The sequence below is a fragment of the Ranitomeya imitator genome, chromosome 7 (assembly GCF_032444005.1).
Source record: "Ranitomeya imitator isolate aRanImi1 chromosome 7, aRanImi1.pri, whole genome shotgun sequence".
Lineage (NCBI taxonomy): Eukaryota > Metazoa > Chordata > Amphibia > Anura > Dendrobatidae > Ranitomeya > Ranitomeya imitator.
The window spans coordinates 201,890,201-201,951,148 of NC_091288.1; the positions used below are offsets into that span (position 1 = coordinate 201,890,201).

Genomic DNA, 60,948 nt, shown 5'->3' on the forward strand with positions numbered 1-60,948 from the left:
TAGTAATGCAAAATCACATGACTGGGCCTTTAATTGTAAAGTACAAATTATTAGGGTTTTTTTTGCTTCTTTTTCATTGTTTGTCTTAATGTGAAAACTGTACTGGCAGCAAAAGGGTTAAAAAACCAGTGTAACAGAAAAATGATCCCTACTACATTGCCCTCTATAGTGCCAGAGGCATTTACTCTCTTACAACCAGGACTTACTTCTTAGGCGTTAGGGCAGTGAACCCATTAAATGCTGCAGGTCAGTTACTGAGTAGCTGTATGATGGCTCCTGGGTCCCAGTAGGGCACTGTATGAAATACCAGGTCGGATCCACTGCCAATTACAGCACAAAGCCATTTTTGGCAGTGAAATCTGATTAAGAAAAGTCCCTTCAACATCCACACCAGTAGCAATATGCATCGTGCATCCCCCCATAAAGTGGTTTTGACGTCCTGCAGCAGTGACAGGGGAGTCTAGCGAAGATAATCGCTGTTTTTCGGCAAGGAACATTCCATGTTATCCAAATCAATTTTCTTTATGACCCCAGTGGCCCATTCTGGTGGGCGCTCCTGCCGGCCCCAACAACGTCCCCGCCTGCCATTTGCGTTTCTTTTATCGTGTGCTCCAGCCAGTCTCTTCCATGCTGTTCGGAGGGATCAGTGTCCCCATTGCAGTTTGGGCTACACAGCGAGAAGGATTTCACAAGCCTTTAATGCCACTGGCCGGTCACAGTCACACAGACAAGTCAATAAGGCCGGAAAAAGCCCGACTCTTTCACATGTAACCAGAGCGTCGGAGATGGAACCTGAGCTTCTGCTAGATGGCAGCCCTATAGTGTAAGGGCACGTTAGGGACGGCCCCATCTCCAATATTTGTGACATATACACATATAGGAATCCTTAGCCAAACAGTAAACACCTTTACCAAAGTCACGGTTTGTTTAGAAGTCCGACAGCCGAGCAGGTGCGTTTGGAGGTCTGGCAGCAGGGCAGCGCATTTCGAGATCCAACAGCTGTGGAGGTGCGTTTCAAGATCCGACAGCCAACGAAGAGTATTTCGATGTCCGACAGCCGGGTAGATGTGCTTCGAGGTCCAGCAGCCGCGGCGGAGTGATTCGAGGTCCTGTCACGTAGATATATATCCAGTTAGTGCAGTGTACGGGGGAACACAGGTGTTGGTTCTGCCCCGTATATATATATTTACAGTGTATACATTGTTTGCGGTGTATAGGGAACACAGCGCTACCGGGGCCTGGGGTGAAGGTGCCGCATCTTTGGATACTCTGATGAGAGATCAGCTGGAACACGGAAAATAAGAAGTTAAATGGAGGAGACACGTCTGTGTACCTGATGTACGTAGATGTCTCTCCTCCATTTAACGTCCTATTTTCAAGGCTGAGCTTTCCCAAGGCTGCCCGCTCATTGTCTTATCACATGATCCTTTGGGGGATTTGAGTTTCCCGCTCATAATCTCTGGAGGATTATTACCGGTCACTGCCGATAGCGGAGATCACAATCCGGTCACACCCGGAACAGCGCGGAGTCCTGTCCTCCAGAGCCGCCGCACACGGGATCGTCCTCCGAGAGAAGGCGCCGTCACTGATGTGGAGGAGAATCACCCGCCCGGTCCCCTTACTGCGGGACCTGCTAACTACATGTAGACCTCAGCGCGGAGTATCAGACACTGAGGAGGGGACATTTCCTGCGAGCTTGGCAGACGACACTCCCACCTGAGGGGTCTGAGACTTCATGTGGGATTGACCCATTCATCTCCTATTATTCTGTGGATATGTGCACCAACAATGGCGGCAATGGTGTATGTACCATCAGCCTCATGTGAGGACCCCGAGATAGGCGGCGCCGGCTCTTGTGGTGACGGTGTGGGTGGCTCTTAGAAGAGCCTTTGGTTTTGTAGAGATTGGCGGCAGCGCTCACTTGCTCTTGCTCGCCTTGCTGCTCTCGGTCTTCTTGGGCAGCAGCACGGCCTGGATGTTGGGCAGGACGCCCCCCTGGGCAATGGTCACACCACCCAGCAGCCTGTTCAGCTCCTCGTCATTGCGCACCGCCAGCTGCAGGTGACGGGGGATGATGCGGGTCTTCTTGTTGTCCCGGGCAGCATTGCCGGCCAATTCCAGGATCTCAGCGGTCAGATACTCCAGCACAGCGGCCAGATAGACCGGAGCGCCGGCGCCGACTCTCTCAGCGTAGTTGCCCTTGCGGAGAAGCCTGTGCACACGGCCGACTGGGAACTGCAGTCCTGCCCGGGATGAGCGGGTCTTGGCCTTAGCTCGGACCTTTCCTCCTTGTTTGCCGCGTCCAGACATGATAGCGATAACGTCAGATAACAACTAAAGACAGAAAATCGTGTGGAGAAGAGACTGTGCTGTGTGGCCTTATATAGTCTGCTGCTCCGCCCTCCTCTCCTGTCATTGGATGACTCTGAAGCTGGCCAATGGGGAAGAGTCTTGAGGAACCGCCAATGAGCTGCCGAGGGCGGAGCTTATTATTGCTCCTTGCTCAAATTAGTTTCTCACCCAATAGAAAACGTTCGCTTTGGACCGAATAGATAAGGGGTGAAAACAGATATTTGTCTTGGAGCAGAAGGAAGTGCAGAAATATTCTGTTGATTTGTAGTTTGCACTTGTTGAATTTGTGTCTACTATCAGCCATAAATTGCACTGACAGTCTGGTGGGTGAGGGGTTAATCCCTGTCAGTGCTTCTCCTCCGCTCCATCTGCACAGGAGGCGGCTCCTCACTCACCCGCTTATTACCCTGTGCAGATTCCCTGTGGTGTCCGCGCTGATCCTATCACAGCCTGACTGAGACAAGTCTCCTATGTTCTGCCCGGAGCCTGATGTGACGCTGCCGGGTCCCGGGTGGGGGAAGTCGCCGCTTCTGTATTGTATGATACAATATTGTTCTGCTCCAGGAAGACATCCAGGCCTCTCTTGAACCCCTCGACTGAGTTCGCCATCACCACCTCCTCAGGCAAGCAATTCCAGATTCTCACCGCCCTAACAGTAAAGAATCCTCTTCTATGTTGGTGGAAAAACCTTCTCTCCTCCAGACGCAAAGAATGCCCCCTTGTGCCCGTGGCCTTGGTATAAACCTTGGTATAAACAGATCCTCAGCGAGATATTTCTATTGTCCCCTTATATACTTATACATGGTTATTAGATCGCCCCTCAGTCGTCTTTTTCTAGACTAAATAATCCTAATTTCGCTAATCTATCTGGGTATTGTAGTTCTCAATAGAATTGTAGTTCTCAATACCCAGATAGTGGTAATGTTCTGAGCAGGGACACTCCGCAATCTTCTACACATGATCGTACATTTCCCATCACAGAGGGATCTGCTGGGAAGGGCAGAATTGGTCTTCCCTGAAATGTCTCTTGTAGGATACGTCCCTGACCAGTATATCGTCTGCACAGTACTGATTGTGACGGGAAAGGGACGATCTGATCGTCTCCAGGTCAGGCACACGGGCACATCACAGCATGTGGAGAACACGAATCAGTCTCTATATCTATGAGTGGAAACAGGAGCGAATACTGCACCGCTAACCTGGAAATCTGCAGACTCCTGTGTGGGATGTAAGAGAGCAATGATCGCTCAACACAAGCAGATTTCCCGATATCGGTCCTGGGAGCACGTGTCATATGAAGACAAAGGACGGAAAAAAGCGGGAACTTTAAACTTTTTACCATTGGAAACATTAGCTCCTCCCTCTGCTGATTGGCTGAACACAGGACGGTTAGGGGGGTTTGAATTTCCCGCCGCTTCTAAATGTAATGACGTCATTTACACTGTAAAAAGAATTCAATTAGGCTCTAGATCAACTCCACCGACCACCACAAATGGCTCCTGTTAACGGAGAAAGGAGAGTAATGAACGAGACCCCAGAATGCCGAGATCTGTGCAGCAAGGGGTTAAATAAGTCCCTGAATACACATCAACTCACTGAGCAATGCCCAGATTATTCCTGAGGTTTTCTCACCATCTCCCTCGTCATCAGACGCAGAGCCCCGGGCGGTGCGAGCAGACACCTCGGGGAGACGGGAGAGGACACCGGAGCAGTGTGGGTGGCTCTTATAGTGAGGGTGTAGGTGGCTCTTATAGGGAGGGTGTGGGTGGCTCTTAGAAGAGCCTTTGGGGTGAGGAGCGGAGCACGGAGCCGATCACTTGGCGCTGGTGTACTTGGTGACGGCCTTGGTGCCCTCGGACACGGCGTGCTTGGCCAGCTCTCCGGGCAGCAGCAGGCGCACGGCGGTCTGGATCTCCCGGGAGGTGATGGTGGAGCGCTTGTTGTAGTGAGCCAGGCGGGAGGCTTCCCCTGCGATGCGCTCGAAGATGTCGTTGACGAAGGAGTTCATGATGCCCATGGCCTTGGAGGAGATGCCGGTGTCGGGGTGGACCTGCTTCAGCACCTTGTACACGTAGATGGCGTAGCTCTCCTTCCTGCTCTTCCTCCGCTTCTTGCCGTCCTTCTTCTGAGTCTTGGTCACGGCTTTCTTGGAGCCCTTCTTGGGCGCAGGCGCAGACTTGGCAGGTTCAGGCATGATAACACCGGTCTCAGCACAAGTGAGCAGAATAATGATCCTGCTCCTCCAAGAGCGGAGGAATTTATAGCCCGGCCATGCAGATGAGCGCTGCTGTCAGACCGCCGTGCTATTGGGTGATGATTGAAGTCATGTGACCAACGGGAACGTCAGACGCTCCGCCCACTGCAGCTGATTGGTGGTTCTCCAACTGATATTTCGCTTTTCAGCACCCTCCATATAGCGCTGTAAAACACGTATAATGCTGAATACATCTAAATAGTGCTGTGAAGCGCCATATACCGCAGTGCACCCTCATATAGTGCTCTATGTGTTAATGTAGCTCTGTTTACCCTTCATGTGCTGCAGTATACTCCAATATAGTGCTGCTATTCATCTGTATAGTGCAGAGTGCCCCCATATACTGCAACTTACTGACAAATGACTGTGCCACTTCCAGAGCTCGGCCGTCATGGCCCTGCAGGAGGCCAGCGAGGCTTATCTGCTGGGGAGTCTGGGGATGTACTAGATTTTCTCGGCACCACCATCCGCATGTGGGGTGCTGCTGTAATCCCGTTCATTATCCTCATTTTTCCTCTGCACATTCCCACATCCAGCCAAGTGATCGCGGGGTCCAGTATACTCATCAGCATTGCCAATACTTCGATATGTAGCAAAGAAGGAGTGGTGTAAAAATTTGGGGGGCATTTTGAGGGCAACCCAAACGTTGTGCCCCACCAAAAAATGTCCCGGTTGACCCAAAACATTCTGAAAAAAATTACCACACACTCTTATAGTGTTCCTCTACACACCCTGAGAATTTGTGGTCGACAGACCCAAACCGGGCTTAGCAGTGACCTTGCGCACCACAGACTTCAATGGGCAGGGTCACTTTGGGGAGTCTCTGCTCAGCCCAGTTTGTGGCTATCATCAACCCCAAATGTTCAGGGTGTGTAGCTCTAGTGGACCAGTGCTGTAAAAATTTAGGGGGCATTTTGAGATGACCCAAAACATATGCCCCTCCCCACCCCCAAACTTCTGAACAAATTACCCGACACTCTTGAATTGTTCCTCTACACACCCTGAACATTTGGGGTCGATGGGCACAAACTAGGCTGAGCAGTGACCCTGCGCGCGATAGACTTCCATGGGCAGGGCAGCTTTGGGGGGTAACTGCTCAGCACAGATTGGGGCTATCGACTTCAAATTTTCATAGTGTGTAGAGGAATAATTCATGAGTGTGGGCTATTTTTTTTCTGAATACCTTGCTCTATATACTGTACACACTGCTCTAGATATTGTACACTGCTCTATATACTGTACACACTGCTCTATATATTGTATACTGCTCTATATACTGTACACTGATTTACATACTGTACCCTCTCCTGTATATACTGTACACACTGCTACTGTACACTCTGGTCTATATACTGTGTACTCTGCTGTATATACTGTACACACTGCTCTATATACTGTACGCTCTGGTCTATAATACTGTACACTGCTGTATATACTGTTCACACTGCTCTATATACTGTACACTGCTCTAAATACTGTACACACTGCTCTATATACTGTATATACTGTATATATACTGTATATATTGCTGTATATATACTGTATATATACTGTATATATTGCTGTATATACTGTACAATCTGTTGCACAGTCTGTATACACTGCTGTATATACTGCATACTCTGCTCTATATACTGTACACACGGCACTATGCTATACACTGCTCTATATACTGTACACTCTGGTCTATAAACTGGACACTGCTGTATATACTGTACTCTGCTTTATATACTGTACACACTGTTGTATATACTGTAGACTCTCCTCTATTATCTGTGACACTTATTACACTGCTGATCTGGGCTGTGCAGATGTGATGTTGTGCACTATATATACTATATACAGCTGTGTTCTCTGTGTAGACGCTGGATTTTGTGTCTCCGCTTTTCTCCCAATATTCCCCTTTTGCACAACAGTGGGGGTCACATACATGCATGAATATTTCCGTTTTCTCCCGAGATGTTCATGTGTTTGGTTGGGGAGTCGCGCTGTGCAGCTGTCGCCTCATCAGAGCTCTTCCCTCCATTACAGGCCGCAGCGGTCACAGCTTCACACTGGGTAAGACACGATATCAGGCAGGTGATTGCAATCAGCCCCCGATATGGATCATCTACTGATGTGGAACACGTGTCCCCCCAATACTCTGCACATACGGGGTAGAGTGATATCACAGGTCAGGGAGGTGGCAGTCAGCGGAGGCCGTCGCCTGTGTTACCCTTCTGGGTTCTCAGCAGCTCCAGCTGGTCCCCACATCGTACAATCAGCTTCCTGTGCGATAGACACTGGAGTAAAGATCCCTGTGATGGTGACAAGAGCCGGGAATAGGAGGAACGAGCTCCCGCAGCAGATTTATCTACCCGGACACACAGTGATGTGCAGATCGGGAGGACGGCGGCGATAATCTCCGCAATTTCTAGGCGTTTCCACTAGTGACGGCTACAAACGGTCGGTGGAGATGATGGAGAAGGAGAAGCGACGGAGGAATCGCGCTCTGCTGTCCGGTGTTAGCCGGTAAAGGGTTTTTATCCCGGGCAGGGAAGCACAAGGGGAGAGCGGAGCTTCACTACCTGCCAGCCCTTATGCCGAAGTGATCAGATTCTATTCTGTGTAATCCGCTCATGTAACCAATATTGGCGGAGGCTGCGGGGAGTTATAGATTTCATGTCTTATAAAAGCAGCTCAGCGGGTTATCGATTGTGCAGAGGTGTCAGTATGTGCATGTATATATGTGTATGTACATACCCCATACACCCTTGTATCATTTACCAAATAGTACCGTAACAATGAACAGCATCAGCGGTTCCAGCTCCATAATGCAAACAGGGGGCAGCACAATAAGATGGGGGCAAACACCAGTATATGTCAGGACTCGGGAGACTTAATGTTAGTCAGATAGGAGCTCTGCACTTCCGCAGCCATTTAATCTCATTCAATGAGCCACCACCTCCTCCCCGCAGAGCTGTATGATCAGTGCCACCACCTTCTCCCAACAGAGCTGTATGATCAGTGCCACCACCTCCTCCTCGCAGAGCTGTATGATCAGTGCCACCACCTCCTCCCCGCAGAGCTGTATGATCAGAGCAACCACCTTCTCCCCACAGAGCTGTATGATCAGTGCCATCACCCACTCCCCGCAGAGCTGTATGATCAGTGCCACCACCTCCTCGCAGAGCTGTATGATCAGTGCCACCACCTCCTCCCCACGGAACTGTATGATCAGTGCCACCGCCTCCTCCCCGCAGAGCTGTATGATCAGTGCCACCACCTCCTCCTCGCAGAGCTGTATGATCAGTGCCACCACCTCCTCCCCGCAGAGCTGTATGATCAGAGCAACCACCTTCTCCCCACAGAGCTGTATGATCAGTGCCATCACCCACTCCCCGCAGAGCTGTATGATCAGTGCCACCACCTCCTCGCAGAGCTGTATGATCAGTGCCACCACCTCCTCCCCACGGAACTGTATGATCAGTGCCACCGCCTCCTCCCCGCAGAGCTGTATGATCAGTGCCACCACCTCCTCCTCCCTGCAGAGCTGTATGATCAGTGCCACCACCTCCTCCTCCCTGCAGAGCTGTATGATCAGTGCCACCACCTCCTCCTCCCCGCAGAGCTGTATGATCAGTGCCACTACCTCCTCCCCGCAGAGCTGTATGATCAGAGCAACCACTTCCTCCCCAGCAGAGCTATATGATCAGTGCCACCACCTTCTCCCCACAGAGCTGTATGATCAGTGCCACCACCTTCTCCCCTTCATTGTCTGTTCTAGTTATATGGAGATAATGGTCCTTGTATGCAATGTCCAGTAATGATTCCCGAGAGCAGCAGACGCTCCCTGAGGACCCATCTATGCCCAGCAGAGGACACTCATAGCCAGAGACCGGTACCGGGAGTTCCCTCTCCTCACGCTGCAGAACAGCAGAGCGGGCTGGGGACTAGTGACCGGTGTCACCCGCACTCAGAGCAGCCTGCAGCTGAAGGAGGAATCCCCCCTAACAAGGAATGTGCCAGTGACACCCTGACAGCGGAGAAAGGACAGGCAGAACACGCAGCAGCCGGGACTCTCCTCGCTGCGAGCTCCGGTACACAGAGGGGGGCAGGAAGTTCCGGGCTCAGGAGACGGGGACATCACCTGCCATGGGGTGTAAGGGGATGATCTGTAGCGCTGCATCTAATTATTGGGGGAAGCTCATTATCACTTACCAGACGCATTCAGGTGACATTAATGAGCCGCAGGCAGCGAGGCCGCCGAGTACTGTCCTCAATGGGGAGCAGCATTATAACAATGAGAATAACTTGCCCCCACTGTGATTTTCTTGTTATACGAATTGACGGTTTACTTTATTTTAATAACACTTGTATTGCAAATGACAGAGATCATAAAACTTAGATATAACCTGTTTCTTCATATGAAGATTTACATTCACAGAACATTTATTATCTTCCCGTAGAAGATAATGACAACAGCTTAGATGGATAAAACCATAAGCAATGGAGAAAGAACACAGAGAAAGAATTCCAAAACCTGTCATTCCTCAGTTGCTGGAGCTGTAGAATGATGGGCTGCACAGATTTTAGAGGATCATCTCTTCATTGTAATAGCTGAATCATTGGAATAGTGATATCCAGCAGGAGACATATGTCAGGACTAATAGTAACAATGCAACAATGAGGCAGACTGAGGTGTGCACTGACTTGCAGAGAAGCAGCAGTAGTCTGAAGAAGCTGACAATTAAGAACAGCTGTGTACAACCATCTCCTATCTGTAAGCCGCTAGGAAATTAATTGTTAAACACTTATCTGCTTTTGGAGGCAAAAAAAGACGCTAAATGCTCCTGAGTAACCTCATATCTTGTATTTTACTAACATGTTTTTCTTTTCCCTTATTTAGGCTATTCAATTTTAGTTACCATATTACATTTCTCCTGTAACTCTGACCTGCTTGGACTGTTGTCTTTTCCTACACTTTTATCATATTTGATCCTTTTTCTTACCCTATTAAAATTTATATTTACCGTCCCTCTTTTATTTATGTCTGATATAAAACTGTTTGTGTGTATTGATTATACTTTAAAAAACAAAAAAAACTACAAATCGCTCTGAGTTCAGTGGCTTTTTATTCCAGCTCTTGCTCCATGGATCGTCCGATACTTTGTGGTCTCGTATTAATTGAAGTTTATGATTCTCACTTTGTTTCTCCAAAGAAAACATTTATTTATTAAATGACTCCACGGTGATTTGGAAGGTGATTACAGGAGATTGCTGTTGGTGGACTTTATATCACATCACAAGAAGCTGCGGAAACTACAACAAGCGGGAAATTCAAAATTCCTACCCGCCCTGTGTGCAGCCAATCTGCAGAGGAAGGGGAGGGGCTAACGTTAACCGTTTAGGAACGTGGAGTTCCCGCTGAGTGGCTGATGAATTTTCCGTTTTTTGTCTTTCTGTAGTTTCAGGACGATCAGATGTCCGAAAAGTGTTTGTGTGGAGCGATCAATGGTCACTTGTGTCCCATACAGGAGTTTATATATTTCCAGGATCAAGGGAGAAGTATCCGCTTTCTATAATAGAAGGTGCAGAACTTTGCGACTATAGTGACTCCATCAGACCAGCAATATTCAGTGCAGGGAATATACAGAAACGAGGTCATGCAGATTAGAAACAATCTTAAAATTGGGGTGGGGAGTCTAAAATGCTGATTAATGTTATCTAGGGAAACCTACTATAGAACTGTAAACTCCTGCAGTGAGAAGAATAACAGGAAATATCGCAGAGTAGATGGGCGCCCTGTATGGTCACATATGAGCATTCTTGCCGCATCCAGTCCCATCACACATCAATATCTTTGCGGATTATTCTAGTATTGGTCCTGATCAGGGCGCACAGGGAAGGGGGGATGAGATTATTACATTTCCGCATATATGTATTTACTCCCCCACACACTGCAGACTGAGCCGCGAGTGACCCAGAGACCAGATGTTACCGAGCACAAGTGATCCCTCCGGGCATAATTATATGTGAGGAATGAGCTCGTCTTGAGGGAGGATTTGGTGGCTCTGAAAAGAGCCTTTGTGTTGTGGTCGGTGCCGGGGCAGATCTAAGCTCTCTCCCCACGGATCCGGCGGGCTTGGGAAAACCAGGTTTGTCTTTCTAGGTCAAAATATTGGAAAAGACTCTGGTCCCAGATCACACACTGCGGGCACATCCCAGAATCTGGATAATGCGGCTTCATTCCTTCGACCGGGAACCCACAGCATTAGTGGCTCAGTAAAGGTTCTAAACGATATATTAACTTTAAAACCACCAGGAACAAGAGCGCAGGAATAGGAAGGTGCAGCCTCTCACTGAGATGTGGGTGGCTCTGAAAAGAGCCTTTGGGTTGTGAGGACAGAAGAGAACACAATTAACCTCCGAAGCCGTAGAGAGTGCGGCCCTGGCGCTTGAGCGCGTACACCACGTCCATGGCGGTGACGGTCTTCCTCTTGGCGTGCTCGGTGTAGGTGACGGCGTCACGGATCACGTTCTCCAGGAAGACTTTCAGGACACCGCGAGTCTCCTCATAGATGAGGCCAGAGATGCGCTTGACGCCTCCTCTGCGAGCTAGACGGCGGATGGCAGGCTTGGTGATGCCCTGGATGTTATCACGGAGCACCTTCCTGTGCCGCTTGGCGCCGCCCTTCCCGAGACCTTTTCCTCCTTTGCCGCGACCAGACATCTTCCACGTAGTCAGCCAAACACGATGACTGATCAGCGCAGAGTCCTTCCTTTATATAGAGAGTGAGCGGACCGGAGCGAGAACTGTACAGATGACGCGTTTCCGGGGCGAGATTTCTGGTACTGAATTTGCAGTTAGCCCCTCCCTTTAGTCTCTGATTGGTTGAGCACAGAACAGTTGCTAATTTTGAATTTCCCGCTTATTGTGCTCTTATTTCCCCGCTTCTCTATTCTTCTCATCTCGGCGCCGCTGCTAGATCTGTTGGTTATTTCGATTTTTTTTCATTGTTATTTATGTTGCTAGTTTCCAGCTTCTGCCAAATGTTAGCTAGTAGAATAAAAAATATATTCTAGGGACAATAATCTACAGAAAACTCGTGATCCCCGGCAGTCACTCATCATTACACGTGGTGCCGGACTGGCGGCCATTACCGGTCCCTCAGAGCAGGGAGCTGCATGTAACCAGTCACCCTGCGGCTCCAGCCCTGGAGAAGATGGGAAAAGTCAAATATACGAGAATTGCTTAACGACCCACCCACCACAAATGCGACCATCGCAGCACACGGGGGAGGGATCTGCTCAGACCAGTGTCAGGCAGAATAGATCACATAAAGGCGTCATCACCGATCTGAGGGACAAATGAGGTTATTAACAGAAACTAAGCGCAGAGATCTCCGATCCGAACAAAAGAGAACAACCTAAAGCCGCAAGACTGAGGAGGCGGCACTAGGACCCAGCGCGTGAGACAGCAGATTGTGATCGGTTATGATCCTCAGGAGCGCGAGCAGCAAATGAGCGGGAATTTCAAATCCACCAGCGGATCGGTAAATGACCACAAAACATCAGCATAAAGAACCGTTCTCAGGAACCGACCAATCACCGATTACTTTTACTCCATTAACTCAATAGTGACCGCGTTCCTGCAGATCCACCCCATTTACGTCTGCACTGTATAGGAACCGCACATCCACCACCGCAAACCCGGTTGTGCACTGTACACACTTTACGCGGTCCTTATAACACGTCGGTTTTGTTATAGATGTCGGACACTTTTGGACTGGGCGAGAATAGAGAATGTGCAGAGCGATAACCAATATCGCTGATCACCTGCAATATCGGAAGCAGCAGCCTCCGTCCATTTAACTGATCGACCGTGCCTGCGCTTCGTACACTGAGAATACGCGCAGAAAAGGGACTGCTCAGGAATCGGCTCATTTGGGAGAGACTTTGGTGGCTCTGAAAAGAGCCTTTGTGTTGTGGTCGCAGCCGGGGCAGATCTAAGCTCTCTCCCCACGGATCCGGCGGGCCAGCTGGATGTCTTTGGGCATGATGGTGACCCTCTTGGCGTGGATGGCGCACAGGTTGGTGTCCTCGAACAACCCCACCAGATAAGCCTCGCTGGCCTCCTGCAGGGCCATGACGGCCGAACTCTGGAAACGCAGATCGGTCTTGAAGTCCTGGGCGATCTCCCTCACCAGGCGCTGGAAGGGAAGCTTACGGATCAGCAGCTCGGTGGATTTCTGATAGCGGCGGATCTCACGGAGAGCGACTGTTCCCGGCCGGTAACGATGCGGCTTCTTCACTCCACCAGTGGCGGGAGCACTCTTCCTGGCGGCCTTTGTGGCCAGCTGCTTGCGGGGAGCTTTCCCTCCGGTGGATTTACGAGCGGTCTGCTTTGTTCTTGCCATGGCTCCGTATAGACGTGTCGGGCACAGATGTGATAAGAGGAGCGGCGGGAGCAGGGTATTTATGCTCCGGGGCGCGTCCTCATTGGTTTCTGGGAAACACGCCCCCTGCGCTCCACTGGCTCTTTCATGAAATAAAGTGGCCAATAAGGGTTGATTTGTTTGACCAGTCATTGTTATTATTCCCGCCCACTAATCCCGCCCCTGAAGTCCCCGCCTCTTCCGTGATGCGTCTGTCCTCAGATCACTCATTTGCCGCTTGCTGGAGCAGCTGATGTATTTGCGTTCAAATGTCCCCGTGTATAGCGCTGTACAGTGCAGCTCCCGCAATATCGACAGATCACACAAACCCCCCATCCTGAGACTGCGCCCAGCATCAGTTATATTACAAACATTAGAAGTCCGAGAACTAATCATACAGCTCTGCGGGGAGGAGGCGGTGGCACTGATCATACAGCTCTGTGGGGAGGAGGTGGTGGCTCTGATCATACAGCTCTGTGGGGAGAAGGTGGTTGCTCTGATCATACAGCTCTGCGGGGAGGAGGTAGTGGCACTGATAATACAGCTCTGCGGGGAGGAGGTAGTGGCACTGATCATACAGCTCTGTGGGGAGAAGGTGGTTGCTCTGATCATACAGCTCTGCGAGGAGGAGGTGATGGCACTGATCATACAGCTCTGCGGGGAGGAGGTGGTGGCACTGATCATACAGCTCTGCGGGGAGGAGGTGGTGGCTCTGATCATACAGCTCTGTGGGGAGAGGTGGTGGCACTGATCATACAGCTCTGCTGGGGAGGAGGTGGTTGCTCTGATCATACAGCTCTGCGGGGAGGAGGTAGTGGCACTGATCATACAGCTCTGCGGGGAGGAGGTAGTGGCTCTGATCATACAGCTCTGCGGGGAGAATGTGATGGCTCTGATCATACAGCTCTGCTGGGGAGGAGGTGGTGGCTCTGATCATACAGCTCTGTGGGGAGAAGGTGGTTGCTCTGATCATACAGCTCTGCGGGGAGGAGGTAGTGGCACTGATAATACAGCTCTGCGGGGAGGAGGTAGTGGCACTGATCATACAGCTCTGTGGGGAGAAGGTGGTTGCTCTGATCATACAGCTCTGCGAGGAGGAGGTGATGGCACTGATCATACAGCTCTGCGGGGAGGAGGTGGTGGCACTGATCATACAGCTCTGTGGGGAGAAGGTGGTTGCTCTGATCATACAGCTCTGCGGGGAGGAGGTGGTGGCACTGATCATACAGCTCTGCGAGGAGGAGGTGGTGGCACTGATCATACAGCTCTGCGGGGAGTGGGTGATGGCACTGATCATACAGCTCTGCGGGGAGGAGGTGGTGGCACTGATCATACAGCTCTGCGGGGAGGAGGTGGTGGCACTGATCATACAGCTCTGCGGGGAGGAGGTAGTGGCTCTGATCATACAGCTCTGCGGGGAGAATGTGATGGCTCTGATCATACAGCTCTGCTGGGGAGGAGGTGGTGGCTCTGATCATACAGCTCTGTGGGGAGAAGGTGGTTGCTCTGATCATACAGCTCTGCGGGGAGGAGGTAGTGGCACTGATAATACAGCTCTGCGGGGAGGAGGTAGTGGCACTGATCATACAGCTCTGCGGGGAGGAGGTGGTGGCACTGATCATACAGCTCTGTGGGGAGAAGGTGGTTGCTCTGATCATACAGCTCTGCGGGGAGGAGGTGGTGGCACTGATCATACAGCTCTGCGAGGAGGAGGTGGTGGCACTGATCATACAGCTCTGCGGGGAGTGGGTGATGGCACTGATCATACAGCTCTGCGGGGAGGAGGTGGTGGCACTGATCATACAGCTCTGCGGGGAGGTGGTGGCACTGATCATACAGCCCTGTGGGGAGGAGGTAGTGGCACTGATCATACAGCTCTGCTGGGAGGAGGTGTTGGCACTGATCATACAGCTCTGCGGGGAGGAGGTAGTGGCTCTTATAAGAGCCTTTGTGGTATCAGAACAGGGGCTGCAGCTTATTTCTTAGCCGCGGGCTTCTTGGCTTTCGCAGCCTTCTTAACCGACTCTTGGCGGGTTTGGCCGCCTTCTTAGCCGGACTCTTCGTCACCTTCTTGGGCTTGGGAGCGGCTTTCGGCTTTTTGGGGCTCTTGGCCGCTTTCTTGGCAGCTGCGGGCTTCTTGGCCTTTTTCGGGCTCTTCTTGGCCGCGGTCGGAGCCTTCTTGGGCTTCTTCGGAGATTTGGCGGCTTTCTTGGCAGCAGCGGGTTTCTTAGGTTTGGCCGCAGCTGCTGGCTTCTTCTTGGCCACTTTGTCCTTCGTCTCCTGCTTCTTGTTCAGCTTGAAGGACCCGGAGGCGCCGCTGCCCTTCACCTGGAGGAGGGCGCCCTTGGTGACCAGAGACTTGACGGCCAGCTTCAGGCGGCTGTTGTTCTTCTCTACATCGTATCCTCCGGCAGACAGAGCCTTCTTCAGGGCGGCCAGAGACACCCCGCTGCGCTCCTTGGAGGCGGACACGGCTTTCACGATCAGCTCGGAGACGCTGGGGCCGGAGGGTTTATTGCTCTTCTTGGCAGCAGATTTCTTCGGCTGCTTCTTGGATTTGGCGGCCGGTTCTGCGGGAGGGGGAGCGGCGGCTGGCGCGGTCTCTGCCATCATGTGCTGCGGAAAAACAAAATGAAAATATTTCCTGATAGGAAGGAAAACACTGAGGCCGGAGCTGGAGGCGCCTGTTATATGTACAGGCTTACTGCGCACTGATTGGCTGCTGAGCTGCACCGTTCTGAGCTTCTATTGGCTGACACTGGACATAAACCCCGCCTCCTCCCAGCTGAGTCCGGGTGAAGCACCGCTCTCTCCTTGTGCTTCCCTGCCCGGGATAAAAGCCCTTTACCGGCTAACACCGGACAGCAGAGCGCGCTTCCTCCATCGCCTCTCCTTCTCCAACATCTCCACCGGCCATTTGTAGCCGTCACTAGCAGAGATGCCGGGAAAGAGCGGAGAACAAATCCCGGGATCATCGCCGCCGTCCTCCCGATCTGCACCTCACTGTGTACCGGGGAGATAAATCTGCTGCGGGAGCTCGTTCCTCCTATTCCCGGCTCTTGTCACCATCACAGGGATCTTTACTCCAATGTCTATCGTACAGGGAGCTGATTGTACGATGTGGGGACGAGCTGGAGCTGCTGAGAACCCAGAAGGGTAACACAGGCGACGGCCTCCGCTGACTGCCCCCTCCCTGACCTGTGATATCACTGTACCCCGTATGTGCAGAGGATTGGGGGGACACGTGTTCCACATCAGTAGATGATCCACATCGGTGGCTGAGTGCAATCACCTGCCTGATATCTTGTCTTAGTGGTGGGAAAGAGCTCTGATGAGGCGACAGCTGCACAGTGCGACTCCCCAACCAAACACATGAACATCTCAGGGGAGAAAACTGAAATATTAACGGATGTATATGACCCCCACTATTATGCAAAAGGGGAATATTGGGAGAAGAGCGGAGACACAAAATCCAGCGTCTACACAGAGAACACAGCTGTATATAGTATATATAGTGCACAGCATCACATCTGCACAGCCCAGATCAGCAGTGTAATAAGTGCCACTGATAATAGAGGAGAGGGTACAGTATATACAGCAGAGTGTACAGTATATAGAGCAGAGTACACAGTATATAGAGCAGAGTGTACAGTATATAGACCAGAGTGTACAGTATACAGAGCAGTGTGTGCAGTATATACAGCAGAGTGTACAGTATATAGAGCAGTGTATAGTATATACAGCAGTGTACAGTATATAGAGCAGTGTATAGTATAGTATAGTGCGGTGTGTACAGTATATAGAGCGGTGTGTGCAGTATATACAGCAGAGTACACTGTATGTAGACCAGAGTGTACAGTATATACAGCAGAGTACACAGTATATAGACCAGAGTGTACAGTATACAGAGCAGTGTGTGCAGTATATGCAGCAGAGTACACAGTATATAGAGCAGTGTACAGTATATACAGCAGTGTACAGTATTTACAGCAATGTACAGTAAATAGACCAGAGTGTACAGTATATAGAGCAGTGTACAGTAGTGCGGTGTGTGCAGTATATAGAGCAGAGTATACAGTATATACAGCAGAGTACAGTATATAGAGCAGAGTGCACAGTATAAAGAGCTGTGTGTACAGTATATACAGGAGAGGGTACAGTACATAGAGCAGTGTGTACAGTATATAGAGCACTGTACACAGTATATACAGCAGTGTGTACAGTATGTAGAGGAGAGTGTAGAGTATGTACAGCAGTGTGTACAGTATATAGATCATTGTGTGCATTATATAGAGCAAAGCGTTCAGTATATAGAGCAGTGTGCAGTATAGTGCGGTGTATATAGAGCAGTGTATACAGTATACTATTATTATTTTTTTATATAGCACCATTGATTCCATGGTGCTGTACATGAGCGGTGACCTCCCAAAGTGTAGAGGAACAATTCAAGAGTGTGGGGTACTTATTTCAGAATTCGGGGGGGGGGGGGGGGTTAACGGCCCGGGGGGGGGGCATTTTTTTGAGGGGCATTACTTGTGGGCAAGGTCAATTTGGGGGGTCACAGCTCAACCCGGTTTTGGGCTATCAACCCCAAATTTTCAGGGTGTGTAGAGTACCCCTAGCGAACCAATAGTGTAAAAAATTGAGGGTGGCACTTTGAGGGCACCCCAAAACTAATGCCCCCCCACCCCCAAAAAAAAAAAAAAAAAAAAATGCCCCCCTCCCATTAACCTAAAAATTCTGAAAAAAAAATAGCCCAACTAATGAATTGTTCCTCTACACACTATGAAAATTTGACGTCGATAGCCCCAATCTGGGCTGAGCAGTTACCCCCCAAAGCTGCCCTGCCCATTGAAGCCTATCGCGCGCAGGGTCACTGCCCAGCCTGGTTTGTGCCTACCGACCCCACATTTTCAGGGTGTGTAGAGGAACAATTCAAGAGTGTCGGGTAATTTGTTCAGAAGTTTGGGGGTCGGGAAGGGGGGCATATTTTTGGGGTGATCTCAAAATGCCCCCCACATTTTTGCAGCACTGGTCCACTAGAGCTATGGGTACGCTACACACCCTGAAAATGTGTGGTTGATAGCCACAAACAGGGCTGAGCAGAGACTCCCCAAAGTGACCCTGCCCATTGAAGTCTATGGTGCGCAAGGTCACTGCTCAGCCCGATTTGGGTCTGTCGACCACAAATTCTCAGGGTGTGTAGAGGAACACTTTAAGAGTGTGTGGTAATTTTTTTCAGAATGTTTTGGGTCAACCGGGGCATTTTTTGGTGGGGCACAACGTTTGGGTTGCCCTCAAAAGCCCCCCAAAGTTTTACACCACACCTCCTTTGCTACATATCGAAGTATTGGCAATGCTGATGAGTATACTGGACCCCGCGATCACTTGGCTGGATGTGGGAATGTGCAGAGGAAAAATGAGGATAATGAACGGGATTACAGCAGCACCCCACATGCGGATGGTGGTGCCGAGAAAATCTAGTACATCAGCCTCATTCTGGAGAGGTGCTGACATGAAGGATTGATCAGCTCTCCGTGAGAGAGAGCGAGAAAGAAAGAGAGAGAGAAAGCCTGATGTGACGCTACCGGGTCTCGGGTGGGGGAAGTCGCCGGTTCTGTAAAGCGAGTGTGTAGTGGGGGTCAGCACACACACGGCGACTAAGGAGTTAAATGGAGGCGGATATTCCTGTATCTGGGATTGGTCGGCGCCTGCGGATGTCTCTCGCTCATTGGCTGATTACAGATCCGTTGATGGTTTTGAATTTCCCGCTCAATATCTGTTCTTTGTCCGTCGGATTATTACCGGCCCCTCTGCTGGAGCGGCGATCGCCGATAATACCGGGTCCTGTCCTCCCAGCTGTCTGCCCCCAAACACGGGGATCGGTTTGCTTATCGGTTGCCATTAATATTCTGGGGAGGTTATAATAGTCTTCAGAGGCGCCTTCCATCCGAAACATTAGTGTCCAGGACGTGGTCATCACATAGGAGTCTCCGTACCCGGTACACAGGGCGTCCGTCTATCCAGCTGCCTCAGACAGCCACATTCCCTGTGAATATTCGCTGCCCCCTGTTCAGTATAACATCAAGTAGCAGAATCAACACATTCATCTCACGGCAGGACTGTAGTAACCGCATCACTCCGGGGTTTGTACTGTGTGCATAGAGGGGCCTCCGGGAGGCAGTGTGCGGATATATCCCCCATAAATCTGTGAGGTTTGAGATCAATAAGAAGAAACCGCATCACCCGAAGTTTGCGGTGCCGGCTCTAGTATGGAAAGACGGGGAGGAAAATAAGAGGGGAGAGTAGAGAAGACACGTCCCAGGCTGTGACCGATACTACAGGCAGCCGCACGGGGGATATTGTGCCCTGCAGAGACGCTGCGCCCGATACTAATCAGCGCCCAATAAAAGCAGGATCTTAGGACAACATCTTAACAGATTTAGAAAACGCCGGGAGTTGCTCCGTTATTAGAGCTGTAGAGGGATCTGCTTGGGAAAACCAGGTTAGTCTTTCTAGGTCAAAATATTGGAAAAGACCCTAGTCCCAGATCACACACTGCGGGCACATCCCAGAATCTGGATAATGCGGTTTCATTCCTTCGACCGGGAACCCACAGCATTAGTGGCTCAGTAAAGGTTCTAAACGATATATTAACTTTATAACCACCAGGAACCAGAGCGCAGGAATAGGAAGGTGCAGCCTCTCACTGAGATGTGGGTGGCTCTGAAAAGAGCCTTTGGGTTGTGAAGACAGAAGAGAACACAATTAACCTCCGAAGCCGTAGAGAGTGCGGCCCTGGCGCTTGAGCGCGTACACCACGTCCATGGCGGTGACGGTCTTCCTCTTGGCGTGCTCGGTGTAGGTGACGGCGTCACGGATCACGTTCTCCAGGAAGACTTTCAGGACACCGCGAGTCTCCTCATAGATGAGGCCAGAGATGCGCTTGACGCCTCCTCTGCGAGCTAGACGGCGGATGGCAGGCTTGGTGATGCCCTGGATGTTATCACGGAGCACCTTCCTGTGCCGCTTGGCGCCGCCCTTCCCGAGACCTTTTCCTCCTTTGCCGCGACCAGACATCTTCTGCAGTCAGTGAGCAAAAACTGATTCCTGGACAGCACGGACTGCTCCTTTATATGGAGGAAGAATGGACCAGAGAGAGAACTGCAGAGATGACGCACTTCCGGGACGGGTCTTCCAGAATCTACATTTGCCCCTCCCTTCCTCTGCTGATTGGCTGACCACAGAACTGTTGGGACGTTTGAGTTTCCCGCTCATTGGTCATATTCTGCAATTATCTTCCCAGCTTGTATTTTATGCAATTTCTTTCCCTTGTGACTAAAGATATCCCACATATTTTCATCACCGTTCCAGATCATCGTGGTTCATACCATCCACAATGTATGATGCCCCCACTTATCCCGCACACAGTATGCTGCCCCCAAAGTTATCCTCCACATAGTATGATGCCCCCTACACAGCAAGATAACCACACAGTAGGATGCCCCCACAGTTACTGTTTAAGGGTATGATATCCCCAGTTACTCCGAAAACAGTATGATGCCCTAAGTTACCCCCCCCCCCCCCCCCCCCAACACACACACACACACACACACACACAGGAAATATGCTGCACCCACAGTTACACCCTATACAATGTGATACCCCCAGAGCGACCCATCCTCAGTGTAATGTAATGATTAACAATTGTTCATGTTATGGTGAAAGTCTTCCATTAATGGAGATTTGGAAGGGTGAAAGAAGCAAGAGAAATTAGAAGAGATATTTCATCAGATCAACATCTGGTGATGAAATGTTCATTTTTGCCATTACCTCATGTACAAATCACAAACCAGAGAGACACATTTTTATGCAGTTTTTTATATATCATGTTATGCTTTAGTAATGCAAAATCACATGACTGGGCCTTTAATTGTAAAGTACAAATTATTAGGGGTTTTTTTGCTTCTTTTTCATTGTTTGTCTTAATGTGAAAACTGTACTGGCAGCAAAAGGGTTAAAAAACCAGTGTAACAGAAAAATGATCCCTACTACATTGCCCTCTATAGTGCCAGAGGCATTTACTCTCTTACAACCAGGACTTACTTCTTAGGCGTTAGGGCAGTGAACCCATTAAATGCTGCAGGTCAGTTACTGAGTAGCTGTATGATGGCTCCTGGGTCCCAGTAGGGCACTGTATGAAATACCAGGTCGGATCCACTGCCAATTACAGCACAAAGCCATTTTTGGCAGTGAAATCTGAGTAAGAAAAGTCCCTTCAACATCCACACCAGTAGCAATATGCATCGTGCATCCCCCCATAAAGTGGTTTTGACGTCCTGCAGCAGTGACAGGGGAGTCTAGCGAAGATAATCGCTGTTTTTCGGCAAGGAACATTCCATGTTATCCAAATCAATTTTCTTTATGACCCCAGTGGCCCATTCTGGTGGGCGCTCCTGCCGGCCCCAACAACGTCCCCGTCTGCCATTTGCGTTTCTTTTATCGTGTGCTCCAGCCAGTCTCTTCCATGCTGTTCGGAGGGATCAGTGTCCCCATTGCAGTTTGGGCTACACAGCGAGAAGGATTTCACAAGCCTTTAATGCCACTGGCCGGTCACAGTCACACAGACAAGTCAATAAGGCCGGAAAAAGCCCGACTCTTTCACATGTAACCAGAGCGTCGGAGATGGAACCTGAGCTTCTGCTAGATGGCAGCCCTATAGTGTAAGGGCACGTTAGGGACGGCCCCATCTCCAATATTTGTGACATATACACATATAGGAATCCTTAGCCAAACAGTAAACACCTTTACCAAAGTCACGGTTTGTTTCGAAGTCCGACAGCCGAGCAGGTGCGTTTGGAGGTCTGGCAGCAGGGCAGCGCATTTCGAGATCCAACAGCTGTGGAGGTGCGTTTCAAGATCCGACAGCCAACGAAGAGTATTTCGATGTCCGACAGCCGGGTAGATGTGCTTCGAGGTCCAGCAGCCGCGGCGGAGTGATTCGAGGTCCTGTCACGTAGATATATATCCAGTTAGTGCAGTGTACGGGGGAACACAGGTGTTGGTTCTGCCCCGTATATATATATTTACAGTGTATACATTGTTTGCGGTGTATAGGGAACACAGCGCTACCGGGGCCTGGGGTGAAGGTGCCGCATCTTTGGATACTCTGATGAGAGATCAGCTGGAACACGGAAAATAAGAAGTTAAATGGAGGAGACACGTCTGTGTACCTGATGTACGTAGATGTCTCTCCTCCATTTAACGTCCTATTTTCAAGGCTGAGCTTTCCCAAGGCTGCCCGCTCATTGTCTTATCACATGATCCTTTGGGGGATTTGAGTTTCCCGCTCATAATCTCTGGAGGATTATTACCGGTCACTGCCGATAGCGGAGATCACAATCCGGTCACACCCGGAACAGCGCGGAGTCCTGTCCTCCAGAGCCGCCGCACACGGGATCGTCCTCCGAGAGAAGGCGCCGTCACTGATGTGGAGGAGAATCACCCGCCCGGTCCCGATACTCCGGGACCTGCTAACTACATGTAGACCTCAGCGCGGAGTATCAGACACTAATGAGGGGACATTTCCTGCGAGCTTGGCAGACGACACTCCCACCTGAGGGGTCTGAGACTTCATGTGGGATTGACCCATTCATCTCCTATTATTCTGTGGATATGTGCACCAACAATGGCGGCAATGGTGTATGTACCATCAGCCTCATGTGAGGACCCCGAGATAGGCGGCGCCGGCTCTTGTGGTGACGGTGTGGGTGGCTCTTAGAAGAGCCTTTGGTTTTGTAGACATTGGCGGCAGCGCTCACTTGCTCTTGCTCGCCTTGCTGCTCTCGGTCTTCTTGGGCAGCAGCACGGCCTGGATGTTGGGCAGGACGCCCCCCTGGGCAATAGTCACACCACCCAGCAGCCTGTTCAGCTCCTCGTCATTGCGCACCGCCAGCTGCAGGTGACGGGGGATGATGCGGGTCTTCTTGTTGTCCCGGGCAGCATTGCCGGCCAATTCCAGGATCTCAGCGGTCAGATACTCCAGCACAGCGGCCAGATAGACCGGAGCGCCGGCGCCGACTCTCTCAGCGTAGTTGCCCTTGCGGAGAAGCCTGTGCACACGGCCGACTGGGAACTGCAGTCCTGCCCGGGATGAGCGGGTCTTGGCCTTAGCTCGGACCTTTCCTCCTTGTTTGCCGCGTCCAGACATGATAGCGATAACGTCAGATAACAAATAAAGACCGAAAATCGTGTGGAGAAGAGACTGTGCTGTGTGGCCTTATATAGTCTGCTGCTCCGCCCTCCTCTCCTGTCATTGGATGACTCTGAAGCTGGCCAATGGGGAAGAGTCTTGAGGAACCGCCAATGAGCTGCCGAGGGCGGAGCCTATTATTGCTCCTTGCTCAAATTAGTTTCTCACCCAATAGAAAACGTTCGCTTTGGACCGAATAGATAAGGGGTGAAAACAGATATTTGTCTTGGAGCAGAAGGAAGTGCAGAAATATTCTGTTGATTTGTAGTTTGCACTTGTTGAATTTGTGTCTACTATCAGCCATAAATTGCACTGACAGTCTGGTGGGTGAGGGGTTAATCCCTGTCAGTGCTTCTCCTCCGCTCCATCTGCACAGGAGGCGGCTCCTCACTCACCCGCTTATTACCCTGTGTAGATTCCCTGTGGTGTCCGCGCTGATCCTATCACAGCCTAACTGAGACAAGTCTCCTATGTTCTGCCCGGAGCCTGATGTGACGCTGCCGGGTCCCGGGTGGGGGAAGTCGCCGCTTCTGTATTGTATGATACAATATTGTTCTGCTCCAGGAAGACATCCAGGCCTCTCTTGAACCCCTCGACTGAGTTCGCCATCACCACCTCCTCAGGCAAGCAATTCCAGATTCTCACCGCCCTAACAGTAAAGAATCCTCTTCTATGTTGGTGGAAAAACCTTCTCTCCTCCAGACGCAAAGAATGCCCCCTTGTGCCCGTGGCCTTGGTATAAACCTTGGTATAAACAGATCCTCAGCGAGATATTTCTATTGTCCCCTTATATACTTATACATGGTTATTAGATCGCCCCTCAGTCGTCTTTTTCTAGACTAAATAATCCTAATTTCGCTAATCTATCTGGGTATTGTAGTTCTCAATACCCAGATAGTGGTAATGTTCTGAGCAGGGACACTCCGCAATCTTCTACACATGATCGTACATTTCCCATCACAGAGGGATCTGCTGGGAAGGGCAGAATTGGTCTTCCCTGAAATGTCTCTTGTAGGATATGTCCCTGACCAGTATATCGTCTGCACAGTACTGATTGTGACGGGAAAGGGACGATCTGATCGTCTCCAGGTCAGGCACACGGGCACATCACAGCATGTGGAGAACACGAATCAGTCTCTATATCTATGAGTGGAAACAGGAGCGAATACTGCACCGCTAACCTGGAAATCTGCAGACTCCTGTGTGGGATGTAAGAGAGCAATGATCGCTCAACACAAGCAGATTTCCCGATATCGGTCCTGGGAGCACGTGTCATATGAAGACAAAGGACGGAAAAAAGCGGGAACTTTAAACTTTTTACCATTGGAAACATTAGCTCCTCCCTCTGCTGATTGGCTGAACACAGGACGGTTAGGGGGGTTTGAATTTCCCGCCGCTTCTAAATGTAATGACGTCATTTACACTGTAAAAAGAATTCAATTAGGCTCTAGATCAACTCCACCGACCACCACAAATGGCTCCTGTTAACGGAGAAAGGAGAGTAATGAACGAGACCCCAGAATGCCGAGATCTGTGCAGCAAGGGGTTAAATAAGTCCCTGAATACACATCAACTCACTGAGCAATGCCCAGATTATTCCTGAGGTTTTCTCACCATCTCCCTCGTCATCAGACGCAGAGCCCCGGGCGGTGCGAGCAGAAACCTCGGGGAGACGGGAGAGGACACCGGAGCAGTGTGGGTGGCTCTTATAGTGAGGGTGTAGGTGGCTCTTATAGGGAGGGTGTGGGTGGCTCTTATAGGGAGGGTGTGGGTGGCTCTTAGAAGAGCCTTTGGGGTGAGGAGCGGAGCACGGAGCCGATCACTTGGCGCTGGTGTACTTGGTGACGGCCTTGGTGCCCTCGGACACGGCGTGCTTGGCCAGCTCTCCGGGCAGCAGCAGGCGCACGGCGGTCTGGATCTCCCGGGAGGTGATGGTGGAGCGCTTGTTGTAGTGAGCCAGGCGGGAGGCTTCCCCTGCGATGCGCTCGAAGATGTCGTTGACGAAGGAGTTCATGATGCCCATGGCCTTGGAGGAGATGCCGGTGTCGGGGTGGACCTGCTTCAGCACCTTGTACACGTAGATGGCGTAGCTCTCCTTCCTGCTCTTCCTCCGCTTCTTGCCGTCCTTCTTCTGAGTCTTGGTCACGGCTTTCTTGGAGCCCTTCTTGGGCGCAGGCGCAGACTTGGCGGGTTCAGGCATGATAACACCGGTCTCAGCACAAGTGAGCAGAATAATGATCCTGCTCCTCCAAGAGCGGAGGAATTTATAGCCCGGCCATGCAGATGAGCGCTGCTGTCAGACCGCCGTGCTATTGGGTGATGATGTCATGTGACCAACGGGAACGTCAGACGCTCCGCCCACTGCAGCTGATTGGTGGTTCTCCAACTGATATTTCGCTTTTCAGCACCCTCCATATAGCGCTGTAAAACACGTATAATGCTGAATACATCTAAATAGTGCTGTGAAGCGCCATATACCGCAGTGCACCCTCATATAGTGCTCTATGTGTTAATGTAGCTCTGTTTACCCTTCATGTGCTGCAGTATACTCCAATATAGTGCTGCTATTCATCTGTATAGTGCAGAGTGCCCCCATATACTGCAACTTACTGACAAATGACTGTGCCACTTCCAGAGCTCGGCCGTCATGGCCCTGCAGGAGGCCAGCGAGGCTTATCTGCTGGGGAGTCTGGGGATGTACTAGATTTTCTCGGCACCACCATCCGCATGTGGGGTGCTGCTGTAATCCCGTTCATTATCCTCATTTTTCCTCTGCACATTCCCACATCCAGCCAAGTGATCGCGGGGTCCAGTATACTCATCAGCATTGCCAATACTTCGATATGTAGCAAAGAAGGAGTGGTGTAAAAATTTGGGGGGCATTTTGAGGGCAACCCAAACGTTGTGCCCCACCAAAAAATGTCCCGGTTGACCCAAAACATTCTGAAAAAAATTACCACACACTCTTATAGTGTTCCTCTACACACCCTGAGAATTTGTGGTCGACAGACCCAAACCGGGCTTAGCAGTGACCTTGCGCAACACAGACTTCAATGGGCAGGGTCACTTTGGGGAGTCTCTGCTCAGCCCAGTTTGTGGCTATCATCAACCCCAAATGTTCAGGGTGTGTAGCTCTAGTGGACCAGTGCTGTAAAAATTTAGGGGGCATTTTGAGATGACCCAAAACATATGCCCCTCCCCACCCCCAAACTTCTGAACAAATTACCCGACACTCTTGAATTGTTCCTCTACACACCCTGAACATTTGGGGTCGATGGGCACAAACTAGGCTGAGCAGTGACCCTGCGCGCGATAGGCTTCCATGGGCAGGGCAGCTTTGGGGGGTAACTGCTCAGCACAGATTGGGGCTATCGACTTCAAATTTTCATAGTGTGTAGAGGAATAATTCATGAGTGTGGGCTATTTTTTTTCTGAATACCTTGCTCTATATACTGTACACACTGCTCTAGATATTGTACACTGCTCTATATACTGTACACACTGCTCTATATATTGTATACTGCTCTATATACTGTACACTGATTTACATACTGTACCCTCTCCTGTATATACTGTACACACTGCTACTGTACACTCTGGTCTATATACTGTGTACTCTGCTGTATATACTGTACACACTGCTCTATATACTGTACGCTCTGGTCTATAATACTGTACACTGCTGTATATACTGTTCACACTGCTCTATATACTGTACACTGCTCTAAATACTGTACACACTGCTCTATATACTGTATATACTGTATATATACTGTATATATTGCTGTATATATACTGTATATATACTGTATATATTGCTGTATATACTGTACAATCTGTTGCACAGTCTGTATACACTGCTGTATATACTGCATACTCTGCTCTATATACTGTACACACGGCACTATGCTATACACTGCTCTATATACTGTACACTCTGGTCTATAAACTGGACACTGCTGTATATACTGTACTCTGCTTTATATACTGTACACACTGTTGTATATACTGTAGACTCTCCTCTATTATCTGTGACACTTATTACACTGCTGATCTGGGCTGTGCAGATGTGATGTTGTGCACTATATATACTATATACAGCTGTGTTCTCTGTGTAGACGCTGGATTTTGTGTCTCCGCTTTTCTCCCAATATTCCCCTTTTGCACAACAGTGGGGGTCACATACATGCATGAATATTTCAGTTTTCTCCCGAGATGTTCATGTGTTTGGTTGGGGAGTCGCGCTGTGCAGCTGTCGCCTCATCAGAGCTCTTCCCTCCATTACAGGCCGCAGCGGTCACAGCTTCACACTGGGTAAGACACGATATCAGGCAGGTGATTGCAATCAGCCCCCGATATGGATCATCTACTGATGTGGAACACGTGTCCCCCCAATACTCTGCACATACGGGGTAGAGTGATATCACAGGTCAGGGAGGTGGCAGTCAGCGGAGGCCGTCGCCTGTGTTACCCTTCTGGGTTCTCAGCAGCTCCAGCTGGTCCCCACATCGTACAATCAGCTTCCTGTGCGATAGACACTGGAGTAAAGATCCCTGTGATGGTGACAAGAGCCGGGAATAGGAGGAACGAGCTCCCGCAGCAGATTTATCTACCCGGACACACAGTGATGTGCAGATCGGGAGGACGGCGGCGATAATCTCCGCAATTTCTAGGCGTTTCCACTAGTGACGGCTACAAACGGTCGGTGGAGATGATGGAGAAGGAGAAGCGACGGAGGAATCGCGCTCTGCTGTCCGGTGTTAGCCGGTAAAGGGTTTTTATCCCGGGCAGGGAAGCACAAGGGGAGAGCGGAGCTTCACTACCTGCCAGCCCTTATGCCGAAGTGATCAGATTCTATTCTGTGTAATCCGCTCATGTAACCAATATTGGCGGAGGCTGCGGGGAGTTATAGATTTCATGTCTTATAAAAGCAGCTCAGCGGGTTATCGATTGTGCAGAGGTGTCAGTATGTGCATGTATATATGTGTATGTACATACCCCATACACCCTTGTATCATTTACCAAATAGTACCGTAACAATGAACAGCATCAGCGGTTCCAGCTCCATAATGCAAACAGGGGGCAGCACAATAAGATGGGGGCAAACACCAGTATATGTCAGGACTCGGGAGACTTAATGTTAGTCAGATAGGAGCTCTGCACTTCCGCAGCCATTTAATCTCATTCAATGAGCCACCACCTCCTCCCCGCAGAGCTGTATGATCAGTGCCACCACCTTCTCCCAACAGAGCTGTATGATCAGTGCCACCACCTCCTCCTCGCAGAGCTGTATGATCAGTGCCACCACCTCCTCCCCGCAGAGCTGTATGATCAGAGCAACCACCTTCTCCCCACAGAGCTGTATGATCAGTGCCATCACCCACTCCCCGCAGAGCTGTATGATCAGTGCCACCACCTCCTCGCAGAGCTGTATGATCAGTGCCACCACCTCCTCCCCACGGAACTGTATGATCAGTGCCACCGCCTCCTCCCCGCAGAGCTGTATGATCAGTGCCACCACCTCCTCCCCGCAGAGCTGTATGATCAGTGCCACCACCTCCTCCTCCCTGCAGAGCTGTATGATCAGTGCCACCACCTCCTCCTCCCCGCAGAGCTGTATGATCAGTGCCACCACCTCCTCCTCCCCGCAGAGCTGTATGATCAGTGCCACTACCTCCTCCCCGCAGAGCTGTATGATCAGAGCAACCACTTCCTCCCCAGCAGAGCTATATGATCAGTGCCACCACCTTCTCCCCACAGAGCTGTATGATCAGTGCCACCACCTTCTCCCCTTCATTGTCTGTTCTAGTTATATGGAGATAATGGTCCTTGTATGCAATGTCCAGTAATGATTCCCGAGAGCAGCAGACGCTCCCTGAGGACCCATCTATGCCCAGCAGAGGACACTCATAGCCAGAGACCGGTACCGGGAGTTCCCTCTCCTCACGCTGCAGAACAGCAGAGCGGGCTGGGGACTAGTGACCGGTGTCACCCGCACTCAGAGCAGCCTGCAGCTGAAGGAGGAATCCCCCCTAACAAGGAATGTGCCAGTGACACCCTGACAGCGGAGAAAGGACAGGCAGAACACGCAGCAGCCGGGACTCTCCTCGCTGCGAGCTCCGGTACACAGAGGGGGGCAGGAAGTTCCGGGCTCAGGAGACGGGGACATCACCTGCCATGGGGTGTAAGGGGATGATCTGTAGCGCTGCATCTAATTATTGGGGGAAGCTCATTATCACTTACCAGACGCATTCAGGTGACATTAATGAGCCGCAGGCAGCGAGGCCGCCGAGTACTGTCCTCAATGGGGAGCAGCATTATAACAATGAGAATAACTTGCCCCCACTGTGATTTTCTTGTTATACGAATTGACGGTTTACTTTATTTTAATAACACTTGTATTGCAAATGACAGAGATCATAAAACTTAGATATAACCTGTTTCTTCATATGAAGATTTACATTCACAGAACATTTATTATCTTCCCGTAGAAGATAATGACAACAGCTTAGATGGATAAAACCATAAGCAATGGAGAAAGAACACAGAGAAAGAATTCCAAAACCTGTCATTCCTCAGTTGCTGGAGCTGTAGAATGATGGGCTGCACAGATTTTAGAGGATCATCTCTTCATTGTAATAGCTGAATCATTGGAATAGTGATATCCAGCAGGAGACATATGTCAGGACTAATAGTAACAATGCAACAATGAGGCAGACTGAGGTGTGCACTGACTTGCAGAGAAGCAGCAGTAGTCTGAAGAAGCTGACAATTAAGAACAGCTGTGTACAACCATCTCCTATCTGTAAGCCGCTAGGAAATTAATTGTTAAACACTTATCTGCTTTTGGAGGCAAAAAAAGACGCTAAATGCTCCTGAGTAACCTCATATCTTGTATTTTACTAACATGTTTTTCTTTTCCCTTATTTAGGCTATTCAATTTTAGTTACCATATTACATTTCTCCTGTAACTCTGACCTGCTTGGACTGTTGTCTTTTCCTACACTTTTATCATATTTGATCCTTTTTCTTACCCTATTAAAATTTATATTTACCGTCCCTCTTTTATTTATGTCTGATATAAAACTGTTTGTGTGTATTGATTATACTTTAAAAAACAAAAAAAACTACAAATCGCTCTGAGTTCAGTGGCTTTTTATTCCAGCTCTTGCTCCATGGATCGTCCGATACTTTGTGGTCTCGTATTAATTGAAGTTTATGATTCTCACTTTGTTTCTCCAAAGAAAACATTTATTTATTAAATGACTCCACGGTGATTTGGAAGGTGATTACAGGAGATTGCTGTTGGTGGACTTTATATCACATCACAAGAAGCTGCGGAAACTACAACAAGCGGGAAATTCAAAATTCCTACCCGCCCTGTGTGCAGCCAATCTGCAGAGGAAGGGGAGGGGCTAACGTTAACCGTTTAGGAACGTGGAGTTCCCGCTGAGTGGCTGATGAATTTTCCGTTTTTTGTCTTTCTGTAGTTTCAGGACGATCAGATGTCCGAAAAGTGTTTGTGTGGAGCGATCAATGGTCACTTGTGTCCCATACAGGAGTTTATATATTTCCAGGATCAAGGGAGAAGTATCCGCTTTCTATAATAGAAGGTGCAGAACTTTGCGACTATAGTGACTCCATCAGACCAGCAATATTCAGTGCAGGGAATATACAGAAACGAGGTCATGCAGATTAGAAACAATCTTAAAATTGGGGTGGGGAGTCTAAAATGCTGATTAATGTTATCTAGGGAAACCTACTATAGAACTGTAAACTCCTGCAGTGAGAAGAATAACAGGAAATATCGCAGAGTAGATGGGCGCCCTGTATGGTCACATATGAGCATTCTTGCCGCATCCAGTCCCATCACACATCAATATCTTTGCGGATTATTCTAGTATTGGTCCTGATCAGGGCGCACAGGGAAGAGGGGATGAGATTATTACATTTCCGCATATATGTATTTACTCCCCCACACACTGCAGACTGAGCCGCGAGTGACCCAGAGACCAGATGTTACCGAGCACAAGTGATCCCTCCGGGCATAATTATATGTGAGGAATGAGCTCGTCTTGAGGGAGGATTTAGTGGCTCTGAAAAGAGCCTTTGTGTTGTGGTCGGTGCCGGGGCAGATCTAAGCTCTCTCCCCACGGATCCGGCGGGCTTGGGAAAACCAGGTTTGTCTTTCTAGGTCAAAATATTGGAAAAGACTCTGGTCCCAGATCACACACTGCGGGCACATCCCAGAATCTGGATAATGCGGCTTCATTCCTTCGACCGGGAACCCAAAGCATTAGTGGCTCAGTAAAGGTTCTAAACGATATATTAACTTTAAAACCACCAGGAACAAGAGCGCAGGAATAGGAAGGTGCAGCCTCTCACTGAGATGTGGGTGGCTCTGAAAAGAGCCTTTGGGTTGTGAGGACAGAAGAGAACACAATTAACCTCCGAAGCCGTAGAGAGTGCGGCCCTGGCGCTTGAGCGCGTACACCACGTCCATGGCGGTGACGGTCTTCCTCTTGGCGTGCTCGGTGTAGGTGACGGCGTCACGGATCACGTTCTCCAGGAAGACTTTCAGGACACCGCGAGTCTCCTCATAGATGAGGCCAGAGATGCGCTTGACGCCTCCTCTGCGAGCTAGACGGCGGATGGCAGGCTTGGTGATGCCCTGGATGTTATCACGGAGCACCTTCCTGTGCCGCTTGGCGCCGCCCTTCCCGAGACCTTTTCCTCCTTTGCCGCGACCAGACATCTTCCACGTAGTCAGCCAAACACGATGACTGATCAGCGCAGAGTCCTTCCTTTATATAGAGAGTGAGCGGACCGGAGCGAGAACTGTACAGATGACGCGTTTCCGGGGCGAGATTTCTGGTACTGAATTTGCAGTTAGCCCCTCCCTTTAGTCTCTGATTGGTTGAGCACAGAACAGTTGCTAATTTTGAATTTCCCGCTTATTGTGCTCTTATTTCCCCGCTTCTCTATTCTTCTCATCTCGGCGCCGCTGCTAGATCTGTTGGTTATTTCGATTTTTTTTCATTGTTATTTATGTTGCTAGTTTCCAGCTTCTGCCAAATGTTAGCTAGTAGAATAAAAAATATATTCTAGGGACAATAATCTACAGAAAACTCGTGATCCCCGGCAGTCACTCATCATTACACGTGGTGCCGGACTGGCGGCCATTACCGGTCCCTCAGAGCAGGGAGCTGCATGTAACCAGTCACCCTGCGGCTCCAGCCCTGGAGAAGATGGGAAAAGTCAAATATACGAGAATTGCTTAACGACCCACCCACCACAAATGCGACCATCGCAGCACACGGGGGAGGGATCTGCTCAGACCAGTGTCAGGCAGAATAGATCACATAAAGGCGTCATCACCGATCTGAGGGACAAATGAGGTTATTAACAGAAACTAAGCGCAGAGATCTCCGATCCGAACAAAAGAGAACAACCTAAAGCCGCAAGACTGAGGAGGCGGCACTAGGACCCAGCGCGTGAGACAGCAGATTGTGATCGGTTATGATCCTCAGGAGCGCGAGCAGCAAATGAGCGGGAATTTCAAATCCACCAGCGGATCGGTAAATGACCACAAAACATCAGCATAAAGAACCGTTCTCAGGAACCGACCAATCACCGATTACTTTTACTCCATTAACTCAATAGTGACCGCGTTCCTGCAGATCCACCCCATTTACGTCTGCACTGTATAGGAACCGCACATCCACCACCGCAAACCCGGTTGTGCACTGTACACACTTTACGCGGTCCTTATAACACGTCGGTTTTGTTATAGATGTCGGACACTTTTGGACTGGGCGAGAATAGAGAATGTGCAGAGCGATAACCAATATCGCTGATCACCTGCAATATCGGAAGCAGCAGCCTCCGTCCATTTAACTGATCGACCGTGCCTGCGCTTCGTACACTGAGAATACGCGCAGAAAAGGGACTGCTCAGGAATCGGCTCATTTGGGAGAGACTTTGGTGGCTCTGAAAAGAGCCTTTGTGTTGTGGTCGCAGCCGGGGCAGATCTAAGCTCTCTCCCCACGGATCCGGCGGGCCAGCTGGATGTCTTTGGGCATGATGGTGACCCTCTTGGCGTGGATGGCGCACAGGTTGGTGTCCTCGAACAACCCCACCAGATAAGCCTCGCTGGCCTCCTGCAGGGCCATGACGGCCGAACTCTGGAAACGCAGATCGGTCTTGAAGTCCTGGGCGATCTCCCTCACCAGGCGCTGGAAGGGAAGCTTACGGATCAGCAGCTCGGTGGATTTCTGATAGCGGCGGATCTCACGGAGAGCGACTGTTCCCGGCCGGTAACGATGCGGCTTCTTCACTCCACCAGTGGCGGGAGCGCTCTTCCTGGCGGCTTTAGTGGCCAGCTGCTTGCGGGGAGCTTTCCCTCCGGTGGATTTACGAGCGGTCTGCTTTGTTCTTGCCATGGCTCCGTATAGACGTGTCGGGCACAGATGTGATAAGAGGAGCGGCGGGAGCAGGGTATTTATGCTCCGGGGCGCGTCCTCATTGGTTTCTGGGAAACACGCCCCCTGCGCTCCACTGGCTCTTTCATGAAATAAAGTGGCCAATAAGGGTTGATTTGTTTGACCAGTCATTGTTATTATTCCCGCCCACTAATCCCGCCCCTGAAGTCCCCGCCTCTTCCGTGATGCGTCTGTCCTCAGATCACTCATTTGCCGCTTGCTGGAGCAGCTGATGTATTTGCGTTCAAATGTCCCCGTGTATAGCGCTGTACAGTGCAGCTCCCGCAATATCGACAGATCACACAAACCCCCCATCCTGAGACTGCGCCCAGCATCAGTTATATTACAAACATTAGAAGTCCGAGAACTAATCATACAGCTCTGCGGGGAGGAGGCGGTGGCACTGATCATACAGCTCTGTGGGGAGGAGGTGGTGGCTCTGATCATACAGCTCTGTGGGGAGAAGGTGGTTGCTCTGATCATACAGCTCTGCGGGGAGGAGGTAGTGGCACTGATAATACAGCTCTGCGGGGAGGAGGTAGTGGCACTGATCATACAGCTCTGTGGGGAGAAGGTGGTTGCTCTGATCATACAGCTCTGCGAGGAGGAGGTGATGGCACTGATCATACAGCTCTGCGGGGAGGAGGTGGTGGCACTGATCATACAGCTCTGCGGGGAGGAGGTGGTGGCTCTGATCATACAGCTCTGTGGGGAGAGGTGGTGGCACTGATCATACAGCTCTGCTGGGGAGGAGGTGGTTGCTCTGATCATACAGCTCTGCGGGGAGGAGGTAGTGGCACTGATCATACAGCTCTGCGGGGAGGAGGTAGTGGCTCTGATCATACAGCTCTGCGGGGAGAATGTGATGGCTCTGATCATACAGCTCTGCTGGGGAGGAGGTGGTGGCTCTGATCATACAGCTCTGTGGGGAGAAGGTGGTTGCTCTGATCATACAGCTCTGCGGGGAGGAGGTAGTGGCACTGATAATACAGCTCTGCGGGGAGGAGGTAGTGGCACTGATCATACAGCTCTGTGGGGAGAAGGTGGTTGCTCTGATCATACAGCTCTGCGAGGAGGAGGTGATGGCACTGATCATACAGCTCTGCGGGGAGGAGGTGGTGGCACTGATCATACAGCTCTGTGGGGAGAAGGTGGTTGCTCTGATCATACAGCTCTGCGGGGAGGAGGTGGTGGCACTGATCATACAGCTCTGCGAGGAGGAGGTGGTGGCACTGATCATACAGCTCTGCGGGGAGTGGGTGATGGCACTGATCATACAGCTCTGCGGGGAGGAGGTGGTGGCACTGATCATACAGCTCTGCGGGGAGGAGGTGGTGGCACTGATCATACAGCTCTGCGGGGAGGAGGTAGTGGCTCTGATCATACAGCTCTGCGGGGAGAATGTGATGGCTCTGATCATACAGCTCTGCTGGGGAGGAGGTGGTGGCTCTGATCATACAGCTCTGTGGGGAGAAGGTGGTTGCTCTGATCATACAGCTCTGCGGGGAGGAGGTAGTGGCACTGATAATACAGCTCTGCGGGGAGGAGGTAGTGGCACTGATCATACAGCTCTGCGGGGAGGAGGTGGTGGCACTGATCATACAGCTCTGTGGGGAGAAGGTGGTTGCTCTGATCATACAGCTCTGCGGGGAGGAGGTGGTGGCACTGATCATACAGCTCTGCGAGGAGGAGGTGGTGGCACTGATCATACAGCTCTGCGGGGAGTGGGTGATGGCACTGATCATACAGCTCTGCGGGGAGGAGGTGGTGGCACTGATCATACAGCTCTGCGGGGAGGTGGTGGCACTGATCATACAGCCCTGTGGGGAGGAGGTAGTGGCACTGATCATACAGCTCTGCTGGGAGGAGGTGTTGGCACTGATCATACAGCTCTGCGGGGAGGAGGTGGTGGCTCTTATAAGAGCCTTTGTGGTATCAGAACAGGGGCTGCAGCTTATTTCTTAGCCGCGGGCTTCTTGGCTTTCGCAGCCTTCTTAACCGACTCTTGGCGGGTTTGGCCGCCTTCTTAGCCGGACTCTTCGTCACCTTCTTGGGCTTGGGAGCGGCTTTCGGCTTTTTGGGGCTCTTGGCCGCTTTCTTGGCAGCTGCGGGCTTCTTGGCCTTTTTCGGGCTCTTCTTGGCCGCGGTCGGAGCCTTCTTGGGCTTCTTCGGAGATTTGGCGGCTTTCTTGGCAGCAGCGGGTTTCTTAGGTTTGGCCGCAGCTGCTGGCTTCTTCTTGGCCACTTTGTCCTTCGTCTCCTGCTTCTTGTTCAGCTTGAAGGACCCGGAGGCGCCGCTGCCCTTCACCTGGAGGAGGGCGCCCTTGGTGACCAGAGACTTGACGGCCAGCTTCAGGCGGCTGTTGTTCTTCTCTACATCGTATCCTCCGGCAGACAGAGCCTTCTTCAGGGCGGCCAGAGACACCCCGCTGCGCTCCTTGGAGGCGGACACGGCTTTCACGATCAGCTCGGAGACGCTGGGGCCGGAGGGTTTATTGCTCTTCTTGGCAGCAGATTTCTTCGGCTGCTTCTTGGATTTGGCGGCCGGTTCTGCGGGAGGGGGAGCGGCGGCTGGCGCGGTCTCTGCCATCATGTGCTGCGGAAAAACAAAATGAAAATATTTCCTGATAGGAAGGAAAACACTGAGGCCGGAGCTGGAGGCGCCTGTTATATGTACAGGCTTACTGCGCACTGATTGGCTGCTGAGCTGCACCGTTCTGAGCTTCTATTGGCTGACACTGGACATAAACCCCGCCTCCTCCCAGCTGAGTCCGGGTGAAGCACCGCTCTCTCCTTGTGCTTCCCTGCCCGGGATAAAAGCCCTTTACCGGCTAACACCGGACAGCAGAGCGCGCTTCCTCCATCGCCTCTCCTTCTCCAACATCTCCACCGGCCATTTGTAGCCGTCACTAGCAGAGATGCCGGGAAAGAGCGGAGAACAAATCCCGGGATCATCGCCGCCGTCCTCCCGATCTGCACCTCACTGTGTACCGGGGAGATAAATCTGCTGCGGGAGCTCGTTCCTCCTATTCCCGGCTCTTGTCACCATCACAGGGATCTTTACTCCAATGTCTATCGTACAGGGAGCTGATTGTACGATGTGGGGACGAGCTGGAGCTGCTGAGAACCCAGAAGGGTAACACAGGCGACGGCCTCCGCTGACTGCCCCCTCCCTGACCTGTGATATCACTGTACCCCGTATGTGCAGAGGATTGGGGGGACACGTGTTCCACATCAGTAGATGATCCACATCGGTGGCTGAGTGCAATCACCTGCCTGATATCTTGTCTTAGTGGTGGGAAAGAGCTCTGATGAGGCGACAGCTGCACAGTGCGACTCCCCAACCAAACACATGAACATCTCAGGGGAGAAAACTGAAATATTAACGGATGTATATGACCCCCACTATTATGCAAAAGGGGAATATTGGGAGAAGAGCGGAGACACAAAATCCAGCGTCTACACAGAGAACACAGCTGTATATAGTATATATAGTGCACAGCATCACATCTGCACAGCCCAGATCAGCAGTGTAATAAGTGCCACTGATAATAGAGGAGAGGGTACAGTATATACAGCAGAGTGTACAGTATATAGAGCAGAGTACACAGTATATAGAGCAGAGTGTACAGTATATAGACCAGAGTGTACAGTATACAGAGCAGTGTGTGCAGTATATACAGCAGAGTGTACAGTATATAGAGCAGTGTATAGTATATACAGCAGTGTACAGTATATAGAGCAGTGTATAGTATAGTATAGTGCGGTGTGTACAGTATATAGAGCGGTGTGTGCAGTATATACAGCAGAGTACACTGTATGTAGACCAGAGTGTACAGTATATACAGCAGAGTACACAGTATATAGACCAGAGTGTACAGTATACAGAGCAGTGTGTGCAGTATATGCAGCAGAGTACACAGTATATAGAGCAGTGTACAGTATATACAGCAGTGTACAGTATTTACAGCAATGTACAGTAAATAGACCAGAGTGTACAGTATATAGAGCAGTGTACAGTAGTGCGGTGTGTGCAGTATATAGAGCAGAGTATACAGTATATACAGCAGAGTACAGTATATAGAGCAGAGTGCACAGTATAAAGAGCTGTGTGTACAGTATATACAGGAGAGGGTACAGTACATAGAGCAGTGTGTACAGTATATAGAGCACTGTACACAGTATATACAGCAGTGTGTACAGTATGTAGAGGAGAGTGTAGAGTATGTACAGCAGTGTGTACAGTATATAGATCATTGTGTGCATTATATAGAGCAAAGCGTTCAGTATATAGAGCAGTGTGCAGTATAGTGCGGTGTATATAGAGCAGTGTATACAGTATACTATTATTATTTTTTTATATAGCACCATTGATTCCATGGTGCTGTACATGAGCGGTGACCTCCCAAAGTGTAGAGGAACAATTCAAGAGTGTGGGGTACTTATTTCAGAATTCGGGGGGGGGGGGGGGGTTAACGGCCCGGGGGGGGGGCATTTTTTTGAGGGGCATTACTTGTGGGCAAGGTCAATTTGGGGGGTCACAGCTCAACCCGGTTTTGGGCTATCAACCCCAAATTTTCAGGGTGTGTAGAGTACCCCTAGCGAACCAATAGTGTAAAAAATTGAGGGTGGCACTTTGAGGGCACCCCAAAACTAATGCCCCCCCACCCCCAAAAAAAAAAAAAAAAAAAAATGCCCCCCTCCCATTAACCTAAAAATTCTGAAAAAAAAATAGCCCAACTAATGAATTGTTCCTCTACACACTATGAAAATTTGACGTCGATAGCCCCAATCTGGGCTGAGCAGTTACCCCCCAAAGCTGCCCTGCCCATTGAAGCCTATCGCGCGCAGGGTCACTGCCCAGCCTGGTTTGTGCCTACCGACCCCACATTTTCAGGGTGTGTAGAGGAACAATTCAAGAGTGTCGGGTAATTTGTTCAGAAGTTTGGGGGTCGGGAAGGGGGGCATATTTTTGGGGTGATCTCAAAATGCCCCCCACATTTTTGCAGCACTGGTCCACTAGAGCTATGGGTACGCTACACACCCTGAAAATGTGTGGTTGATAGCCACAAACAGGGCTGAGCAGAGACTCCCCAAAGTGACCCTGCCCATTGAAGTCTATGGTGCGCAAGGTCACTGCTCAGCCCGATTTGGGTCTGTCGACCACAAATTCTCAGGGTGTGTAGAGGAACACTTTAAGAGTGTGTGGTAATTTTTTTCAGAATGTTTTGGGTCAACCGGGGCATTTTTTGGTGGGGCACAACGTTTGGGTTGCCCTCAAAAGCCCCCCAAAGTTTTACACCACACCTCCTTTGCTACATATCGAAGTATTGGCAATGCTGATGAGTATACTGGACCCCGCGATCACTTGGCTGGATGTGGGAATGTGCAGAGGAAAAATGAGGATAATGAACGGGATTACAGCAGCACCCCACATGCGGATGGTGGTGCCGAGAAAATCTAGTACATCAGCCTCATTCTGGAGAGGTGCTGACATGAAGGATTGATCAGCTCTCCGTGAGAGAGAGCGAGAAAGAAAGAGAGAGAGAAAGCCTGATGTGACGCTACCGGGTCTCGGGTGGGGGAAGTCGCCGGTTCTGTAAAGCGAGTGTGTAGTGGGGGTCAGCACACACACGGCGACTAAGGAGTTAAATGGAGGCGGATATTCCTGTATCTGGGATTGGTCGGCGCCTGCGGATGTCTCTCGCTCATTGGCTGATTACAGATCCGTTGATGGTTTTGAATTTCCCGCTCAATATCTGTTCTTTGTCCGTCGGATTATTACCGGCCCCTCTGCTGGAGCGGCGATCGCCGATAATACCGGGTCCTGTCCTCCCAGCTGTCTGCCCCCAAACACGGGGATCGGTTTGCTTATCGGTTGCCATTAATATTCTGGGGAGGTTATAATAGTCTTCAGAGGCGCCTTCCATCCGAAACATTAGTGTCCAGGACGTGGTCATCACATAGGAGTCTCCGTACCCGGTACACAGGGCGTCCGTCTATCCAGCTGCCTCAGACAGCCACATTCCCTGTGAATATTCGCTGCCCCCTGTTCAGTATAACATCAAGTAGCAGAATCAACACATTCATCTCACGGCAGGACTGTAGTAACCGCATCACTCCGGGGTTTGTACTGTGTGCATAGAGGGGCCTCCGGGAGGCAGTGTGCGGATATATCCCCCATAAATCTGTGAGGTTTGAGATCAATAAGAAGAAACCGCATCACCCGAAGTTTGCGGTGCCGGCTCTAGTATGGAAAGACGGGGAGGAAAATAAGAGGGGAGAGTAGAGAAGACACGTCCCAGGCTGTGACCGATACTACAGGCAGCCGCACGGGGGATATTGTGCCCTGCAGAGACGCTGCGCCCGATACTAATCAGCGCCCAATAAAAGCAGGATCTTAGGACAACATCTTAACAGATTTAGAAAACGCCGGGAGTTGCTCCGTTATTAGAGCTGTAGAGGGATCTGCTTGGGAAAACCAGGTTAGTCTTTCTAGGTCAAAATATTGGAAAAGACCCTAGTCCCAGATCACACACTGCGGGCACATCCCAGAATCTGGATAATGCGGTTTCATTCCTTCGACCGGGAACCCACAGCATTAGTGGCTCAGTAAAGGTTCTAAACGATATATTAACTTTATAACCACCAGGAACCAGAGCGCAGGAATAGGAAGGTGCAGCCTCTCACTGAGATGTGGGTGGCTCTGAAAAGAGCCTTTGGGTTGTGAAGACAGAAGAGAACACAATTAACCTCCGAAGCCGTAGAGAGTGCGGCCCTGGCGCTTGAGCGCGTACACCACGTCCATGGCGGTGACGGTCTTCCTCTTGGCGTGCTCGGTGTAGGTGACGGCGTCACGGATCACGTTCTCCAGGAAGACTTTCAGGACACCGCGAGTCTCCTCATAGATGAGGCCAGAGATGCGCTTGACGCCTCCTCTGCGAGCTAGACGGCGGATGGCAGGCTTGGTGATGCCCTGGATGTTATCACGGAGCACCTTCCTGTGCCGCTTGGCGCCGCCCTTCCCGAGACCTTTTCCTCCTTTGCCGCGACCAGACATCTTCTGCAGTCAGTGAGCAAAAACTGATTCCTGGACAGCACGGACTGCTCCTTTATATGGAGGAAGAATGGACCAGAGAGAGAACTGCAGAGATGACGCACTTCCGGGACGGGTCTTCCAGAATCTACATTTGCCCCTCCCTTCCTCTGCTGATTGGCTGACCACAGAACTGTTGGGACGTTTGAGTTTCCCGCTCATTGGTCATATTCTGCAATTATCTTCCCAGCTTGTATTTTATGCAATTTCTTTCCCTTGTGACTAAAGATATCCCACATATTTTCATCACCGTTCCAGATCATCGTGGTTCATACCATCCACAATGTATGATGCCCCCACTTATCCCGCACACAGTATGCTGCCCCCAAAGTTATCCTCCACATAGTATGATGCCCCCTACACAGCAAGATAACCACACAGTAGGATGCCCCCACAGTTACTGTTTAAGGGTATGATATCCCCAGTTACTCCGAAAACAGTATGATGCCCTAAGTTACCCCCCCCCCCCCCCCCCCAACACACACACACACACACACACACACAGGAAATATGCTGCACCCACAGTTACACCCTATACAATGTGATACCCCCAGAGCGACCCATCCTCAGTGTAATGTAATGATTAACAATTGTTCATGTTATGGTGAAAGTCTTCCATTAATGGAGATTTGGAAGGGTGAAAGAAGCAAGAGAAATTAGAAGAGATATTTCATCAGATCAACATCTGGTGATGAAATGTTCATTTTTGCCATTACCTCATGTACAAATCACAAACCAGAGAGACACATTTTTATGCAGTTTTTTATATATCATGTTATGCTTTAGTAATGCAAAATCACATGACTGGGCCTTTAATTGTAAAGTACAAATTATTAGGGGTTTTTTTGCTTCTTTTTCATTGTTTGTCTTAATGTGAAAACTGTACTGGCAGCAAAAGGGTTAAAAAACCAGTGTAACAGAAAAATGATCCCTACTACATTGCCCTCTATAGTGCCAGAGGCATTTACTCTCTTACAACCAGGACTTACTTCTTAGGCGTTAGGGCAGTGAACCCATTAAATGCTGCAGGTCAGTTACTGAGTAGCTGTATGATGGCTCCTGGGTCCCAGTAGGGCACTGTATGAAATACCAGGTCGGATCCACTGCCAATTACAGCACAAAGCCATTTTTGGCAGTGAAATCTGAGTAAGAAAAGTCCCTTCAACATCCACACCAGTAGCAATATGCATCGTGCATCCCCCCATAAAGTGGTTTTGACGTCCTGCAGCAGTGACAGGGGAGTCTAGCGAAGATAATCGCTGTTTTTCGGCAAGGAACATTCCATGTTATCCAAATCAATTTTCTTTATGACCCCAGTGGCCCATTCTGGTGGGCGCTCCTGCCGGCCCCAACAACGTCCCCGTCTGCCATTTGCGTTTCTTTTATCGTGTGCTCCAGCCAGTCTCTTCCATGCTGTTCGGAGGGATCAGTGTCCCCATTGCAGTTTGGGCTACACAGCGAGAAGGATTTCACAAGCCTTTAATGCCACTGGCCGGTCACAGTCACACAGACAAGTCAATAAGGCCGGAAAAAGCCCGACTCTTTCACATGTAACCAGAGCGTCGGAGATGGAACCTGAGCTTCTGCTAGATGGCAGCCCTATAGTGTAAGGGCACGTTAGGGACGGCCCCATCTCCAATATTTGTGACATATACACATATAGGAATCCTTAGCCAAACAGTAAACACCTTTACCAAAGTCACGGTTTGTTTCGAAGTCCGACAGCCGAGCAGGTGCGTTTGGAGGTCTGGCAGCAGGGCAGCGCATTTCGAGATCCAACAGCTGTGGAGGTGCGTTTCAAGATCCGACAGCCAACGAAGAGTATTTCGATGTCCGACAGCCGGGTAGATGTGCTTCGAGGTCCAGCAGCCGCGGCGGAGTGATTCGAGGTCCTGTCACGTAGATATATATCCAGTTAGTGCAGTGTACGGGGGAACACAGGTGTTGGTTCTGCCCCGTATATATATATTTACAGTGTATACATTGTTTGCGGTGTATAGGGAACACAGCGCTACCGGGGCCTGGGGTGAAGGTGCCGCATCTTTGGATACTCTGATGAGAGATCAGCTGGAACACGGAAAATAAGAAGTTAAATGGAGGAGACACGTCTGTGTACCTGATGTACGTAGATGTCTCTCCTCCATTTAACGTCCTATTTTCAAGGCTGAGCTTTCCCAAGGCTGCCCGCTCATTGTCTTATCACATGATCCTTTGGGGGATTTGAGTTTCCCGCTCATAATCTCTGGAGGATTATTACCGGTCACTGCCGATAGCGGAGATCACAATCCGGTCACACCCGGAACAGCGCGGAGTCCTGTCCTCCAGAGCCGCCGCACACGGGATCGTCCTCCGAGAGAAGGCGCCGTCACTGATGTGGAGGAGAATCACCCGCCCGGTCCCGATACTCCGGGACCTGCTAACTACATGTAGACCTCAGCGCGGAGTATCAGACACTAATGAGGGGACATTTCCTGCGAGCTTGGCAGACGACACTCCCACCTGAGGGGTCTGAGACTTCATGTGGGATTGACCCATTCATCTCCTATTATTCTGTGGATATGTGCACCAACAATGGCGGCAATGGTGTATGTACCATCAGCCTCATGTGAGGACCCCGAGATAGGCGGCGCCGGCTCTTGTGGTGACGGTGTGGGTGGCTCTTAGAAGAGCCTTTGGTTTTGTAGACATTGGCGGCAGCGCTCACTTGCTCTTGCTCGCCTTGCTGCTCTTGGTCTTCTTGGGCAGCAGCACGGCCTGGATGTTGGGCAGGACGCCCCCCTGGGCAATGGTCACACCACCCAGCAGCCTGTTCAGCTCCTCGTCATTGCGCACCGCCAGCTGCAGGTGACGGGGGATGATGCGGGTCTTCTTGTTGTCCCGGGCAGCATTGCCGGCCAATTCCAGGATCTCAGCGGTCAGATACTCCAGCACAGCGGCCAGATAGACCGGAGCGCCGGCGCCGACTCTCTCAGCGTAGTTGCCCTTGCGGAGAAGCCTGTGCACACGGCCGACTGGGAACTGCAGTCCTGCCCGGGATGAGCGGGTCTTGGCCTTAGCTCGGACCTTTCCTCCTTGTTTGCCGCGTCCAGACATGATAGCGATAACGTCAGATAACAAATAAAGACCGAAAATCGTGTGGAGAAGAGACTGTGCTGTGTGGCCTTATATAGTCTGCTGCTCCGCCCTCCTCTCCTGTCATTGGATGACTCTGAAGCTGGCCAATGGGGAAGAGTCTTGAGGAACCGCCAATGAGCTGCCGAGGGCGGAGCCTATTATTGCTCCTTGCTCAAATTAGTTTCTCACCCAATAGAAAACGTTCGCTTTGGACCGAATAGATAAGGGGTGAAAACAGATATTTGTCTTGGAGCAGAAGGAAGTGCAGAAATATTCTGTTGATTTGTAGTTTGCACTTGTTGAATTTGTGTCTACTATCAGCCATAAATTGCACTGACAGTCTGGTGGGTGAGGGGTTAATCCCTGTCAGTGCTTCTCCTCCGCTCCATCTGCACAGGAGGCGGCTCCTCACTCACCCGCTTATTACCCTGTGTAGATTCCCTGTGGTGTCCGCGCTGATCCTATCACAGCCTGACTGAGACAAGTCTCCTATGTTCTGCCCGGAGCCTGATGTGACGCTGCCGGGTCCCGGGTGGGGGAAGTCGCCGCTTCTGTATTGTATGATACAATATTGTTCTGCTCCAGGAAGACATCCAGGCCTCTCTTGAACCCCTCGACTGAGTTCGCCATCACCACCTCCTCAGGCAAGCAATTCCAGATTCTCACCGCCCTAACAGTAAAGAATCCTCTTCTATGTTGGTGGAAAAACCTTCTCTCCTCCAGACGCAAAGAATGCCCCCTTGTGCCCGTGGCCTTGGTATAAACCTTGGTATAAACAGATCCTCAGCGAGATATTTCTATTGTCCCCTTATATACTTATACATGGTTATTAGATCGCCCCTCAGTCGTCTTTTTCTAGACTAAATAATCCTAATTTCGCTAATCTATCTGGGTATTGTAGTTCTCAATACCCAGATAGTGGTAATGTTCTGAGCAGGGACACTCCGCAATCTTCTACACATGATCGTACATTTCCCATCACAGAGGGATCTGCTGGGAAGGGCAGAATTGGTCTTCCCTGAAATGTCTCTTGTAGGATATGTCCCTGACCAGTATATCGTCTGCACAGTACTGATTGTGACGGGAAAGGGACGATCTGATCGTCTCCAGGTCAGGCACACGGGCACATCACAGCATGTGGAGAACACGAATCAGTCTCTATATCTATGAGTGGAAACAGGAGCGAATACTGCACCGCTAACCTGGAAATCTGCAGACTCCTGTGTGGGATGTAAGAGAGCAATGATCGCTCAACACAAGCAGATTTCCCGATATCGGTCCTGGGAGCACGTGTCATATGAAGACAAAGGACGGAAAAAAGCGGGAACTTTAAACTTTTTACCATTGGAAACATTAGCTCCTCCCTCTGCTGATTGGCTGAACACAGGACGGTTAGGGGGGTTTGAATTTCCCGCCGCTTCTAAATGTAATGACGTCATTTACACTGTAAAAAGAATTCAATTAGGCTCTAGATCAACTCCACCGACCACCACAAATGGCTCCTGTTAACGGAGAAAGGAGAGTAATGAACGAGACCCCAGAATGCCGAGATCTGTGCAGCAAGGGGTTAAATAAGTCCCTGAATACACATCAACTCACTGAGCAATGCCCAGATTATTCCTGAGGTTTTCTCACCATCTCCCTCGTCATCAGACGCAGAGCCCCGGGCGGTGCGAGCAGACACCTCGGGGAGACGGGAGAGGACACCGGAGCAGTGTGGGTGGCTCTTATAGTGAGGGTGTAGGTGGCTCTTATAGGGAGGGTGTGGGTGGCTCTTATAGGGAGGGTGTGGGTGGCTCTTAGAAGAGCCTTTGGGGTGAGGAGCGGAGCACGGAGCCGATCACTTGGCGCTGGTGTACTTGGTGACGGCCTTGGTGCCCTCGGACACGGCGTGCTTGGCCAGCTCTCCGGGCAGCAGCAGGCGCACGGCGGTCTGGATCTCCCGGGAGGTGATGGTGGAGCGCTTGTTGTAGTGAGCCAGGCGGGAGGCTTCCCCTGCGATGCGCTCGAAGATGTCGTTGACGAAGGAGTTCATGATGCCCATGGCCTTGGAGGAGATGCCGGTGTCGGGGTGGACCTGCTTCAGCACCTTGTACACGTAGATGGCGTAGCTCTCCTTCCTGCTCTTCCTCCGCTTCTTGCCGTCCTTCTTCTGAGTCTTGGTCACGGCTTTCTTGGAGCCCTTCTTGGGCGCAGGCGCAGACTTGGCGGGTTCAGGCATGATAACACCGGTCTCAGCACAAGTGAGCAGAATAATGATCCTGCTCCTCCAAGAGCGGAGGAATTTATAGCCCGGCCATGCAGATGAGCGCTGCTGTCAGACCGCCGTGCTATTGGGTGATGATGTCATGTGACCAACGGGAACGTCAGACGCTCCGCCCACTGCAGCTGATTGGTGGTTCTCCAACTGATATTTCGCTTTTCAGCACCCTCCATATAGCGCTGTAAAACACGTATAATGCTGAATACATCTAAATAGTGCTGTGAAGCGCCATATACCGCAGTGCACCCTCATATAGTGCTCTATGTGTTAATGTAGCTCTGTTTACCCTTCATGTGCTGCAGTATACTCCAATATAGTGCTGCTATTCATCTGTATAGTGCAGAGTGCCCCCATATACTGCAACTTACTGACAAATGACTGTGCCACTTCCAGAGCTCGGCCGTCATGGCCCTGCAGGAGGCCAGCGAGGCTTATCTGCTGGGGAGTCTGGGGATGTACTAGATTTTCTCGGCACCACCATCCGCATGTGGGGTGCTGCTGTAATCCCGTTCATTATCCTCATTTTTCCTCTGCACATTCCCACATCCAGCCAAGTGATCGCGGGGTCCAGTATACTCATCAGCATTGCCAATACTTCGATATGTAGCAAAGAAGGAGTGGTGTAAAAATTTGGGGGGCATTTTGAGGGCAACCCAAACGTTGTGCCCCACCAAAAAATGTCCCGGTTGACCCAAAACATTCTGAAAAAAATTACCACACACTCTTATAGTGTTCCTCTACACACCCTGAGAATTTGTGGTCGACAGACCCAAACCGGGCTTAGCAGTGACCTTGCGCAACACAGACTTCAATGGGCAGGGTCACTTTGGGGAGTCTCTGCTCAGCCCAGTTTGTGGCTATCATCAACCCCAAATGTTCAGGGTGTGTAGCTCTAGTGGACCAGTGCTGTAAAAATTTAGGGGGCATTTTGAGATGACCCAAAACATATGCCCCTCCCCACCCCCAAACTTCTGAACAAATTACCCGACACTCTTGAATTGTTCCTCTACACACCCTGAACATTTGGGGTCGATGGGCACAAACTAGGCTGAGCAGTGACCCTGCGCGCGATAGGCTTCCATGGGCAGGGCAGCTTTGGGGGGTAACTGCTCAGCAGTGCACAGATTGGGGCTATCGACTTCAAATTTTCATAGTGTGTAGAGGAATAATTCATGAGTGTGGGCTATTTTTTTTCTGAATACCTTGCTCTATATACTGTACACACTGCTCTAGATATTGTACACTGCTCTATATACTGTACACACTGCTCTATATATTGTATACTGCTCTATATACTGTACACTGATTTACATACTGTACCCTCTCCTGTATATACTGTACACACTGCTACTGTACACTCTGGTCTATATACTGTGTACTCTGCTGTATATACTGTACACACTGCTCTATATACTGTACGCTCTGGTCTATAATACTGTACACTGCTGTATATACTGTTCACACTGCTCTATATACTGTACACTGCTCTAAATACTGTACACACTGCTCTATATACTGTATATACTGTATATATACTGTATATATTGCTGTATATATACTGTATATATACTGTATATATTGCTGTATATACTGTACAATCTGTTGCACAGTCTGTATACACTGCTGTATATACTGCATACTCTGCTCTATATACTGTACACACGGCACTATGCTATACACTGCTCTATATACTGTACACTCTGGTCTATAAACTGGACACTGCTGTATATACTGTACTCTGCTTTATATACTGTACACACTGTTGTATATACTGTAGACTCTCCTCTATTATCTGTGACACTTATTACACTGCTGATCTGGGCTGTGCAGATGTGATGTTGTGCACTATATATACTATATACAGCTGTGTTCTCTGTGTAGACGCTGGATTTTGTGTCTCCGCTTTTCTCCCAATATTCCCCTTTTGCACAACAGTGGGGGTCACATACATGCATGAATATTTCAGTTTTCTCCCGAGATGTTCATGTGTTTGGTTGGGGAGTCGCGCTGTGCAGCTGTCGCCTCATCAGAGCTCTTCCCTCCATTACAGGCCGCAGCGGTCACAGCTTCACACTGGGTAAGACACGATATCAGGCAGGTGATTGCAATCAGCCCCCGATATGGATCATCTACTGATGTGGAACACGTGTCCCCCCAATACTCTGCACATACGGGGTAGAGTGATATCACAGGTCAGGGAGGTGGCAGTCAGCGGAGGCCGTCGCCTGTGTTACCCTTCTGGGTTCTCAGCAGCTCCAGCTGGTCCCCACATCGTACAATCAGCTTCCTGTGCGATAGACACTGGAGTAAAGATCCCTGTGATGGTGACAAGAGCCGGGAATAGGAGGAACGAGCTCCCGCAGCAGATTTATCTACCCGGACACACAGTGATGTGCAGATCGGGAGGACGGCGGCGATAATCTCCGCAATTTCTAGGCGTTTCCACTAGTGACGGCTACAAACGGTCGGTGGAGATGATGGAGAAGGAGAAGCGACGGAGGAATCGCGCTCTGCTGTCCGGTGTTAGCCGGTAAAGGGTTTTTATCCCGGGCAGGGAAGCACAAGGGGAGAGCGGAGCTTCACTACCTGCCAGCCCTTATGCCGAAGTGATCAGATTCTATTCTGTGTAATCCGCTCATGTAACCAATATTGGCGGAGGCTGCGGGGAGTTATAGATTTCATGTCTTATAAAAGCAGCTCAGCGGGTTATCGATTGTGCAGAGGTGTCAGTATGTGCATGTATATATGTGTATGTACATACCCCATACACCCTTGTATCATTTACCAAATAGTACCGTAACAATGAACAGCATCAGCGGTTCCAGCTCCATAATGCAAACAGGGGGCAGCACAATAAGATGGGGGCAAACACCAGTATATGTCAGGACTCGGGAGACTTAATGTTAGTCAGATAGGAGCTCTGCACTTCCGCAGCCATTTAATCTCATTCAATGAGCCACCACCTCCTCCCCGCAGAGCTGTATGATCAGTGCCACCACCTTCTCCCAACAGAGCTGTATGATCAGTGCCACCACCTCCTCCTCGCAGAGCTGTATGATCAGTGCCACCACCTCCTCCCCGCAGAGCTGTATGATCAGAGCAACCACCTTCTCCCCACAGAGCTGTATGATCAGTGCCATCACCCACTCCCCGCAGAGCTGTATGATCAGTGCCACCACCTCCTCGCAGAGCTGTATGATCAGTGCCACCACCTCCTCCCCACGGAACTGTATGATCAGTGCCACCGCCTCCTCCCCGCAGAGCTGTATGATCAGTGCCACCACCTCCTCCCCGCAGAGCTGTATGATCAGTGCCACCACCTCCTCCTCCCTGCAGAGCTGTATGATCAGTGCCACCACCTCCTCCTCCCCGCAGAGCTGTATGATCAGTGCCACCACCTCCTCCTCCCCGCAGAGCTGTATGATCAGTGCCACTACCTCCTCCCCGCAGAGCTGTATGATCAGAGCAACCACTTCCTCCCCAGCAGAGCTATATGATCAGTGCCACCACCTTCTCCCCACAGAGCTGTATGATCAGTGCCACCACCTTCTCCCCTTCATTGTCTGTTCTAGTTATATGGAGATAATGGTCCTTGTATGCAATGTCCAGTAATGATTCCCGAGAGCAGCAGACGCTCCCTGAGGACCCATCTATGCCCAGCAGAGGACACTCATAGCCAGAGACCGGTACCGGGAGTTCCCTCTCCTCACGCTGCAGAACAGCAGAGCGGGCTGGGGACTAGTGACCGGTGTCACCCGCACTCAGAGCAGCCTGCAGCTGAAGGAGGAATCCCCCCTAACAAGGAATGTGCCAGTGACACCCTGACAGCGGAGAAAGGACAGGCAGAACACGCAGCAGCCGGGACTCTCCTCGCTGCGAGCTCCGGTACACAGAGGGGGGCAGGAAGTTCCGGGCTCAGGAGACGGGGACATCACCTGCCATGGGGTGTAAGGGGATGATCTGTAGCGCTGCATCTAATTATTGGGGGAAGCTCATTATCACTTACCAGACGCATTCAGGTGACATTAATGAGCCGCAGGCAGCGAGGCCGCCGAGTACTGTCCTCAATGGGGAGCAGCATTATAACAATGAGAATAACTTGCCCCCACTGTGATTTTCTTGTTATACGAATTGACGGTTTACTTTATTTTAATAACACTTGTATTGCAAATGACAGAGATCATAAAACTTAGATATAACCTGTTTCTTCATATGAAGATTTACATTCACAGAACATTTATTATCTTCCCGTAGAAGATAATGACAACAGCTTAGATGGATAAAACCATAAGCAATGGAGAAAGAACACAGAGAAAGAATTCCAAAACCTGTCATTCCTCAGTTGCTGGAGCTGTAGAATGATGGGCTGCACAGATTTTAGAGGATCATCTCTTCATTGTAATAGCTGAATCATTGGAATAGTGATATCCAGCAGGAGACATATGTCAGGACTAATAGTAACAATGCAACAATGAGGCAGACTGAGGTGTGCACTGACTTGCAGAGAAGCAGCAGTAGTCTGAAGAAGCTGACAATTAAGAACAGCTGTGTACAACCATCTCCTATCTGTAAGCCGCTAGGAAATTAATTGTTAAACACTTATCTGCTTTTGGAGGCAAAAGAAGACGCTAAATGCTCCTGAGTAACCTCATATCTTGTATTTTACTAACATGTTTTTCTTTTCCCTTATTTAGGCTATTCAATTTTAGTTACCATATTACATTTCTCCTGTAACTCTGACCTGCTTGGACTGTTGTCTTTTCCTACACTTTTATCATATTTGATCCTTTTTCTTACCCTATTAAAATTTATATTTACCGTCCCTCTTTTATTTATGTCTGATATAAAACTGTTTGTGTGTATTGATTATACTTTAAAAAACAAAAAAAACTACAAATCGCTCTGAGTTCAGTGGCTTTTTATTCCAGCTCTTGCTCCATGGATCGTCCGATACTTTGTGGTCTCGTATTAATTGAAGTTTATGATTCTCACTTTGTTTCTCCAAAGAAAACATTTATTTATTAAATGACTCCACGGTGATTTGGAAGGTGATTACAGGAGATTGCTGTTGGTGGACTTTATATCACATCACAAGAAGCTGCGGAAACTACAACAAGCGGGAAATTCAAAATTCCTACCCGCCCTGTGTGCAGCCAATCTGCAGAGGAAGGGGAGGGGCTAACGTTAACCGTTTAGGAACGTGGAGTTCCCGCTGAGTGGCTGATGAATTTTCCGTTTTTTGTCTTTCTGTAGTTTCAGGACGATCAGATGTCCGAAAAGTGTTTGTGTGGAGCGATCAATGGTCACTTGTGTCCCATACAGGAGTTTATATATTTCCAGGATCAAGGGAGAAGTATCCGCTTTCTATAATAGAAGGTGCAGAACTTTGCGACTATAGTGACTCCATCAGACCAGCAATATTCAGTGCAGGGAATATACAGAAACGAGGTCATGCAGATTAGAAACAATCTTAAAATTGGGGTGGGGAGTCTAAAATGCTGATTAATGTTATCTAGGGAAACCTACTATAGAACTGTAAACTCCTGCAGTGAGAAGAATAACAGGAAATATCGCAGAGTAGATGGGCGCCCTGTATGGTCACATATGAGCATTCTTGCCGCATCCAGTCCCATCACACATCAATATCTTTGCGGATTATTCTAGTATTGGTCCTGATCAGGGCGCACAGGGAAGAGGGGATGAGATTATTACATTTCCGCATATATGTATTTACTCCCCCACACACTGCAGACTGAGCCGCGAGTGACCCAGAGACCAGATGTTACCGAGCACAAGTGATCCCTCCGGGCATAATTATATGTGAGGAATGAGCTCGTCTTGAGGGAGGATTTAGTGGCTCTGAAAAGAGCCTTTGTGTTGTGGTCGGTGCCGGGGCAGATCTAAGCTCTCTCCCCACGGATCCGGCGGGCTTGGGAAAACCAGGTTTGTCTTTCTAGGTCAAAATATTGGAAAAGACTCTGGTCCCAGATCACACACTGCGGGCACATCCCAGAATCTGGATAATGCGGCTTCATTCCTTCGACCGGGAACCCAAAGCATTAGTGGCTCAGTAAAGGTTCTAAACGATATATTAACTTTAAAACCACCAGGAACAAGAGCGCAGGAATAGGAAGGTGCAGCCTCTCACTGAGATGTGGGTGGCTCTGAAAAGAGCCTTTGGGTTGTGAGGACAGAAGAGAACACAATTAACCTCCGAAGCCGTAGAGAGTGCGGCCCTGGCGCTTGAGCGCGTACACCACGTCCATGGCGGTGACGGTCTTCCTCTTGGCGTGCTCGGTGTAGGTGACGGCGTCACGGATCACGTTCTCCAGGAAGACTTTCAGGACACCGCGAGTCTCCTCATAGATGAGGCCAGAGATGCGCTTGACGCCTCCTCTGCGAGCTAGACGGCGGATGGCAGGCTTGGTGATGCCCTGGATGTTATCACGGAGCACCTTCCTGTGCCGCTTGGCGCCGCCCTTCCCGAGACCTTTTCCTCCTTTGCCGCGACCAGACATCTTCCACGTAGTCAGCCAAACACGATGACTGATCAGCGCAGAGTCCTTCCTTTATATAGAGAGTGAGCGGACCGGAGCGAGAACTGTACAGATGACGCGTTTCCGGGGCGAGATTTCTGGTACTGAATTTGCAGTTAGCCCCTCCCTTTAGTCTCTGATTGGTTGAGCACAGAACAGTTGCTAATTTTGAATTTCCCGCTTATTGTGCTCTTATTTCCCCGCTTCTCTATTCTTCTCATCTCGGCGCCGCTGCTAGATCTGTTGGTTATTTCGATTTTTTTTCATTGTTATTTATGTTGCTAGTTTCCAGCTTCTGCCAAATGTTAGCTAGTAGAATAAAAAATATATTCTAGGGACAATAATCTACAGAAAACTCGTGATCCCCGGCAGTCACTCATCATTACACGTGGTGCCGGACTGGCGGCCATTACCGGTCCCTCAGAGCAGGGAGCTGCATGTAACCAGTCACCCTGCGGCTCCAGCCCTGGAGAAGATGGGAAAAGTCAAATATACGAGAATTGCTTAACGACCCACCCACCACAAATGCGACCATCGCAGCACACGGGGGAGGGATCTGCTCAGACCAGTGTCAGGCAGAATAGATCACATAAAGGCGTCATCACCGATCTGAGGGACAAATGAGGTTATTAACAGAAACTAAGCGCAGAGATCTCCGATCCGAACAAAAGAGAACAACCTAAAGCCGCAAGACTGAGGAGGCGGCACTAGGACCCAGCGCGTGAGACAGCAGATTGTGATCGGTTATGATCCTCAGGAGCGCGAGCAGCAAATGAGCGGGAATTTCAAATCCACCAGCGGATCGGTAAATGACCACAAAACATCAGCATAAAGAACCGTTCTCAGGAACCGACCAATCACCGATTACTTTTACTCCATTAACTCAATAGTGACCGCGTTCCTGCAGATCCACCCCATTTACGTCTGCACTGTATAGGAACCGCACATCCACCACCGCAAACCCGGTTGTGCACTGTACACACTTTACGCGGTCCTTATAACACGTCGGTTTTGTTATAGATGTCGGACACTTTTGGACTGGGCGAGAATAGAGAATGTGCAGAGCGATAACCAATATCGCTGATCACCTGCAATATCGGAAGCAGCAGCCTCCGTCCATTTAACTGATCGACCGTGCCTGCGCTTCGTACACTGAGAATACGCGCAGAAAAGGGACTGCTCAGGAATCGGCTCATTTGGGAGAGACTTTGGTGGCTCTGAAAAGAGCCTTTGTGTTGTGGTCGCAGCCGGGGCAGATCTAAGCTCTCTCCCCACGGATCCGGCGGGCCAGCTGGATGTCTTTGGGCATGATGGTGACCCTCTTGGCGTGGATGGCGCACAGGTTGGTGTCCTCGAACAACCCCACCAGATAAGCCTCGCTGGCCTCCTGCAGGGCCATGACGGCCGAACTCTGGAAACGCAGATCGGTCTTGAAGTCCTGGGCGATCTCCCTCACCAGGCGCTGGAAGGGAAGCTTACGGATCAGCAGCTCGGTGGATTTCTGATAGCGGCGGATCTCACGGAGAGCGACTGTTCCCGGCCGGTAACGATGCGGCTTCTTCACTCCACCAGTGGCGGGAGCGCTCTTCCTGGCGGCTTTAGTGGCCAGCTGCTTGCGGGGAGCTTTCCCTCCGGTGGATTTACGAGCGGTCTGCTTTGTTCTTGCCATGGCTCCGTATAGACGTGTCGGGCACAGATGTGATAAGAGGAGCGGCGGGAGCAGGGTATTTATGCTCCGGGGCGCGTCCTCATTGGTTTCTGGGAAACACGCCCCCTGCGCTCCACTGGCTCTTTCATGAAATAAAGTGGCCAATAAGGGTTGATTTGTTTGACCAGTCATTGTTATTATTCCCGCCCACTAATCCCGCCCCTGAAGTCCCCGCCTCTTCCGTGATGCGTCTGTCCTCAGATCACTCATTTGCCGCTTGCTGGAGCAGCTGATGTATTTGCGTTCAAATGTCCCCGTGTATAGCGCTGTACAGTGCAGCTCCCGCAATATCGACAGATCACACAAACCCCCCATCCTGAGACTGCGCCCAGCATCAGTTATATTACAAACATTAGAAGTCCGAGAACTAATCATACAGCTCTGCGGGGAGGAGGCGGTGGCACTGATCATACAGCTCTGTGGGGAGGAGGTGGTGGCTCTGATCATACAGCTCTGTGGGGAGAAGGTGGTTGCTCTGATCATACAGCTCTGCGGGGAGGAGGTAGTGGCACTGATAATACAGCTCTGCGGGGAGGAGGTAGTGGCACTGATCATACAGCTCTGTGGGGAGAAGGTGGTTGCTCTGATCATACAGCTCTGCGAGGAGGAGGTGATGGCACTGATCATACAGCTCTGCGGGGAGGAGGTGGTGGCACTGATCATACAGCTCTGCGGGGAGGAGGTGGTGGCTCTGATCATACAGCTCTGTGGGGAGAGGTGGTGGCACTGATCATACAGCTCTGCTGGGGAGGAGGTGGTTGCTCTGATCATACAGCTCTGCGGGGAGGAGGTAGTGGCACTGATCATACAGCTCTGCGGGGAGGAGGTAGTGGCTCTGATCATACAGCTCTGCGGGGAGAATGTGATGGCTCTGATCATACAGCTCTGCTGGGGAGGAGGTGGTGGCTCTGATCATACAGCTCTGTGGGGAGAAGGTGGTTGCTCTGATCATACAGCTCTGCGGGGAGGAGGTAGTGGCACTGATAATACAGCTCTGCGGGGAGGAGGTAGTGGCACTGATCATACAGCTCTGTGGGGAGAAGGTGGTTGCTCTGATCATACAGCTCTGCGAGGAGGAGGTGATGGCACTGATCATACAGCTCTGCGGGGAGGAGGTGGTGGCACTGATCATACAGCTCTGTGGGGAGAAGGTGGTTGCTCTGATCATACAGCTCTGCGGGGAGGAGGTGGTGGCACTGATCATACAGCTCTGCGAGGAGGAGGTGGTGGCACTGATCATACAGCTCTGCGGGGAGTGGGTGATGGCACTGATCATACAGCTCTGCGGGGAGGAGGTGGTGGCACTGATCATACAGCTCTGCGGGGAGGAGGTGGTGGCACTGATCATACAGCTCTGCGGGGAGGAGGTAGTGGCTCTGATCATACAGCTCTGCGGGGAGAATGTGATGGCTCTGATCATACAGCTCTGCTGGGGAGGAGGTGGTGGCTCTGATCATACAGCTCTGTGGGGAGAAGGTGGTTGCTCTGATCATACAGCTCTGCGGGGAGGAGGTAGTGGCACTGATAATACAGCTCTGCGGGGAGGAGGTAGTGGCACTGATCATACAGCTCTGCGGGGAGGAGGTGGTGGCACTGATCATACAGCTCTGTGGGGAGAAGGTGGTTGCTCTGATCATACAGCTCTGCGGGGAGGAGGTGGTGGCACTGATCATACAGCTCTGCGAGGAGGAGGTGGTGGCACTGATCATACAGCTCTGCGGGGAGTGGGTGATGGCACTGATCATACAGCTCTGCGGGGAGGAGGTGGTGGCACTGATCATACAGCTCTGCGGGGAGGTGGTGGCACTGATCATACAGCCCTGTGGGGAGGAGGTAGTGGCACTGATCATACAGCTCTGCTGGGAGGAGGTGTTGGCACTGATCATACAGCTCTGCGGGGAGGAGGTGGTGGCTCTTATAAGAGCCTTTGTGGTATCAGAACAGGGGCTGCAGCTTATTTCTTAGCCGCGGGCTTCTTGGCTTTCGCAGCCTTCTTAACCGACTCTTGGCGGGTTTGGCCGCCTTCTTAGCCGGACTCTTCGTCACCTTCTTGGGCTTGGGAGCGGCTTTCGGCTTTTTGGGGCTCTTGGCCGCTTTCTTGGCAGCTGCGGGCTTCTTGGCCTTTTTCGGGCTCTTCTTGGCCGCGGTCGGAGCCTTCTTGGGCTTCTTCGGAGATTTGGCGGCTTTCTTGGCAGCAGCGGGTTTCTTAGGTTTGGCCGCAGCTGCTGGCTTCTTCTTGGCCACTTTGTCCTTCGTCTCCTGCTTCTTGTTCAGCTTGAAGGACCCGGAGGCGCCGCTGCCCTTCACCTGGAGGAGGGCGCCCTTGGTGACCAGAGACTTGACGGCCAGCTTCAGGCGGCTGTTGTTCTTCTCTACATCGTATCCTCCGGCAGACAGAGCCTTCTTCAGGGCGGCCAGAGACACCCCGCTGCGCTCCTTGGAGGCGGACACGGCTTTCACGATCAGCTCGGAGACGCTGGGGCCGGAGGGTTTATTGCTCTTCTTGGCAGCAGATTTCTTCGGCTGCTTCTTGGATTTGGCGGCCGGTTCTGCGGGAGGGGGAGCGGCGGCTGGCGCGGTCTCTGCCATCATGTGCTGCGGAAAAACAAAATGAAAATATTTCCTGATAGGAAGGAAAACACTGAGGCCGGAGCTGGAGGCGCCTGTTATATGTACAGGCTTACTGCGCACTGATTGGCTGCTGAGCTGCACCGTTCTGAGCTTCTATTGGCTGACACTGGACATAAACCCCGCCTCCTCCCAGCTGAGTCCGGGTGAAGCACCGCTCTCTCCTTGTGCTTCCCTGCCCGGGATAAAAGCCCTTTACCGGCTAACACCGGACAGCAGAGCGCGCTTCCTCCATCGCCTCTCCTTCTCCAACATCTCCACCGGCCATTTGTAGCCGTCACTAGCAGAGATGCCGGGAAAGAGCGGAGAACAAATCCCGGGATCATCGCCGCCGTCCTCCCGATCTGCACCTCACTGTGTACCGGGGAGATAAATCTGCTGCGGGAGCTCGTTCCTCCTATTCCCGGCTCTTGTCACCATCACAGGGATCTTTACTCCAATGTCTATCGTACAGGGAGCTGATTGTACGATGTGGGGACGAGCTGGAGCTGCTGAGAACCCAGAAGGGTAACACAGGCGACGGCCTCCGCTGACTGCCCCCTCCCTGACCTGTGATATCACTGTACCCCGTATGTGCAGAGGATTGGGGGGACACGTGTTCCACATCAGTAGATGATCCACATCGGTGGCTGAGTGCAATCACCTGCCTGATATCTTGTCTTAGTGGTGGGAAAGAGCTCTGATGAGGCGACAGCTGCACAGTGCGACTCCCCAACCAAACACATGAACATCTCAGGGGAGAAAACTGAAATATTAACGGATGTATATGACCCCCACTATTATGCAAAAGGGGAATATTGGGAGAAGAGCGGAGACACAAAATCCAGCGTCTACACAGAGAACACAGCTGTATATAGTATATATAGTGCACAGCATCACATCTGCACAGCCCAGATCAGCAGTGTAATAAGTGCCACTGATAATAGAGGAGAGGGTACAGTATATACAGCAGAGTGTACAGTATATAGAGCAGAGTACACAGTATATAGAGCAGAGTGTACAGTATATAGACCAGAGTGTACAGTATACAGAGCAGTGTGTGCAGTATATACAGCAGAGTGTACAGTATATAGAGCAGTGTATAGTATATACAGCAGTGTACAGTATATAGAGCAGTGTATAGTATAGTATAGTGCGGTGTGTACAGTATATAGAGCGGTGTGTGCAGTATATACAGCAGAGTACACTGTATGTAGACCAGAGTGTACAGTATATACAGCAGAGTACACAGTATATAGACCAGAGTGTACAGTATACAGAGCAGTGTGTGCAGTATATGCAGCAGAGTACACAGTATATAGAGCAGTGTACAGTATATACAGCAGTGTACAGTATTTACAGCAATGTACAGTAAATAGACCAGAGTGTACAGTATATAGAGCAGTGTACAGTAGTGCGGTGTGTGCAGTATATAGAGCAGAGTATACAGTATATACAGCAGAGTACAGTATATAGAGCAGAGTGCACAGTATAAAGAGCTGTGTGTACAGTATATACAGGAGAGGGTACAGTACATAGAGCAGTGTGTACAGTATATAGAGCACTGTACACAGTATATACAGCAGTGTGTACAGTATGTAGAGGAGAGTGTAGAGTATGTACAGCAGTGTGTACAGTATATAGATCATTGTGTGCATTATATAGAGCAAAGCGTTCAGTATATAGAGCAGTGTGCAGTATAGTGCGGTGTATATAGAGCAGTGTATACAGTATACTATTATTATTTTTTTATATAGCACCATTGATTCCATGGTGCTGTACATGAGCGGTGACCTCCCAAAGTGTAGAGGAACAATTCAAGAGTGTGGGGTACTTATTTCAGAATTCGGGGGGGGGGGGGGGGTTAACGGCCCGGGGGGGGGGCATTTTTTTGAGGGGCATTACTTGTGGGCAAGGTCAATTTGGGGGGTCACAGCTCAACCCGGTTTTGGGCTATCAACCCCAAATTTTCAGGGTGTGTAGAGTACCCCTAGCGAACCAATAGTGTAAAAAATTGAGGGTGGCACTTTGAGGGCACCCCAAAACTAATGCCCCCCCACCCCCAAAAAAAAAAAAAAAAAAAAATGCCCCCCTCCCATTAACCTAAAAATTCTGAAAAAAAAATAGCCCAACTAATGAATTGTTCCTCTACACACTATGAAAATTTGACGTCGATAGCCCCAATCTGGGCTGAGCAGTTACCCCCCAAAGCTGCCCTGCCCATTGAAGCCTATCGCGCGCAGGGTCACTGCCCAGCCTGGTTTGTGCCTACCGACCCCACATTTTCAGGGTGTGTAGAGGAACAATTCAAGAGTGTCGGGTAATTTGTTCAGAAGTTTGGGGGTCGGGAAGGGGGGCATATTTTTGGGGTGATCTCAAAATGCCCCCCACATTTTTGCAGCACTGGTCCACTAGAGCTATGGGTACGCTACACACCCTGAAAATGTGTGGTTGATAGCCACAAACAGGGCTGAGCAGAGACTCCCCAAAGTGACCCTGCCCATTGAAGTCTATGGTGCGCAAGGTCACTGCTCAGCCCGATTTGGGTCTGTCGACCACAAATTCTCAGGGTGTGTAGAGGAACACTTTAAGAGTGTGTGGTAATTTTTTTCAGAATGTTTTGGGTCAACCGGGGCATTTTTTGGTGGGGCACAACGTTTGGGTTGCCCTCAAAAGCCCCCCAAAGTTTTACACCACACCTCCTTTGCTACATATCGAAGTATTGGCAATGCTGATGAGTATACTGGACCCCGCGATCACTTGGCTGGATGTGGGAATGTGCAGAGGAAAAATGAGGATAATGAACGGGATTACAGCAGCACCCCACATGCGGATGGTGGTGCCGAGAAAATCTAGTACATCAGCCTCATTCTGGAGAGGTGCTGACATGAAGGATTGATCAGCTCTCCGTGAGAGAGAGCGAGAAAGAAAGAGAGAGAGAAAGCCTGATGTGACGCTACCGGGTCTCGGGTGGGGGAAGTCGCCGGTTCTGTAAAGCGAGTGTGTAGTGGGGGTCAGCACACACACGGCGACTAAGGAGTTAAATGGAGGCGGATATTCCTGTATCTGGGATTGGTCGGCGCCTGCGGATGTCTCTCGCTCATTGGCTGATTACAGATCCGTTGATGGTTTTGAATTTCCCGCTCAATATCTGTTCTTTGTCCGTCGGATTATTACCGGCCCCTCTGCTGGAGCGGCGATCGCCGATAATACCGGGTCCTGTCCTCCCAGCTGTCTGCCCCCAAACACGGGGATCGGTTTGCTTATCGGTTGCCATTAATATTCTGGGGAGGTTATAATAGTCTTCAGAGGCGCCTTCCATCCGAAACATTAGTGTCCAGGACGTGGTCATCACATAGGAGTCTCCGTACCCGGTACACAGGGCGTCCGTCTATCCAGCTGCCTCAGACAGCCACATTCCCTGTGAATATTCGCTGCCCCCTGTTCAGTATAACATCAAGTAGCAGAATCAACACATTCATCTCACGGCAGGACTGTAGTAACCGCATCACTCCGGGGTTTGTACTGTGTGCATAGAGGGGCCTCCGGGAGGCAGTGTGCGGATATATCCCCCATAAATCTGTGAGGTTTGAGATCAATAAGAAGAAACCGCATCACCCGAAGTTTGCGGTGCCGGCTCTAGTATGGAAAGACGGGGAGGAAAATAAGAGGGGAGAGTAGAGAAGACACGTCCCAGGCTGTGACCGATACTACAGGCAGCCGCACGGGGGATATTGTGCCCTGCAGAGACGCTGCGCCCGATACTAATCAGCGCCCAATAAAAGCAGGATCTTAGGACAACATCTTAACAGATTTAGAAAACGCCGGGAGTTGCTCCGTTATTAGAGCTGTAGAGGGATCTGCTTGGG

The 60,948-nt window shown here is 50.5% G+C and overlaps 12 protein-coding genes across 12 annotated transcripts; all 12 read right to left on the minus strand.

Moving 5' to 3' along the window:
- Positions 1–1,917: 1,917 nt before the first annotated feature.
- Positions 1,918–2,310, minus strand: LOC138646161 (histone H2A type 1). Its single transcript, XM_069735625.1, has one exon. The coding sequence runs from the start codon at positions 2,308–2,310 to the stop codon at positions 1,918–1,920; it is 393 nt and encodes a 130-aa protein (XP_069591726.1).
- Positions 2,311–4,165: 1,855 nt separating this feature from the next.
- Positions 4,166–4,575, minus strand: LOC138646013 (histone H2B 1.1). Its single transcript, XM_069735488.1, has one exon. It carries the CDS (start codon positions 4,544–4,546, stop codon positions 4,166–4,168), a length of 381 nt encoding a protein of 126 aa, XP_069591589.1. The 5' UTR covers positions 4,547–4,575.
- A 7,970-nt stretch (positions 4,576–12,545) lies between these two features.
- Positions 12,546–13,033, minus strand: LOC138646014 (histone H3). Its single transcript, XM_069735490.1, has one exon. The coding sequence runs from the start codon at positions 13,003–13,005 to the stop codon at positions 12,595–12,597; it is 411 nt and encodes a 136-aa protein (XP_069591591.1). The 5' UTR covers positions 13,006–13,033; the 3' UTR covers positions 12,546–12,594.
- A 1,946-nt stretch (positions 13,034–14,979) lies between these two features.
- Positions 14,980–15,670, minus strand: LOC138646163 (histone H1C-like). The gene has a single exon (XM_069735626.1). The coding sequence runs from the start codon at positions 15,634–15,636 to the stop codon at positions 14,980–14,982; it is 657 nt and encodes a 218-aa protein (XP_069591727.1). The 5' UTR covers positions 15,637–15,670.
- A 7,170-nt stretch (positions 15,671–22,840) lies between these two features.
- On the minus strand, positions 22,841–23,233 carry LOC138646164 (histone H2A type 1). Its single transcript, XM_069735627.1, has one exon. It carries the CDS (start codon positions 23,231–23,233, stop codon positions 22,841–22,843), a length of 393 nt encoding a protein of 130 aa, XP_069591728.1.
- A 1,861-nt stretch (positions 23,234–25,094) lies between these two features.
- Positions 25,095–25,475, minus strand: LOC138646015 (histone H2B 1.1). Its single transcript, XM_069735491.1, has one exon. It carries the CDS (start codon positions 25,473–25,475, stop codon positions 25,095–25,097), a length of 381 nt encoding a protein of 126 aa, XP_069591592.1.
- A 7,782-nt stretch (positions 25,476–33,257) lies between these two features.
- On the minus strand, positions 33,258–33,745 carry LOC138646016 (histone H3). The gene has a single exon (XM_069735492.1). It carries the CDS (start codon positions 33,715–33,717, stop codon positions 33,307–33,309), a length of 411 nt encoding a protein of 136 aa, XP_069591593.1. The 5' UTR covers positions 33,718–33,745; the 3' UTR covers positions 33,258–33,306.
- Positions 33,746–35,691: 1,946 nt separating this feature from the next.
- Positions 35,692–36,382, minus strand: LOC138646165 (histone H1C-like). Its single transcript, XM_069735628.1, has one exon. The coding sequence runs from the start codon at positions 36,346–36,348 to the stop codon at positions 35,692–35,694; it is 657 nt and encodes a 218-aa protein (XP_069591729.1). The 5' UTR covers positions 36,349–36,382.
- Positions 36,383–43,551: 7,169 nt separating this feature from the next.
- On the minus strand, positions 43,552–43,983 carry LOC138646166 (histone H2A type 1-like). Its single transcript, XM_069735630.1, has one exon. It carries the CDS (start codon positions 43,942–43,944, stop codon positions 43,552–43,554), a length of 393 nt encoding a protein of 130 aa, XP_069591731.1. The 5' UTR covers positions 43,945–43,983.
- A 1,822-nt stretch (positions 43,984–45,805) lies between these two features.
- Positions 45,806–46,186, minus strand: LOC138646017 (histone H2B 1.1). Its single transcript, XM_069735493.1, has one exon. The coding sequence runs from the start codon at positions 46,184–46,186 to the stop codon at positions 45,806–45,808; it is 381 nt and encodes a 126-aa protein (XP_069591594.1).
- Positions 46,187–53,973: 7,787 nt separating this feature from the next.
- LOC138646018 (histone H3) lies at positions 53,974–54,461 on the minus strand. Its single transcript, XM_069735494.1, has one exon. The coding sequence runs from the start codon at positions 54,431–54,433 to the stop codon at positions 54,023–54,025; it is 411 nt and encodes a 136-aa protein (XP_069591595.1). The 5' UTR covers positions 54,434–54,461; the 3' UTR covers positions 53,974–54,022.
- A 1,946-nt stretch (positions 54,462–56,407) lies between these two features.
- On the minus strand, positions 56,408–57,098 carry LOC138646167 (histone H1C-like). The gene has a single exon (XM_069735631.1). It carries the CDS (start codon positions 57,062–57,064, stop codon positions 56,408–56,410), a length of 657 nt encoding a protein of 218 aa, XP_069591732.1. The 5' UTR covers positions 57,065–57,098.
- Positions 57,099–60,948: the final 3,850 nt, after the last annotated feature.

Excerpts from the sequence above, each read along its gene's own strand:
- LOC138646161 (XM_069735625.1), bottom strand. The coding sequence starts at position 2,310 with ATGTCTGGACGCGGCAAACAAGGAGGAAAGGTCCGAGCTAAGGCCAAG.
- LOC138646013 (XM_069735488.1), bottom strand. The coding sequence starts at position 4,546 with ATGCCTGAACCTGCCAAGTCTGCGCCTGCGCCCAAGAAGGGCTCCAAG.
- LOC138646014 (XM_069735490.1), bottom strand. The coding sequence starts at position 13,005 with ATGGCAAGAACAAAGCAGACCGCTCGTAAATCCACCGGAGGGAAAGCT.
- LOC138646163 (XM_069735626.1), bottom strand. The coding sequence starts at position 15,636 with ATGATGGCAGAGACCGCGCCAGCCGCCGCTCCCCCTCCCGCAGAACCG.
- LOC138646164 (XM_069735627.1), bottom strand. The coding sequence starts at position 23,233 with ATGTCTGGACGCGGCAAACAAGGAGGAAAGGTCCGAGCTAAGGCCAAG.
- LOC138646015 (XM_069735491.1), bottom strand. The coding sequence starts at position 25,475 with ATGCCTGAACCCGCCAAGTCTGCGCCTGCGCCCAAGAAGGGCTCCAAG.
- LOC138646016 (XM_069735492.1), bottom strand. The coding sequence starts at position 33,717 with ATGGCAAGAACAAAGCAGACCGCTCGTAAATCCACCGGAGGGAAAGCT.
- LOC138646165 (XM_069735628.1), bottom strand. The coding sequence starts at position 36,348 with ATGATGGCAGAGACCGCGCCAGCCGCCGCTCCCCCTCCCGCAGAACCG.
- LOC138646166 (XM_069735630.1), bottom strand. The coding sequence starts at position 43,944 with ATGTCTGGACGCGGCAAACAAGGAGGAAAGGTCCGAGCTAAGGCCAAG.
- LOC138646017 (XM_069735493.1), bottom strand. The coding sequence starts at position 46,186 with ATGCCTGAACCCGCCAAGTCTGCGCCTGCGCCCAAGAAGGGCTCCAAG.
- LOC138646018 (XM_069735494.1), bottom strand. The coding sequence starts at position 54,433 with ATGGCAAGAACAAAGCAGACCGCTCGTAAATCCACCGGAGGGAAAGCT.
- LOC138646167 (XM_069735631.1), bottom strand. The coding sequence starts at position 57,064 with ATGATGGCAGAGACCGCGCCAGCCGCCGCTCCCCCTCCCGCAGAACCG.